This window comes from Panicum virgatum, chromosome 7K (genome assembly GCF_016808335.1).
Source record: "Panicum virgatum strain AP13 chromosome 7K, P.virgatum_v5, whole genome shotgun sequence".
Taxonomy (NCBI): domain Eukaryota; kingdom Viridiplantae; phylum Streptophyta; class Magnoliopsida; order Poales; family Poaceae; genus Panicum; species Panicum virgatum.
In genome coordinates this window covers 18,013,540-18,084,833 of record NC_053142.1, presented here as the reverse complement: position 1 = coordinate 18,084,833, position 71,294 = coordinate 18,013,540, and the positions used below count along the sequence as shown (strand labels likewise).

The 71,294-nt window shown below is 46.0% G+C and overlaps 4 protein-coding genes, 1 long non-coding RNA gene and 2 pseudogenes across 6 annotated transcripts in view; 3 read left to right on the top strand and 4 right to left on the bottom strand.

Annotated features, from left to right (window-relative positions):
* The window catches only part of LOC120640418 (probable cinnamyl alcohol dehydrogenase 6), a 1,951-nt gene extending 1,627 nt beyond the window's left edge, over positions 1-324 (top strand). Inside the window, exon 4 of the mRNA XM_039916240.1 lies at positions 1-324. This exon is cut by the window's left edge and continues 228 nt beyond it. The gene's annotated coding sequence lies outside the window, so the exon portion shown is untranslated.
* A 5,743-nt stretch (positions 325-6,067) lies between these two features.
* Positions 6,068-7,431, top strand: LOC120640419 (expansin-A1). The gene is made up of 3 exons (XM_039916241.1): positions 6,068-6,359; positions 6,439-6,760; positions 6,929-7,431. The coding sequence occupies exons 1-3, from the start codon at positions 6,206-6,208 to the stop codon at positions 7,236-7,238; spliced, it is 786 nt and encodes a 261-aa protein (XP_039772175.1). The 5' UTR covers positions 6,068-6,205; the 3' UTR covers positions 7,239-7,431.
* A 5,647-nt stretch (positions 7,432-13,078) lies between these two features.
* Positions 13,079-22,048, bottom strand: LOC120640417 (annotated as a pseudogene).
* Positions 22,049-41,196: 19,148 nt separating this feature from the next.
* On the bottom strand, positions 41,197-44,618 carry LOC120640415 (G-type lectin S-receptor-like serine/threonine-protein kinase LECRK4). The gene has a single exon (XM_039916239.1). It carries the CDS (start codon positions 43,865-43,867, stop codon positions 41,477-41,479), a length of 2,391 nt encoding a protein of 796 aa, XP_039772173.1. The 5' UTR covers positions 43,868-44,618; the 3' UTR covers positions 41,197-41,476.
* Positions 44,619-45,149: 531 nt separating this feature from the next.
* LOC120640414 lies at positions 45,150-52,421 on the bottom strand (annotated as a pseudogene). Its single transcript, XR_005661769.1, has 2 exons — positions 52,268-52,421; positions 45,150-47,660 (listed from the first exon to the last, which is right to left on the bottom strand). The product of XR_005661769.1 is annotated as a G-type lectin S-receptor-like serine/threonine-protein kinase LECRK4 (transcript).
* Positions 52,422-52,927: 506 nt separating this feature from the next.
* On the bottom strand, positions 52,928-58,173 carry LOC120642927. The gene is made up of 2 exons (XM_039919501.1): positions 57,169-58,173; positions 52,928-53,268 (listed from the first exon to the last, which is right to left on the bottom strand). The coding sequence occupies exons 1-2, from the start codon at positions 57,623-57,625 to the stop codon at positions 53,240-53,242; spliced, it is 486 nt and encodes a 161-aa protein (XP_039775435.1). The 5' UTR covers positions 57,626-58,173; the 3' UTR covers positions 52,928-53,239.
* Positions 58,174-59,792: 1,619 nt separating this feature from the next.
* On the top strand, positions 59,793-61,844 carry LOC120640413. Its single transcript, XR_005661768.1, has 2 exons — positions 59,793-60,109; positions 60,279-61,844. It is a non-coding gene; the product is annotated as an uncharacterized LOC120640413 (long non-coding RNA).
* Positions 61,845-71,294: the final 9,450 nt, after the last annotated feature.

Sequence of the window (71,294 nt, the reverse complement as noted above, 5' to 3'; positions counted from 1 at the left end):
AGCAGCATATAAAAAAGTCAGTTGAGAAGACAAGTGTTTGGTGGAGCTGCGTGATGATGTGCGCGACAGTGGAGGATGGCTTCATTGTTCGCGCGGTGGTCGCCCGGTTTGATATATGTTTACAGCTCTAGCATGCCACGAGGGGGTAAACAATTATATTGTGCCATTGCTGGGTGCAAATCAGTACAAACTTGGTTGTTTTGAACTTATTATTGGAAGGATAATGCGTGAGTTTGTCTCCATATCCAATGTTCATCTAAATGGTCGTTTAGTCCATTTATACATCATTTAAACGCTACATAGTGGTACACCGTTTCGGTTTAATAAGTTGTTTTGACTGTTTAAACGACTATTTTTCTGTTTAAACACTTATTTTGCCCGAATAATAGGCTAAACAACAGAAGAATGACTGTTTACTGTTTAACATATAGAATAACACTGTCCACATCAATTCATATTGAGATATTTTTTAGATATTGTTATCTATCAATCCGCACAAGATATTAGCTTTTGTCGGATGGATGTTATCAGGCCCACGGGCCACAGATGCTGTCGAGATGATTGCCTTTGTTGTGGATCCAGTATGGCTAGTTTGTTATCTTTGGGCCTATTGCTTATTTGTTCTGTTTGGAGAATTTCTTTACAATAATACATTTATCCGTAGACCTACATTTCTTGCAGTCATACTAGTCTTGTTTGTGGCTTTGTTTTTTTTTTTTGCCAGCTAAAGTAAAACCAAAGGCCAAATGATACAATAGTTAGTCGCAAGTTTTTGGCCTAAGGAACAAATAAAAAGTCATATGTAATTTTTTGACAGACAACTATTGGTGTTTTATCGGCCAATCTACCGAGGTGATACCCCAAGATAGTAGATTTATAGGTGGAATGTCGCCGACATTAGGAACACAAAGGTGCACAGAACATACACTATGGGAAATCCCCTAGTTGCCGAGTGGTAGAAGGTTTGCCGAGTGCAATTATTTGGGCACTCGGCAAACAAGAAACACTAGGCAAACTTACTTATTTGTCGAGTGTTTTTTCTGACACTCGGCAAACCAGTTCTTTGCCGGGTGTTTTTTTTCTGACACTCGGCAAAGAAGAAAGTTTGCCTAGTGTTTTTGTTTGGCACTCGGTAAATAAATAATTTTTTTCAGTCCTACCCCTCAAACTTTTTTCTACTCTCCACATACAACATGTGGTACTCCATGTTAATGTTTGGTAATTTTTTATATTTGTTTACTATATTTAATTAATTAATTGCATTTGAAGCAATTTTATGAATCAAGTCAAATTCGAGCCGCTAGTTATTTAAATAATAGAACAAAATGTGTAGAAAAATGAAATTCATGATATTCATCCCAGTTTGAGGCCTTACCTGTGAAATGAAAAGGAATTTCTAACATCTTATTCAGGAAACATGACCACGAACGTGTGGCCGAATAGTTTTAATTTTTTTAAAAAAATACAAACAAAGTCTGAAAATTATGAAATTTGTCATGATGCGATGATATCATACGTGGAGGCTGTGGTAAAAAATTGAGAAGATTTCGAATATTTTTCAGATACGATGTTTACGAATCGAACCATCTCAGAGTAAGAATAGTAGCATTGAGAAAGATTCGATAAGATTTGGACACAAAGTGACGGTCAAATTGTGGTTTGACTACAAAACTTTTTGTGTATGCAATAGAGAGCATAGACTAATTAATGGAAAATTTTAATAATTTTTTGAAATCATTTGATAATTTTAATTCATTAAGTGCTATTATAGAACTTTAATTGATATAAATTAAATTTGAGTTATAACCACATAAAATAAAAGAATTATACGAGCAAAAGTATCAAATATATATTGTTAAGGAAATTTGACAAGATATTGTTGAGGTAAGTGATATGAATTTACAAGAATACATGTGAAAAAAGAAGATAAAAATAAAAAAAATTGTTTAACGAGTGTGTTTTACACAGCACTCGGCAAAGAAAATGTTTGCCGAGTGTTTTTCTGGACACTCGGAAAACCGTGCCATGTCATCGATCCAATGCCATGCCAAAATGCTCTCCTATTGACTCCCCTCCTCCCCCATTGGATAAGACCCTCCCCTCCCTCCCCGCCCCCCTCTCTCCCTCCCTCCCTCCATCCACTTCTCCAGCCACGCTACCAAGGCCCTTCTCCAATCTCCAGCCGCGCCCTCCCCTCCTTCTGCCGCTGCCGGTGCCTGCCCTCCCCTCCTTCTCCATCCGCGCCGCTGATCCCGAGGCCCTCCTCTCCTTCTCCAGCCGCAGCCGCGGCCGCCGTTCCCGGCCCCCTTCCTCTGGTGCGCTCCCGCCGCCGGTGTCCGCCCCAACCCCTCCTCCCGCGCGCGCCCTCCGGTGCTCGAGCTCCTCTCCCTCCCCGCCAGATCGAGCGCCGCCGGATCGAGCTCCTCTCCCTCCCGTCTCTCTTGGCAGCACTCGATCCGAGCGGCCTGGTTGCACGGTGGGCGCGGCCGGCACGACCTGCGTGGGGGCGTGATGAGGCGCGTGGCCGGCCTGCGCAGCGGTCCCAGCGAGGGAGCGCACCAGAGGTGGCGAGGGGGCGCGCGGCCGGCCCGCACAGCAACCCCGGCGAGGGGGATTGCGGCCGGCCTGCGCAGCAGCCGCGGCGACAAGCGGGGCGATGGCGGCATCGTGGTGGTGGTGGTGGCGGCATCAGCAGCAGCGGCGGTGACGTGGGGGTGCCGGCCGAGCGTCGGTGCTTTTTTTTATATATTTTTCGAAAATGTTCGCCGAGTGTCGGATATAGCACTCGGTAAAGCCTTCGCCGAGTGTGCGACAGAAAACACTCGGCAAAGATGTCTTTGCCGAGTCTTTGTTTGCCGAGCGCTCAAAGTGTTCGCCGAGTGTTTTTTGCCCTTTGCCGAGTGTTTCGAGCACTCAGCAAACTGAGGAAATCCGGTAGTGATAAGATTTAGACATGTTTAGGATGTCATATAGCATACCCTACTTCTTGTATAATGGTTTGTATTGTGTGAGATTGAGCTTGATTTGGGGAACATATCTGGTGGAAACCGCAACTTTCGTCTGGCTTGTAGATGATATGATGATACACAACCTTGTAAAATATCTTATCCAAACTCGATTTCGTTTGTGAGATATAAAAATAACATCTAACAAATCATCTGGACAACTTTCTGGCTTGAAAATTGTTATTTTAATATCTCATAAACGAAGTCGAGTTTGGATAAGATATTTTACAATGTTGTGTATCATCATATCATCTACATGTGTGATTTTTTTGGTGAATTTAGATGACTTTTTTGCCATAGTTTGGATGGGTTTTCAAAAAAGTTACGGTTTCACCAGATATGTTCCCCTTGATTTGAGGGGGTACCCTTATGTACTCTAGCTTGGTATGAGCATAAATTTCTTCTTCATTCTATCTTTTTTTTTACCCAACCAGCACAAGATGGTGCCCATTTCATTGATAAAGAAGAAGAAAATACAAGTAGATAGTCACGGAAGACTACATACAGGAAAAACAAAGAACACAGCCAGAAGAAAAGACAACGTGAAGGCGCACGATGTCCACCAACAAACACTCTTAAAAAGTCATTGCCGAACTCCCGCCGTGACCTCGTGTCAATGGAGAACCTAGAGAAGAAGACCGCATCGCACCAAAAGACCACCGCCGTGCGGGACCCATCGCCGAAGTACTGCTGCAGAACCACACTCCACCTGATAGGATGATAACACCAAATCCGGATCTCTCGCAGGCCGCCTCGCAGTCTCGTAAAGGCACAAACGCGCGGGGACCTAGCCACATCCGCCGTTGGACTCCACCTCACTCTCGTCGCCTCGAAGAAACACCGCACGCGGGGGCCTTGCCACGTCCGCCACATCACTCTACGTCACAGATCCGTTTCAGAAGTCGCCATCACAAGAGGCTCCAAAGAACTGTCGTGCCCCAACAGAAGACCGACATCACCTCGTTGCTCCACCCGCGCAAAAGGCTCCCGCCGCCATGCCAGCAAGTCAAGGTAGTCACTTGCGCCGTCTTCCGATGATGTATCACACCGGAGTAGTCCAGTAGAGCTGAGCTACCCGCCCCAATCCGCTGCAAGCCAAGTCGTCGCACGATGTCGATGCCGCAAGCGTGGTCGCCTGACATTGTCCCGCACAGCACTGACAGTTGTCTAGCAACGCCAGCCGCCACGGTCCACTGCCAGCAGTCACACCGACAAAGTGAGAGAACCCCTGACCGCCACCAGAGGAGCGAACGCCACCGCGTGAGCTTTGCAACCCCCATGAAGCTCGCCAACCTGCACAAGACCGCTCGACACCACCACCGAAAGGGGCCATCCAAGAGCCGTCATCACCAGCAATGCCAGAGCAGAGTTGGGTCTCAAGAGACGACGCCTCCACCGAGGGGACGACGCTAGTGACGCCGCCGTCGCTCGTCCAGAGAACTGGACAGGGTTTTCACCCAGAGAACCCGTGTCGCAGGGATGGAGATACAAGATGACGCCCCAACAGGGAAAACGACACCCTAAGGCGCCGCCGTCATCGCTGCCAGCAATACAGGCAAAGGCTTTCGCCCATAGCATCCCATCCGTACGACAACATGTACCCCACCTGACACGCCCAGGATCACGACCGTGGAAGGCTTTCTAGGGGCGGCGCCAATGGTCGTGCCTCCTCGCACCTCGCGCAGACTGTCTTCCTACCGCCGCAGCCGCTCGCGAGTCACTGAGGCCCTCACCGGCCACTGTAGTCTTCACACGCGTCGATGAAGGCGTCCGATGCCAGCCCGCACCGCGAAGTGGCATCGCCCGGCGCCCCGCGAACAACCTGACACCACCGGAGGCGGGCACAAGCCAGGGTACTCCGGCACGATGTCCGTTACCAGCCTGACATATGCCGCTGCAGGTAACCAACACCGTCGAAGCCGCCAACGTCGCCCCAGATCCGACCGCGGAGGGCCCGAATTCGGTCATCTGGCGGCCATCGTCGACGCCGGGCGTCCATGCGGGCCTACAATACGCCGTAGAGCAGCCCCGGCCGTCGCACCCGTCGCCTTTAGCTGCTGCGCTCGTTGCTTGGCCGCCGCGGCCGACCATCGCCGGGGACTGCTGCTGCAGGCCGCTGCCACCGTCGTTGACCCGGCCGTCCCAACACACTGCCTGCGCGCCGCCGCTACCGCAAACGCCGCCTGGTAGCGCCGCTGCAAGCCGCCGCCACCATCGACGCCCTCCACTGCGGGCTGCCGCCACTCCGCAGATCCGGCCGCGGGATGCGCGGATCCGGCCGCCGGAGCTCCAGAAACGCCGGCCGCTGGCCTCGTTGCGCCACGGCATTGCTCGGCCGCCGGCCTCGTTGCGCCACGGCATTGCTCGGCCGCCGTGAACCGCTTCCCGCACGGAGAGGCACGTGCCTGCCAGAGACGAAGGCCTCGCCGCCGCCTTCTTAGGGCGGCGCGGGGCTTCCCGGCGGACCCCTCCGGCGGCGACGAGGAGGATGGGAGCGGAGGAGGCCTACGGCGCCGAAGATTGGGGCGGCCGCCCGGGTCGCCCATGCGGGAGGGCGACGCGGGGGTGGAAGGGGAATAGATTTAAGGCAGACTTGCTGTCAGACTTTTGTTTCTGGCTAGATGCTTTCAGTTAAACATGTTGTAAGTTCTCTCATATATTTTGTAACTATTTAATATAAAAGGTTTTTTGATAATGTGGAGATCTCCCCACAGTTTTTTCTTCAAAAAGCACGTTAAAAACTTAAAAAAGTACTTTTATTGTGAGCACCGACAAAACTAGTACCGAATTCACGATGCGCAAGGAAATGCGCAGGTTCAGATCTACACTGCACATAGCGCCGACAGATGGGTGCTTGAACATCTGGCTTCCGGACCCGACACACGTCAGAGACACCCCAACAGTTTATTGACGAGAACATGGGCTCTCGAGGCTTAGCCCGAATCTCCCACGCGGCCGACGGATCCAGACCAATAATGTAGCGACTGATTGCTAGCTCGTGTCAGTGTCAGCTGCCGGATAGCTTGCAGGCCTGCATGCGCGCCCACATGCACGCACGGCCTCTGCCGGGTGACTGCATTGCCTACGTGCTCTCTGATCCAATCCAGAAACGCCAGCATCCTGATGAACCCATCCCTACTTAAACGACGGTGCCTCCTAGACGTTTGGCCATTAGCTAGCGTTGTTCAGCCCACACTGGCATGGAGGGAACTAGCAGATCATTGCCTTGCATTCTCCTCACGTTGCTCGCGACCACAAGCCTCCTTTGGAAGGAAGCCGCGTGCTTCTCGGCGTCCGGCTTGAACAAGGCGTTCGCCACTTTTTATGGCGGTAGCGACGCTTCAGGAACGATGGGTAAGAGAAGCTTAGCTGCTAACTGCTAAATTTCTTTCAACTTTTGCTTGTAGCACAAATAAGCGAACTGGTGATGCAGGAGGCGCTTGTGGGTACGGCAACCTGTACTCCACGGGCTACGGCACGAACACGGCGGCGCTGAGCACAGCGCTGTTCAACGATGGCGCCTCGTGTGGGCAGTGCTACCGGATCACCTGCGACTACCAGGCGGACCCGCGGTTCTGCATAAGTGGCACATCGGTGACCATCACCGCCACCAACCTGTGCCCTCCCAACTACGCCCTGCCGAATGATAACGGCGGCTGGTGTAACCCGCCCCGCCAGCACTTCGACATGGCCGAACCCGCCTGGCTCAAGATTGGCATCTACCGCGGTGGCATCGTGCCCGTGATCTACCAAAGGTATTTACTAGCAAGCTAAGTGCCGACAAACACCTACCCGATTCCACATCTGAGAAATGCCGAGCGGTTTAATTTCCACCCGAAGTTTTCATGCATATGATTTAAATCTGTGATCGACCGATTGTTAGTGATCTCAGATATATGCTGAGGACCTACGTACGTGTGCAGGGTTCCTTGTGTGAAGCAAGGCGGGGTCAGGTTCACCATCAACGGTCGAGACTACTTCGAGCTGGTGCTGATCTCTAACGTTGGCGGCTGCGGGTCCATCCAGTCGGTGTCGATCAAGGGCTCGCGAACGGGGTGGATAGCCATGTCCAGGAACTGGGGTGTCAACTGGCAGTCCAACGCGTACCTCAACGGGCAGAGCCTGTCGTTCCAGGTCACTAGCAGCGATGGCCAGACCAAGACCTTCCTCAACATCGTCCCGGCCAATTGGGGGTTCGGGCAGACCTTTGCGTCCTCGCAACAGTTCTCTTAAGAGGAGAGCTTTTGTTTTTGTTTTTTTGGTCCTTTGGGTGTCTCCGCCAATACCTTGTAAAGGTTTCCCTCCATATATATGCTGCCTCACTTGTCCATCGAGGGACATCCATATGCTTTGCCCAACGTCACCTTGTACCCTCTGTTTACACATTAAAGGAAAAAATCTATTGTTTTTTTCTAGAAGAAAAAAATCTTGAGTTGCCAATGATATAATGATGCCTTTCCCCTTCCGGGACACCCGTACGTTTTGCCCTTTGCCCTCGGCATAACTGGAACCAGCTAATGTCATTCTAATGAGAAGAAGACTGGACTTGCTTTTGTGTTATTACCGTGCCCTAATTTTGTTTAAACATTTTATTGTTCTTATCCTGCTTTATGGTCATCTAGGTAAGTTCTGCCAGAAGATGGCCTCCTGCATGTTAGGCTTAGGGCAAGTTTATTGTTACACGACAACGGTCTCATATGTTGTCTCATGCAGTTCCATGTAGGATTTTTGATGATGTGGAGGAAAGAGGGGAGGTGACAGAACAAAGCAATTGTTTCGCGAAATAACCGTCTCATAACCTAAAATTAATGACTGTGAGGCTGCTTCCTCACTATTATATGAGTTGTTGTCATGGTACTCATAAAATTTCTTTCTGCATTACATAAAGTAAGAGAGATGGTACTACTATGAGACAACTAAAAAGGTGATCCATTGTAGAGGTTGTTTGTTAAGTCGTCTAAGATGACGTGTCATTGCATGTAGACAACTCCAATGTACTTGCCCTTAGCGCCTTGCGAGCCAAAATCCGAAAAATCTTCTCCAAAGTAACTCTTTGTTGGGATATGCTTATTAAGGGCGATTTTTGTCCGGGAGTGGTCGGAGTGGCACTAGAGGTATTCCTTGAGTTTTAGCCAGCGTTACTATCCCTGGGAAGACTTCTCCGATTTTCTGGATGAGTGGCATCAGCTGTTGTGATCCTCTATTATAGATGAAGCATGGCAGACCACAGTATGGATGATATATAAAACTCTGGAATCTTCTGTCCTAGAGCACAAACAACACTTCAGGCAATATAAACCAGCAAACAGGATGTAGGGTATTACGCAACTCGCCGTCACCTGTCTAGACGTTGTGTTGCTTGCAATTTCAAGTTCGTGATCTCGGCGACACCCCACCTACAAATCTACTACCTCGGGGTATCCCTCGGTAGGTGTTGACGCTCGTTGCGGACCAAGGTATTATGCCTATGCTGATGAACCATGAAACTCTTTTATGTCTAGGAGTATTTGGAAAAAAATTCACCATGAATTTTCTAAGACCTCATTTAAAGATTTCTAGCTGTATAAGATTCATAAATATGACGTATGAAATGTCCAATCCCAAGATTTCTTTTCGAGCTTTGAACATGATTGGTGCGTTGATGCCAAAGCGTTGGTTGAGCACACCAATTGTCGTGAGATTCGCTGTGTACAGAACTGTTCTCGCATTCTGTACAGTCTACCATGGATAGAAAAAGGTATCCATACTAAATTGATGGTTGCAGATGACTCCTAATAGGTAAGGAGGTTAAGATGGAACTATTTAAAGTAGACTTGATAAGCTTTCCATGATGTGCTTGCAAGCCCAAAACGGAGTTCATATGAAGTCGTGGCAGCCATTACAAGTTGTTGCTGTCCTGCAGTCCGAATCCAGCCCACGCGATCCCTTTCCCCTTTTCTCCACTCCATTGTTCCTAAGGAAAGAGTGCACCCATTTATGTATTGTATAAATAAGATAGACAGGAAATAGAGAATGAAATCACCTGATAGTTGAGTTGACGAGCACGGGCAGGAGTAATAGGACTAGAAGTTGGTACTTGTGTAGTTGTGGATGTATCATTTCTATTGATGTCCTCATCATACTAACTGAGACTTCCGACAATTCTTCATCTTGACCTTGCATCTCCTTCGGCTCTAGCACTTGTAACTGAGGACTCTTACCAGCGTCTCACCCAAGACATTATTTCTGATGTTGTAAAAGAGCATGTAGAAGAGGTGGATTGTTTGTGTTTGAAAATTAGTGATTGGTTTGTAATAATGTTGTTCATGTAAACTCTGATTGGAATTGTAATAGTTTGTTGTGCAATTGTGTAAACTTCAACTTGTTTGTAATTTGGAAAATCCTTCAAGCTCGTCGGCGCGTCGAGGTACGGATTAAGCAGCTATAGAAGAAGTGAAGCGCCACTCTACTTTCTTAATCTTGGAGATGGCACATCAAGGCGCCCTCTTAGCACCTTTGTTCGTTCTTGAAAAGTAGCCCCTCGGCTATACCTAGGGCTCGGCCCTGTGGTGACCGTACTTTCCTTCATGCTGTGAATATCCTTTACCCCTTCTATTTTCATTATTTACTAACCCCTTCAGCTTCCCTTGTGAGTGGGCTTCATGTCGCCCTTTGTTACGAATACCTTCGAGCTTCCACTCGAATACATTTCAATTTCCATTACTATGAATACCTTTCGGTCTAGGGAATGTAGCATGCATGTATGAGGAGAAGTCGACACAGTGGATACACTCTCTTTTAATAGATTCTATTTTTGTGGGAACAGCAAACTATGCACCTACCTCCCTCCATAACCTTCTAAAGTATCCTTCCAGTGATGGCTCCAGCTCTGACGCCGCATGTGCTGTAAGTATGTTGACCTTCTGGACATGATCGAGGAGCTTACTTAGGTCCATGGAAAGTCCGTATATCTTCATGGTTATCGACCCATTCTCAAAACACACCTACCTCATGGCACTTGTGCAAAAGACCTTGGTGGCATGTGTATTCTTCGGAGGCATTATCCATTGTTATGTTGCAGCTCCTATTCCACCATTTGAGAATTAGTGTAGATCATTCTTTATGCAAAACATTGCTTATTGGTTTTGGTTGAATAGGGCCTCATTTGCAACATTCTATGCAACACATAAATTCTATGAGGCATATCACGGTTAGTCATCCAATTAGACATAGAATGACTAATATCTACGACTAATATCTGATTCATAATATACTCCTTCAGGTTTCTAATCCATTACAAATCTCTCGTAACTTGTATCTATAGCTTAGTGTTTTACCACTTTCTTAAGGATACTTGTTGAGTGAGATATGTATGTGTTGGACCAACAACCATGGTTGAGTCTTATTCTTTATTGTTTGCCTACTTATTCTCTAGTGTAATTTACAATTGACCATCTGTTGACACTTCTTAACATCGCTATTAGTTTCTGTCTCTGTCAACGGCGCCAGAAATGCTTGTTGGTATTTCTTAACTCGTACAGAGAAGTCCGCAAGTGCACAGAAATACCGTTGTAGCACATCACCTATGAGTATTCAGGGTATCGTATTTCCACGAGGAACGGAGGTGTGACAATCTCTTAGCTAGTTTACCTAGAGAAAGGAGAGAAGAGAGAAGATAGGATGGCCTTTGGGTAGTGTGGTTCTGTCTAAGGGGAAGGATCGAAGAAAGATAAACTCAGGTTTCTCACTCGTTTACTTCGGGCACTAGCGCTCACCTAGTCTACCAAGCGATTCCGGCAATTAGCTCTATTACGAAACCAAACGTAGGGAATGCCCCAACCACGAAGACTGTCTCCGTAGCAGACGGACAGGGCTGTCGCCACTTGCCATCCAGCTATTAACACCGTGGGACTCAAAACAAACAAAGGTAATCTAAGGTCTATACACCATGTCTATGTCGTCAACTACTACTCTAGCAGCAATTAGGGTTAACCCGTCTTTATCAAGGGCTCTCTACTAGAGTATCCGTTGCAAGAACAGACAATGAACCCATATACGAATAATAACAAGAGGATAACTTCACCTAGACCTCACAAATAGATGAACTCAAATACTTACTCCAAGTGAATCGTATCCGTCGAGGTACAAGGCCAAAGAGATGCCGACAAGTGTGGCTCTTCTCCTTACTTCCTCCTCACACACTTCTAAGCTAAAGATACAAGTTTGTGGAGCCCCACTTCTATTCTCCTCAAATGTATTGTGTGTTGTGAGGCATGAGGGAGGTCCCCTTTATAGCTTGAGGAGGTCAGTTCCCACCAAAAATAATAAGGAAACCATATCCCCAGGACTTGAGGTTGAGTAGGTGCTACTCCTCATCGAAATGAATCTGGACGAGAGCCCATCCAGGGTCGGGAGACCTTAGGGGTCAGCCGACCCCCAGGTCACACATCCCCAGCTCTGCCTTCCCTAGCTGGCTGATAGGTGGCTGATAGGTGCTTGTGCCTGGGTGCGTCTGTTTGCTCTGGTTTGTGGATCCTTCTTGTAAGTGAGACGTAGGACAAAATCTTCTGTGCATTTCTTCTACTTTCACTTGTTGTCCTCCATATTTCATCTGCGGGTGCCTGCAGATCACAATCCACCAAAACTTGTGGAATCAATTAGAAATAAGCCCTATAACTAAGTTCGGCGATTGGAATGTTATGAAAAGCTGCAAGTGTTGATGATTGATTTTATGACTTAAGGACCGTCAAAACCATCTTTTTAGTATATATACATTCTAAGTATCAGATGATTTAGACAAGACAACTAGACTACCAACTAGATTAGACTAGCCTCGACTGATCAACATTTCCTCGAATCACATCAGTACACCAAAAGGTACTACGACGCTCATCATCATCTGGAGCTCGAGTTCAATGTGGGATGTTGGGTTTGGCTACATCTCCTCCATCGCCAAGTGCCCTCGGTTGAGCACCCAAGGGGTACTAGGTGGCCAATCGGGTTGCCTTGATGCCGTGGTGACCTACCCGCATCTTCTAGCTGAGGGCGCTCGTGTGCACGACGTCTTTCACGTGGGGCTCCTCAAGCCGTTCCATGGCACGCCTTCAATAGCATCAACGGCCGTGACACCCATGGAGAACCATCGTTTCCTGCCATGTCAAAATGTTGTGTTGCGTGCACGCTTGCGTCGGTGAGTAACACATCTGAGCCGGCACGCATGAATCCAATGCGATAGAGCCTTGAGGACATGCTTCTGGAGGATGGGAGAAATGTTACGATCACCACGGGGCCTACCGGAGGTGCCAGCGTGGGCTAGGCACAGATGGAAGACATAGATATGCCTTTGCAGTTTCATCTCCCATCTCCAAGGCATCGCCGAGCTCACTAGTGCTGGTGTCGCCGTGGCTCAGCCCTCGGGAGATGGACTACTGGCAAGGGCGCTCTTGGTGGGAACGCCACTCAAGGGTCAGGTCCAGCCATCTAGCACAGGCGTGCCTCGATGGGGCTTCGGATAGCATAGGGAGAAATCCCGTACCAAATAGCCAGTAATGGCGATGCTTGTTGCGCCACTTTCTTTGTTGGAGGCTTTGCCAATACGCTACCCTACTGCAGGTCCATCTTAACACCGGATGCTATATGAAGGTGTTTGAGAAAATTCTTGTCTGGCATTACGCTAGTGTCGACATTGATGCCACCTCTTGATGCCACAATCTCCTTGGAGGCGATGTCAATATCTCCTCATATCCATTGCTAGGCGGAGATTTACGTGAAAGATTTAGCAAACAACAGATAATCCGGATATCAAATTTCTAAGCGGATAAGAGATGTGATAGATTGATGTTGCGTGAATACGTTGAAGCGGGACCTAAGAAGAAAATTTAAGTTTAGTCTTTTACCTTTCTTTGTTTTATAACTTTCTTTCTTGTATTTGTGAAATCCCTCATTTGAGCTTTAGAGTCTAAGAATTCGCTGTAACTTTTTTGGCTGTAATGATTAAGTCTAGAACTTTTTCCATAATCTAAAAATCTCCCATCTCCGACATCTGGTTTCATCTCCCCAGACATTGTCATTTAGTACCAAACAGAATCAGCAAATTACATTTGAAGATACTCATCGCTCCGTTGCTAGGAAAGATGATATGAAAACATCGCTCCTGAAAAATATACTCCTCAGGATACTAGCAAAAATGATACAAGAAGGTAGGTACAACCTGCCAGACCCTACCATCAGAACCACCTCAGATAAAACACTCCTTCGGTAGTACAACCTGCCTAACTGTATCCATTTTCTCCAACTTGTTTCATGGGAACAACAATTTTACACCAAGCCCACACAAAAACTAGTACTTAAATACATGGACACCGACACCTGATAATTCTAGTGCGAAATTCAATGGTACTTTTGTATTATCTTAGAAAGAGATGAGTATGTGCCAACACCAGCACAGCAGAGTCCGACAGCAATGATGAACACACACAGTAGTACCTACACATTGATACCGTTCATTATAATCCACATATGCTACTATGTAAGTCTGAGTAATTATTTCTATTTGGGTAGTTGGATCAACAATACATGGAACATGATTCAAAAAACTGCATACAAGTGAAAAGTTCTTACTGCAATGTTTGGAGAGTAAATACAAAAGTGTTCAAACTAGAAAAACCATTTAGAAATTGATAGAAATGAAGTTTAGTGCTCTTGTGATTTGAATTAAATAGATGGTTTAAGCAAAATACATAGTTATTGCAGAAGTAAAAACATCATTTACCTGATACCAGGTCACTTTACTCCTAAGGATAGCCAAAAAGCAGGCACATGGTAGAATATAGGCCTACAACAATTACAAATTAGGAACAATTATATGCAAGCAAAGGCTCCATAAAATTTGAAGGTGAACCTACCACAAACATAGTGGGGAAGGATCCCACCAGGGACATGACAAGTCCTGAAAAGGCTCAACAACCATTAAAGCAGAGAGTCAGAAACAGAATAAAAGAGGAAATAGGTTTGAAGTTAAATAGGCAAATTTTATGCTATACCAACGTCTTACTAGAATGTACTCAGAAAATGAGAAGAAACAGCAATTATGGACAAACAAGCACAAACTTACCAAAAAAAGGAACAGATAGAGCAACAATAAGGGAAGATACCACCAGCGCTGATCTAAGCATTACTATGTTTGGGTATGTCTGCTGATTCGGAGGTAGCAATTCCTCCAAACTCAGAGCCAGAGGAGTCATGGTTAGTGCATATGTGGGTATTAGTTAAGGACAGAGCATCTGATCCATGTTAAAACTATTGAACAAGATAGGGTAAACATTAAGCTAAATTTGTTCATCAAAAGTAGATTGGCAGTTTGAAGCTGATACCGGCATTGCTTGGGTGAAGAGAATTATAGCAAGAATAATTGTTAACTACAGGAAACAATTGTGTATGGACAGCTGAAATAATTGGCAAGGATATTTAGTTATTGGATTTGTAACCTGCATGAAAAACAAAAGGCACATAATGTCAGAAGGATATAATTTGACACATAACAGCTTTTTATTATTTATAATAATGTGACTTGACTTAGCTTGATTATGCTCCATCAAATGCAATAAGTGAACTTATGCTAGAAGCCAAATTTTCCTTTTCTAATCTAGTCTTCAGAAAAGAACAATTACCGTAGTCCAGACAGCAATCTTGGAAGCCACAAGGTTTGGGGGTAAATTCAGAGTGAATTGGGACTCTGTAGATTCACCAAACATAATGTATCCCATGATTGCAGCACCAGCAAACAGAACAGTAGACAGAGCAATGCTGACAATGAACATAAACCAAAGCATTAGATCATGAAAAACTGAGAACAACTTGCAGCTTGTACGTGATTGTTTTTACCAGGTGAAAAGAACAGCAGGGAACTGGTTGCGTTGCTTCAGAGAAGAGTAGATGTTAGGGAACACCCCATGGCCAGAGTAGCAGTACCCATACAACCCAATGGCAATGGGAATTCCAGGAAGGTTCAGTGCTGTCCCTTCACTCTTGACTGTACCAACGTGATCAACAAGTCCAACCCAGAACAGGCAGGAGACAATAACGATAGATGCGATGAATCCACCAGCTAGAAGCACAATTGCAATATGAAATCTCGCGCAAGTTTGACATGGTACAGGAAACTAAGAAAAAGGCAAATGTATTTGGTGAGATAAACAATGGAGGCAACAAGTGAGTTGGTACCTGAAACGAAGCTGAGGCAGCTGAGATCGCGAAGCCAAGTGGTAGGCATAACGATAAGAGCAGTGAGGATGGCAAATAGCACATGCGAATCCAAAGTCAAGCTACCTATGGTCAGGTGCGCGTTGGGGAACAACTTTGACAAGTTGTCGCTCTCTAATATCAAATACTCAATGCAACATGCCTGCAACAAAGTACTAGGACCAATTAGCATATAATTAGATGTTCATATAACGCCAATTTGTTTTAATGGACAGCTGTATTTTAGAGAGTAGGCTAATTGAAAGATCAGGCAGTTTATGCACATGTTGGCCGTATCACCGTCATGATCAGAATATGTATAATTTTTTGCAATGAGAATAGATTTCTTTTATGGCATACACTATCTAGCAGAGAAATCACAAATATATCAGACATGTTTTGTGTTAGGAGTGAACCAAACCAGAAGGTGGACTGAAGTACTTACATATAGTTCCATATACAGGATTATCTGCAGATTGCAAAGGCATAAAAGCAGAATAGTTAGCACAAGACAGCCCTCCATTGGACTATATGGTGTAAATAATACAAAACTGAATAACAGATGGGCATTACTATACCGAGATGATGATACGACCAGCAGTGCCAAAGGCGGCATGTCCGATGTCTGGGTAGGTCTCAAGGCCTTCCTTACTGTCCAGGCAACGCCGCAGAAGTATGCCCGTGTACCATGCTAATGCACCCAGCACCGCTAGTATAACTAGTCCAAGCCAGCCACCTTGCTTGACAGCATAAGGTGTTGACAGGATACCCATACCACATAAGACATTCACTCCTGCATATTCCAAACAAGTAATTGAGCTAAAGCCTTTGTCTTTCATAAATGAAAAATGTTACAGTTAAGATTGATAACTCTATTATGTAGTTTTCTTACTGAGAGGAGAAAATTCGCCATTCTCTACTAGATTAACTGATTTATCTGATACTTGAGATGTAATAGACGAACTGAAGCTGCAGAACTAAATTCTACTGAGTTTTTCCCCCTAAAATGCACAGAAGAAACTAACTGAGGTCAGTTTCAAATATTTCGGAAACAACAACTTCACTTGTAACTGTTAAGGGGAGAGTGGATACTTAAAAAAGTGTGGAGCTTTAATGTGTCAGAATAAGAACTCCCATGATCGAGGAATATATCTCATCCACATGAGTAAACGCGAACATGTTTCTGAGTATAAGCCATATACTGTGATTTGATTAGGACAAGTTTTCTCATTTAACTCGACCAAGTTAGATCTAAATCCATATGCCTGAGTACAATTAGAGCCAGTTGTCCATGACACATGTTCCTGTCACTTGACTGTATTGACGCACCAACCATGTGATTTCTAATTATATATGTTATATATAGACCAAGAAAGAAAAAAATCAAAGGAACTGTTGTTTGGAATGCCATCATAGACCAGATGTACCCAATAAACACAACTGACTACTCTGCTTTGTTAAACCTAGTTAATTGAACAGTCATATTTCCTCAAAAACGTTTGGCTGATGAATTAATTGACAGTGCACCATATTTGTTGTCCTTCTTGAGCAACATTAGTGTACCATATAAGGTGGGCATTACTATACCGAGATGTAAGTTCCTGGAGAATGCACCCAGGTTAATAAAATAACTATGAGATAATATTGTGAATATGTAAAGATGGTGAACTAGATACTAATGATTCAGATCCCATCCTCAGTTGTCTGTTCTCATGGAATAGCAGCACCATGATAGCAACGTTTCCATTTCTGCCATATTTGTGTGGCCATGATACAAACCTTAAGGGATCATCCTAAAATAGTGGTTGAATCCTCTATGATATGAATAATCCCAAACTAACATGACAGCTCAGGGCGCAACTCATAGTAAAATCTAGTGAAGTTTGGATGGCTTTACACAAGATCTTATGATCTTTTTACCATGGACTTTTGCACATCCACAAGGTTAGATAAACTCCATTTGGTAGTTAAAATGGTTAGACAAGTAAAAAGGTCTCCTTGCAAAAGAAAAGGTTGAATTACTTGACTCCATGGTATATATCCCATGCGCAAGATTGCTAGTGGTGAGTAGCATGGTTTTTTTCTTATTGAAAACTGTGACCTGATAAGTTCTCTAATTTCCTTATCGTGTTTCCACTTTTTTCTGATGGTGGCATGACATCATGTTCACATAAATATCATCACAGTAGGTTGCCATATCCTATTATTATCACAAATCCACCCTGCACTTATATACGCATCAAGTAACAAGTGATACAGTTACATATTATTATCACAAATCCACCAATATAGCTTCGGTTTTAATCTTAACAACCATACATAGCTCATAAATCAATATCGAATTCAACAAACTTTGTAAGACTACTTACCATTCATGACCCCTTGAAAATAGGAGCACTGCCGGTAGGGACCCACCTCATGTCCCCCAACCATAGGCCTGTGGTCCTCAGGGATCCTCTCCAGAGATGATGCCTTCCTTGTTGGTGGGCGGTAATGGGAGCTCTTCCGAATGCCCTTGTTGCTGCTGCTGCTGGTCATCGCTGGTAAAAGTGGTGCTCGTTGGCAGGAGAGGCTTGATTAGGCTTGAGATGATCTCTGGTGACTTCCCTCGAAATGAGTTTGTCAGCAAGGAGTTGGACAAACGGCTCAGTGATGGCGTACCCAGGAAGCTCAGGTTGGGCGAGTGCACGCTACTGTACATGTCAATAGACTGCCTGCTCGTACAAGAGGAGAATTTAATCACACTTTTGCAGTTGCACGCATATGAAGAAAAAGATGTGAAGTTAAAAAATTTGTGCAACTGCATCAACTGAGATAAACTTAAGCATGACAAAGCATGAGGAGAAGGAGCAGAACATTTTTAACTTCTATAGCAGCCTGCTGGGGGAATGCCTAGACCGAGAGGCTACTGTTAACCTAGAAGAATTAAATCTACCAAGAATTGATCTTGCTGATTTGGAGGTTCCCTTCACTGATGAGGAAGTGTGGAAAACAATTCAATCTTTGCCTACAGACAAAGCTCCTGGCCCCGATGGATTCACAGGGAAGTTTTACAAGACTTGTTGGCCGATTATTAAACCTGAGATCATGGCGGCAGTATCAGCTGTATGGAGTAGGAAGCTGTGCAATTTCGAGTTGCTTAACTCTGCTTACATTACTCTCCTCCCAAAAAAGGAAGATGCTGCAAGCATCAGAGATTTCAGACCAATCAGTTTGGTCCATTCTTTCGCAAAGCTCATCACAAAACTCCTTGCAAATAGGCTTGCTGGTCGACTGGACCAATTGGTTTCACCAAATCAGAGTGCTTTTATTAAAGGTCAGTTTATTCTTGACAATTTCTTGTTAGTTCCGCATACAACTAAATTTCTGCACCAGCAAAAACAAGCTCGCTTTCTACTAAAGCTCGACATCACCAAGGCTTTTGACACAGTGTCCTGGCCCTTCTTACTGGAAGTACTACAAAATTTGGGTTTCGGTCCTATTTGGCGGGATATTATTAGTAGGCTTTTGGCTACTTCCTCCACACAGGTGCTGCTGAATGGATCCCTAGGGGAAAAGATTGTGCATCGGCGGGGTCTCAGACAAGGTGACCCTTTGTCCCCGATGCTTTTCGTTCTTGTCATGGATGTCCTGTGCTACCTAGGGAAAAAGGCTTCTGAGGAGGGACTCCTAGAACCTTTAGCCAAAAGAAATCTACAAAACCATATCTCCCTATATGCGGATGATGTAGTTATCTTTCTTCAGCCTTTATCTAGTGATATCAGGGCCATTTTGGACATCTTGCAGCTGTTTGGAGAAGCGTCAGGACTGAAAACAAATGTGCAGAAGAGTACTGTTGTACCCATACACTGCTTGGAGGAACACAGAACTTTATTGCAGACTCATCTTCCTTGTCAGATTTCAGAGTTCCCGTGCAAGTATCTTGGAGTACCACTCTCACCACATAAGCTCACCAAGGCCCAGGCTCAGCCCATCATAGAGAAAATTGCAGACAGACTACCTAGTTGGAAGGCCGACCTGCTCACAAAAGCTGGAAGAAGTGTCCTGGTGCAGTATGTGCTCACTTCCATGTTAATTTATCTTGTGTTGGCCCTGGATCTCCCAATTGTGACACTGCAGGCCATCGACAAAATTAGAAGGGGCTTTTTGTGGAAAGGCAGGAAAGATACGAGAGGTGGTCACTGTCTAATTGCTTGGCCCAAAGTTACTCGACCACCTGAACTGGGAGGATTAGGAATCTCGGATCTACAGAGGTTGGGTTGGGCCCTACGACTGAGGTGCTTGTGGCTACAAAAAAACTGAGCCTGAAAAACCATGGGCCTTCTTTCCTATCAATTCTTCGCCACAAGTTAAAGCCTTCTTTGCAGCTGCCATCATTTCAGAAGTGGGCAATGGCAAGAATACTTGCTTTTGGACTGACAGATGGCTTGGGGATCAAAGTTTGCAAAAGTCCTTTCCGAATCTATTTAGAGCAGTGGCTGCTAGAGCAAGGAAAAGAAAGGTGTTTCAAGCTCTCAATAATAGAACATGGGTTTCAGACATAAGAGGTGCACTCACAGTACAGGTCCTAATTGAATACATTAATCTATGGGAGTTGCTTTCAAATGTTGAGTTGCAGCCAGATGTTGAAGATACTCATATTTGGACATTCTCCACTACTGGACAGTACACCACAAAATCTGCATATGAAGCTCTTTTCATTGGAGCTATTCAGTTTGGTCCTTGGGAGAGAATATGGCGAAGTTGGGCCCCTAGCAAGTGCAAGTTCTTCTTGTGGACAGCTGCACACAAAAGATGCTGGACAGCACACCGTTTGGCAAGAAAAGGGGTACAACATCCTGCTGCCTGCCCACTTTGTGACCAAGCTCAGGAAACAATTGACCATCTTTTAGTCTCTTGTGTATTTGCTCGCCAGCTGTGGTTCTCCATTCTGCTGAAATTTGGCCTACAAGTGCTGGCTCCAAACCTTGAGGATGAAAACTCTGAGGAATGGTGGGCGAATGCAAGTGGCAGGGTGTCTGGTCACTGGTCAGGTCCTTAATGGATTAAACTCCATCATAATTCTGGGAGCCTGGAACTTATGGAATCATTGCAATCGATGCGTGTTTGATGGTGCTTCTCCTAGTATATCTAATATCATCTCGACCACCCTTGAAGATCTACAGCAGTGGTCCTTGGCTGGGGCTAGAGGAATATCCTTTCTCCTCGCCTTGGTGCCTAGAGACAGTTAGATAGTTTTGTTTTGGTCCAGTCCCGGTCTAGTTTGTTTTTATTAAGACAAATCAGTATACTTGTTATAATTAGGGGAGTTACAGCCCCTTTTCTGCTGTAACTTTTTTGGGGGGATACCCCCTCCCTTTTCTTCTTAATATAATGATGCGCAGCTCTCTTGCGCGTTCGAGAAAAAAAACTTGTCAACAAATGAAATCTACACGGTGGTAATCACACTTTTGCAAATCCCCCCTCCCGCTCCCTCTGCCCCCCCCCCCCCCTCCTGAATGTTGATCTAGTGGTCCAGATTGGAGTTTGCACGAAAGGGTTGGTTTGCACCTGATATGTTCCTTTTATTCATACTAATTTTGGATCTGAAACCCTTTAGAGACATTGCTGCTAAAAATTACTAAAATAGTTTGAATGCATTGTTTCCCGCATGTCAATAACTAAAAAATCATATCGATTGATAATATGAGACTGATATACTAGATATATTACAATATGTACTTTCATAATGTGTAACTCTTTCTTTAAATTGATTCATCCTGTTACATATATATTATTATTGATCAGAGTACAATATTGGAGATCATCCTGATTTTGTAAGGCTTATATTTAGCAGTAATTTCTCATCAGCTACATTCTATGAGCATTGTACTTGAAAGGGTACCAACAGAAACATATTTAGTACGATGCAGTGCGCCACGCGGCGCCCTTCCAGAAACATTGAAAAGCCAAAGGTAATAATTCTAAAAAGTACAAAAGAGAGAGGGGGGGGGGGGGGTCGTTTGGCCGACGAGCCAGCTGCATCCTGCAGCCAGGGGGAGCGTGTCCACACGCCACCGAGGCGAAGAGACTACGGTAGGACTTAGGAGGAGCAGTTACCTGTAGCTCTGCGGCCATTGCTGGGTATAGGAACTCGGCTGGCTGCACCGCGCCGCGACCACCCGTGGGCTGTCGCACGGCGACGAAGAGTCCGACCCGGAGCCGCCGTCATCTCCCGACTCCTCGCCGCCATGGACACCGCGCTTCCCGTCCTCAACGGCGGCTGCGTCCTCTTCGTCGCTCTCGATGAGGAAGCTCCGCTCCGACACCGAGTTCTTCATCTCTCCGCCCAAGCTTAATGTAATGAGCGAGGAGGACGAGGGAGGGAAGGAGCAGAGAGCGCGGATTGTGAGGAGGCGGAGGGAGAGGGACGGGATTATATAATGGCGACGTGGTTTGGGGGCATTCGATTCCCATCGCCGGTGGTTTGGGGGTATTTTTGTCTCGCCTTGGATTGTGCAGGATGCCAAAGGAAACAAAAAGTAATGGTTTGGCCGTTTGGCGTCATACTATTTCCCATCTATTTTACTCAATCCCTTTAAACTCTGGTGACTTTTTATTCTAATTGATTTTAGATGTTTGAAGATGAAATAAGAAAATTTTTACAAACAGTTTTGAAAATATATTTGACTAAAATAGTTAAGATTATGTTTTGAAGACCGTATCGATGGCAACAACATTAGTGGAAGAAGAAAAATTTAAATGCTTTGCTACGACTTTTGTAGCTGACATTAGATTCTCGTCTACATGGAGGTAAGAAGGAAAAAAATGAGAGGAGAGGTAGTTAGAGCCCCTTTGACATGGTTTCACCGGAAATACTTTCAACTCTGCGCTGCAGTAAATGGTACTAATACTATACGACTAAAGCGATACTGTTATGCACTATTCTGCACTGTAGCGAGGAACCGGAATGCAAATCCTGGTCACCCTGTACATGGTCCAGTTCCAACCTATGGAACCAACCCGTATCAAACCTGTTCTGCATGCCCACTACGGATTAGGTTTAGTCCGGGTTCTACCGCTTAACCCGGTGACAGATAATGTTGTCTTCAACCTCTGTCTCTCTATTCTCAGTCACCCTGCACCCCCACACACCTCTCGTGTTCGTGCGCCATGTCTTGCGGGTTGTCGCTACCTCTCACTAGCTCACTCGCGGCGATCTCCCCATAGCGGAGGCCGCGCAGTCCTGCCTTGCCTCGCTGGCAGCGTCCACCTTCTCGGCACTCCATGGCGCCCTCCGCTCACTAGGCGAGGTGGCGACCATGGTGGGTAAGCAATTGCCCGGGGCACGTCCACCTTCCCGGCACTCCATGGTGCCCTCCACTCGCCAGGAGAGGCAGCGGCCATGGTGGGTAAGCAATAGCCGCGGGGCGAGGCGGCAGTGAGGTACCCGATGGTGGATGTCGCTGAGGCCGTCGCCCTCATCGAGGAGACAAGGCGAGACTTGTGGAGGCTCCGCGTGTCCGGGACGAGCTGCTCGACCTCCTCATTGGATTCGGAGAGGACCGCGGTGACGCGCGCGCTGTCAAGTCCGACGCGGTGGGGCTCCTCTGGGAACACCCTGCTCACCGCCTTCCTCAGCAGGGCCAAGCCCCACGTCCCCATCGCCGTGGAAGGCCTTGCCGCGATGAGGCCGCAGCGCAGCAGCACACGCCAGAGACACAGGGGCATCCCGTGCCGGTAGAGCAGGAAGCATATGTGGTGGCCGGCAGCCAGGCGCAAGGCCACAAGCTGCCCCTCAGGAGCGAAGCAGCCGGCGCCGGCGGCTGCAGCGCCAGCACGAGCGATGGCCCCTTGGCTCTAAGAGCGACAAGCCGACAACCTGAATCCGTCAAAACCCGTCTAAATTGTGGGTTTCAAACCACTCGACTTCGTTGCGGGCTGGACGGGTTGGTTTAAAAAAATCTGCTAAACCCGGACCATGAACAGGCCGAAATCTAGGTCTAGAATGAACAAGAAAAGAGGTGCAACCAGTGGAGCTACAAATTGTGGCTCCTCATGCTCCTGGCTCATGCGCGCTACGATATCGCTACAGTGTAGAAGTCGCGGCCATAGCTGCACCAAACGTATTAGTACATGGTTAGTGTAGGGCCTAATTTGTTCTTTCTCCTCTTATGCACCACATGGAGGCACTACGGAAGTCTGACGAGTAGGGGTGGGCATCGATTGGACTGAACCGGTCGGTACGGTTCCTTAGATTTTAAAAAAAAAATCAGTTGAAAAACGGCGGATCCTATGAAACCTAAAGATCGAAAAATTTTAGTTTGATTTGACCATGACCGCACCAGTGGAGCATTTCATGAAACAAGAGTAAATTCAATAGATTGATTTTCCCATACACAAAATTGAAACACATGCGCCAAAAATTATGCTTGAAATCTAAAGAAGAGTCGTAGCCATCCAGTCATGAAGAACCCCGCTATTGTGCCGTTGCCAAAGGAGTCGTCATCAGGAGCAAGAGGTTGCACGAGCCACGAGATGAACAACTGTTGACTCATGCCCTCAGGAGGAGGTGCCACCAGTGCGGCTATCTCGAGCCTTCGGGAGGAGTCGCAATTACACTCGCCCATGTTAAGAGCCGCCTTCATAGTGAGGCAGGAAGAGCGGAGGGCTATCTCTCACCTCTCCACCTCCAGCTCTGCCCTAGTCGTGTGGCTCACCGCTAATGGAGCTGCATACTGGTGTTGCCTTTGTTTGGGGGTGGGGGGTGTTGGCTGGTCGGTGAGCGGCCGGGGATCGTGGGGGTGTGTAGGGTGGGTGGGGGAAGCTCAGGCTGGGTCTTGGGCCATTTTTTTTATAGGTACACAAAGAATCTGTAGGTCTTTTGATAAAGTTTGGTTCTTTGGGTTAATTCAATTACTCGAGATTAATAATTGAAATAAATGTGATAAATTTTGTTACTTGAAATTTAAGATCAAATTTATGACCCAATTTTCCAATTTTAGTTACTTCGGTTTTGATCTAAGGTACTTCGATTCGATCTTTGATTTTCTGTTAATTATGGCCACCCTTGCCAGCGAGGGGTGGGAGGTGGGGGTAGCGGTCGGCGGCGGCTGGGGTGGTGGTCGATGCGGTGGAGCCTGAGGTTTCAGGTTGCCGGGGCTCCAATGGCCACCGGGCCCTAGAGGAGGAGACCGGCGGTGACGGTGCCGGGCGGTGGTGGCGGTTCGCCCACCGGTGGTGCTCACCTCTGCGATTGGACAGATTCCAATCACAGAGAACGATGAATAGATGTCCCAGGCTGCACTGACCCTTATGTTGTGAGTGTGTGTAGGATCTAGGATACCGGCTAGAGGGCGGTGAATAGGTGGTTTAAACTAAAAACACAAGAACTTGAAAAATTAATTCATAACACAAGAGAGCACCTATATCTAGCTAAGCCTATCACTAGTAGGGGTTTGCGACCTAGGGTGACAAGAATCAATTTGATTTCTAGGAATATAAAGCTCAAAGTAAATTGCAAGAAATAAATTGAGCAAAGTAGTAACCGGGCATGAGATAAGAATTTGTCATGTGATCTCGATGACTTGCCGGTCACCCCTAATCCACGTTGAGGTGGATTCAAAGAATCAACCACTCCTCTATTAAGACTCCACTTAATCTTGACCAGGCTTGAATCAATGAACCTCTCCAAACCTCGATTCCACTAGAGTTGCTCTTCACTACTCCGGCAAGGTGAGGACAAGGACCTCTCACAACCAAATTGGGACACCTCCACAATCTTCTAGAAGGGCTCCACAAAATCACCTTCTTCAAGCTGTCTAGGGAGCGGCAACTCCCAAGAATAACAAGTCGATGATGCTTGCTTGAAGAATCCCTAGTGCTACAAATCTCAAACTCTTGATGCAATGCACTATGATGCTCTCACACTCACAAGAATGTAATCTCTAAGCAAAGAGTGTGTGAGAGAGAGAGAGGTGGAGGAGGAGGAGGAGGAGGAGGCTTGCTCAGATATGTCAAGGAAGCTTTCGAATGGGCTAATAGAACCTACCCACAGCCGGGCATGAGGTATATATGGCCTCACTCTCGAATTCCAACCATTACACTCAAATCCTGTAAAAACAAAGATTTTGCGGATTGTCCACCTCATAGAAATTGGATTGTCTCCCATTAAAAAACAACAACCATGAGTGCAATCAATGCATGTTGGAGTCGACCGTTAGAGCCCAGGTGAACTTTCTGCACCCCAGGGGCAGACCGTCCGCAATTCAAAACTCCGAGCACACCGAGTTATAAACGTCTTGGACTAAAACTGTAAGTGGCCTGCGGACCGTCCACGCCCTAGGGGCAGACCATCTGCAGTACAACTTTTGATTCCCACCAGAAACAAACTAGTTCTGTCCAGGACTTTGAATTAGCCGGCGGACCGTCCGCTGTTATGACATTCATGCATCCAGAAAAACACAAGTTTCTGTCCCACATTTTTCAAGGAGTGGCGGACCATCCGCCCACTAGGGCCGAACTATCCGCCTCTAGCAGTCAGCTCACATTTTGAAACATAAGATTACCATTTTCAAATGAAGATAACCCTCATGCATGCAATGTAATTGTTTGAGCAAAATGACACTATAGAAACATTCATGCAAAGGCACAAGGATCCCTCTTGATAGTAACTATTTATCCTATTAATCCGGTCATTTTTCATTCCCTAATCACCTTATGAACGGCAAACAAGAAAAAGCCCTATCATTATATCTTTGCCTTGAGCATTTCCATTCATATCACCTCCAAGTCTTTTCATGACATCAACATATGTTCATTTTCCTATGGACCAATCTATACACATTTCTTCTCAAGAAATTGTTAGTCCATAAATATTAGCATTAATTACCAAAACTCAAATTAGGGGCCTAAATGTTTTTAGTGTGCGACCGGAACTAGAGTTGAATCGAGCGGATGGGAGTGGAGAGGATAATAGGAGAGGTGGTCTTGCTAGGGAAGGAGATATGGTAAATGCTAGAATGCGCGGATCGCAACAATCAATCACCAGCAGGCTCAGACGGCGACCGGTCAAACCAGTTGGATGCAGAAAACCTGCGAAGACCTAGAACCTCAAGCTCGGGAGGGACACCGTCGGAGCTCGAAGAATTAGGGTTGTCTTGAGGTCGGCAGTCCACTCAAGACGCTCCGTAGAGACGCAAGAAGAACAGAGTTAAGGTTGGAAAAGCTAGGGTCTGGAAAAAATGATAAAGAGATTGTATTGATTCGATTGTGGTAAAAAAAACCCTCAATCGGCCATAGCATTTATATTTATAGGCCGGAGAGGACGTATCCCTTCCAAATCGAGTTGCAAAAGGACTCTAAATTACAAAGTGTCGATGTTCTGAATCACCGGCTAGTAAATTTATATGCGCGTCACAGGAACGGATGGTAATGCAAGGATAAGACGCAAGATTTTATACTGGTTCGGGCAGAATGTCCCTATGTCCAGTTTGCCACATCCTCCACTGTAGGGTATGGCGTCCCATCCCATCATGACGCGGCACCTGTCCTCCCGTCCACTGTTGGTGGCGTCAGCCAGAGAGGGCAGGCCACGTCTCCGTCCGGATGACGTGGGCTGACCCGTCGCCCACTCCGCCCCGTACAAGAGCGTGGGGTGGTCACGTCCCTGACTTCCCGGGGCCATGTCCGGCGGCCATCTTTTGACCAAAGACGCTCCCGGTTTCCTGGAGAGCCGCGGCCGTGGACCGAGTGAGCCCTTTCGGGAGGGTCGGGCGAGACGGAACTCCTTCGCGGAGGTCGGGCGCGACGGGTCTCCCTCCTTCGAGAGTCGGAGGTCGGGCGAGGCGGTACCCTCACGGAGGTACTGGGCTGTTTTCCCCATGCTGGGCCGCCTGGCTGTTGGGCATTTGTTCCGGCCTGATTGTTTCGTACCACCTTGTATTACTACTCGGTTTAATTACTCTGGTGAGCTATGTTAGGGGTACCCATTATGCTTATCCCCAGCACAAAGCTTAACTGATACGGACTAAACAGGCCCTAGGTCTGATCGGTGCCGATTGGCCACGACATTTGCCATTTTTGGATGTCAACACCCACCATTGTCTACTACTTATTTCTATTTTTAAATGCAGGTCGATTTAGTTTTATCATAAGTTGTCCTTATCTAACTTTGACCAAGGTATAGAATATATATATAGCAAAGAAATGTTTGCTAACATGGTATATTTAAGTGAAACAAAACTAACTTGATGTTGTAGGGTGTATTTTTACAAACTTGATTAAAATTAAGTAAGTTTGAATTAAGACAAACTAAATTGACATATAATGTTTGCTATGTGCCTATGTATGGTACATCCTAATATGTAGCATAATAAAATCTAATAATACCCTTTAAAATCAAAGCAATCTATTATCATTTTGAGCTCCAAAAAGTCACTCACATAAATGAAGAACTAGAATATGCTCAGTATGTCACCGGCTGGAAAGTCCTATATATATTGTTGAGCAGCGTGAAAGTGCCCTATAAGGCTATAAGCGGATAAGCACCAGGTTTTGCCACAAGAAAATAATTATTCCGATATCTTTTGTCAAAAGCAAAACATAACTCTACCTTCGTAATTTCATATACAGTTGAAGAAGTGTCCTATGCCCTTGCCCTGTCCCTGTGCACGTACTAGTGACCCGAAATTCTTCTGTACAGCATAGGTTATCCTGAACTCGTGGCCTGCTAGCCTGTGTGGCTATGCTGCTGCCTTCTAGGCTTCATGTTCCCAAGGCAGTGACAGTGACTGATGGATCACGCCTGACTTTTGCCATGATAGGACTGGACCTCCTCGCTGACGCCGCGCTCATATCCTGCTGAAACCTGAAGGTGGGTCGACAACTAGCGATGCTTGGAGACTTCCAGTCGCTATGGCTAATCACTGATGCACCTACTACAAAGTTGAACGGCCTTTCAGTTTGAAATTTTCCCTATCATGTGGCTGTTCTTTTTTCCTCATCCACACATTGTCTTCAAAGCTATATCTAGCCTGTTTTTTTTCTTTTTTTTTGCAGAAAGCGGTGTTTATTTTTTTTAACTTGAAAGCTGTGTTTCATTGATATGGAGGAATTGTGCTTCTTACGAAATACATACGTTTTAAAAAAATACATACGTTTTAAACAGGCAACATCTCAAAAACTGGACTCGTACCCATTGTTACATATACATTTTGGTTTATTGTTGGGTCCTTAATTATTAAGAGCATGTTCTGAACAACCACGTACTACTAGTGACCTCCTGATGATGATCTAGAATTCTCTTGGTAAAGGGTCCAGAGTTTTTCACACAAAAATGCATGAGGCTCGGACCATCGGAGTGAGGTTGCAGAGAATGCAAGCAGCATGTAACTTGGAGCAACTAAAGTTAGTTGTATGAATGCAGATGAACGGCCTAGCTGTTTCTAGAATCTAGAAAGTGGTCACTACGGCTTCTTTTTTTGGAATGGACAGTGGTCACTACGACTTCTCTTTTTTTTTTTGAAAGAACAGTGGTCACTCCTTCAAGGATAATTTATTATCAATTTTCGTGGACCAGGTGTTGTTTATTCAGGTTTAGGAATCTACCTCTGTCGGTGCACGTAATTGCATTGGTACATTCATTCGAGTAGCCGCGGAGTGTGATGACTCAAGAATCTTCGTCTCTGTTATATTTCACGTGTTGCTGATCTGATCGAGTATTTGGATAATACAATGATTGTAAGGATCATATGGCCGCACATGACAAAATGGTATTTTAGACACTCAGGGTCTAAGGGACCTAGTGTGCCCATAACAATAATAAATACGAACAAATTGACTGATGACTGTTGAGATCCCACTAAATAAAATGGAAAATCTAAAAAAATTGTATTATTGAGCATGTATAGATTGAATAATCTGGCAAGTAATTTAATCGAGTTCAAATCTGGAAAAGTTGAACGCAGAATTCCTATTAATTTATTAGTGAAGTGAGTTACATGGTGAAAAATGCCTACACGGATTTAAGTTCAACTCAGCACAAGAGGTCATATTTTTGACATGAAAATTACGGTCAGCGATACGACCTAATACCCACATGGAATACTGTTGAGTGAAAAGTGAATCTCTATTGTATTGATGAACAAGAATTTGATATATATACAAAAGACAACGGCAGTTGCCTGTCCGCGAAAGGGCCAAAGGCCAAAGGGTGTCCGTTGACACCAAAAGGTGTCTATTTCCTATGCCTACGTACAGATGTCATTAGTAACTGCTAATGATGTAATTAACTCTAATTGATCACTATTAATTAATCCTAATTAATCCTAACACTCCCCCTTGATCAATTAATCTTGTGTAGGCACCGTTGCTTGTTTATCATTCGTAGTCTTGAAGCTTTGGAAAAACACTGTGGGAAAAAACCAAAGTGTTTCGATATACCAGGTAAAACTCCTTAAAACCCAGTGGGAAAAATAAGAAGAAACGCCATGATATATATATCTCCCAATGTTTATAGACCCTTTAGGTAATTCTAAAGTCATAGTCTAAAACAATTTGATCTGAGATCGATATGTCATATATTATCCTTGAAAAACCTCTGTAAGGAAAAATAGATAATATGACAATTACCACGTGTTAACATTACCTCATTAAAAACTTTATGTGAGAAAACTCTTTTAGAAGTAAAACTCATATAAAGAAAAGAGTGTAATGTGATGATTATTCAAGTTATATTTTATTTGATTCTCTCCCTGATCCTTGCAAGTCTCTAAGTCTTTTCATACCAATACCTTCAACGCATTTACGAAATGAAGAGTATGGTAGAGATTTTGTGAATAAATCTGCTAAATTATCACATGACTTAGTCTGCAAGACATCAATTTCTCCATTCTTTTGGAGTTCATGGGGATAGAATAATTTGGGAATAATATGTTTAGTCATATTACTCTTAATATAACCTGATTCCATCTGAGTAACACATGCTGAATTATCTTCAAAGATAATTTATTGGTGTCTCAATCACACCTATACCACATAATTGTATTATGTGGTTTATCATTCTGCGAAGCCATACGCATTCACATGAAGCTTCATATAAAGCTATTATTTCAGAATGATTAGTGGAAGTAGACACTAGTGTCTGCTTTGTAGATTTCCAAGAGATTGTCGTTCCTCCTTGTAAAAATACAAAGCCTGTTTGAGATCTGCCATTATGGGGATCTGATAAATAACCAGCATATGTATATCCTAACAAACTTGGATCTTAATTTTTGTTATAAAATAATCCAAGATCTCTAGTGCCATTGAGATATCTCAATACTGTTTTTGACTCCTACCCAATGACGTTTGGTAGGTGCAGCACTATGTCTTGCTAGCAAATTTACTGCAAATGCAATATCAGGTCTGGTGCTGTTAGCAAGATACATTAGTGCTCCAATGGCACTTAGATATGGGACATGTGGTCCAAATATCTCTTCTTCTTCTTCCCGTGGTCTAAAAGGATCCTTCTCAATATCTAAAGATCTTACTACCATGGGAGTTTTTGTTGGATATGATTTGTCCATATTGAATTTTTCCAATATTTTCTGGACATAGGCAGCTTGGTATTTAAATATACCAGAATGAAAGTGCTCAAGTTGTAAACCCAAGCAAAATTTAGTTTGACCCAAATCTTTCATTTCGAACTCCGTCTTTAAATGATGACGTGCTTCATTAATATCGGGTCCGTTGCCATTGATATTAAGATCATCAACGTATACCGATATAATACAAAATCATGTTGAAGATTTCTTAATGAAGACACATGGACAGTCATCATTATTTGTGTATCCTTTCAATTTAAGGAATTCACTTAACCGATTGTACCACATTCGCCCTGACTGTTTTAAGCCATATAATGACTTCTGCAACTTGACGCAATACATGTTGCGGTTTGCCTTATTATCTGGTAAACTAATTCCTTCGAGAACTTTCATGTATATTTCAGAATCCAATGACCCATATAAATATGCGGTCACTATGTCCATTAACTGCATAGATAGACGATTTTGTACTGCCATCGATATTAAATATCGGAAGGTTATCCCACTCATTACTGGAGAATAGGTTTCGTTGAAATCAACGCCGGGTCTTTGCGTAAAACCTTGTGCCACTAGCCTTGCTTTATATCTCACCACTTCGTTGTTTTCATTTCTTTTACGAATGAAAACCCATTTGTATCCCACAGGAAGGATACCAGGAGGTGTTGGCATTACAACCGAAAACACTTTCCTTTTATAAAGCGAGGCAATCTCTGTTTCTATTGCTATCTTCCACTTATCCCAGTCAGAGCGCTTCTTGCACTCTGTCATAGACTTGGGATCTGAATCTGTTTGAATAATATTTGCAATTTGCTCAGAGAGGTAACAGTCGACTATTGTGGACTTACGATCATAAGACTCTCCAGTCTCTACGAAATTTATAGCAATTTCGTCTACCCTTAAAGATTCATCATGATTTCCCAAAACGATGGATCTAGGGTCTTCCGATGTTCCAGCCTCAGTGTTTATGCGCATAATTGGGCTAGATTGTGGATCACATATATCCACAGGACATTGTTTGTCCTCTAAGTGTCTATCAATGGAAATTTTAGATGTATTTCTAGTCTTTTCTTGCTTTTTGGAAGTGCTTCTCCCCCTCTTGTTTCCAGTTTGGGGTTGAGTGGTTTTATTAGGTACCTCCACTCTCTCAGGCACGTTCCTTGCAGGATATATTGATTTTGTGACACCTTTATAATCAGCAAAAGCGTCTGGCAGATTGTTTGCAATATTTTGCAAATAAATAATTCTTTGAACTTGTAGTTCAGTTTCTGTAGTACGTGGATCAGAGAATGAAATGCCTTCAGCATTCCAATTAATTTCCTGGCATTTTTTTGGTACAATTCTCCCCCTAATGACGGGAAATGATCCTCATTAAAATACAGTCAGCGAAGCGGGCAGGAAATAGATCCCCAGTCAAAGGTTCTAAATACTTAATGATGGACGGAGATGAATATCCAACATAGATCCCCAGTTTTCTGTGAGGGCCCATCGATGTTCGCTGAGGTGATGAGATGGGTACGTATACAGTGCACCCAAACTTACGCAAATGGGAAATACTCGGAGGATTTCCACGTACTAACTGCAATGGGGAGGTTTCGTGATATGCAGTTGGTCGTAGTTGGATCAAATCGGCAGCGTGCAGAACTGCATGACCCCAACATGACGTAGGCAATTTGCAATTCATTAGTAATGGTCTTGCAATGAGCTTGATTCGTTTAAGCAATGATTCAGCCAAACCATTTTGAGTATGGACATATGGAACCGAGTGCTGGACGTGAATTCCCAATGCCATGCAATAATCATTAAATACACGGGATGAGAATTCAGCAGCATTGTCCATTCGGATAGATTGAATCCGATGTTCAGGATAATTAGCCTTCAACTTAATAAGTTGAGCCATTATCTTAGCGAAAGCATGGTTGTGTGTCGATAAAAGAGACACATGAGACCATCTAGTAGATACGTCTATCAATACCATGAAGTATCTGAACGTTCCTGATAATGGTTGAATCGGACCACAAATATCTCCTTGAATCCTTTCAAGGAATTTTAGTGGTTCAGCTCTAATTTTAAGATATTATGGTCTTAAAATTAATTTTCCAGTTGCACAAGCAGTGCAACAAAAATCTTTATTCTGGGGAAACTTTGCATTTTCCATATCACGACCAATTGAATTGCTAATAATTTTCCTCATCATCCCTAGTCCTGGATGCCCTAGTCGATCATGCCAATTCTGGAATGTATCGACATTTTGGAAAATTATCTTATAAGCAACATGTTCTATAGGCTTTATGTATGTAAAGTACAATCCAGTTGGGAGTGAAGAAATCTTTTCGCAGATTTGTTTGCCAAAACTCGTAAGTTTAGTAAAGAGAAGGAATTCCTCTTTATTTTCTTCATGTGTTTCTACATGAAAACCATTCTTACGGATATCTCTATAACTTAAAAGGGTACGAGTCGAATCAGGATACAACAAGGCATCCTCTATCGTAATCTGTGTACCCATAGGGAGAGTAATAGTGGCTTGTCCAGAGCCAACTATTAATGCATCACGACCAGCAATAGTCATAATATTTCCATCTTTTTTTGTAAGAGTTTGGAAATATTTTATCTCTCTAAGTATAGAGTTTGTGGTACATGAGTCCACAAGGCATAACTCTTCCTCTTTTGGATTGCAGTCAATAGACATCTATATGTAAAATAGTAATATAATATAATTTAATATTATAACATATAGACGTATACATACAATATTGAATAAAATAAGAGTATGATATCACAATATGTATGGGTATGTACAAACGAATAACTTAGGTAAGCAATCATTAAGTATAACAAATAATACAATCGAAAGTAACTATTGACAACTCAAATATATTACAACATATGTGCAATGTGATATCAAGTGATGAACTAAAAATTAGTCCATATCTCCAAACATGTCTCCAGAACCGAAGTCTATGAGCATGCTGTCTGTCGATGAAATTTTCTCTTCAATGTGAAGAGTGTTGTTGTTCTCTTGTTCTTTTGGTTCCTTGTGTGAACAACCCTTATCATTGACAATCTCGGATGCAAGATTGAAGTGTGTCTCATATCTTGTTCCTCCTGGGTGCTTGTTCTCTTTCAATGACTTTTGGTACAAAGAAACCAAATGCTTTGGAGCACTACAATTCTTAGCAAAATGCGAGAAGTCACCACATCTATGACACTTGTTGTCATTTTTTGACCTCACATTGTCTTTGTTCCTCTTGTATGAATTTGGTCTCTGCCCCTTATTATGTTTGCGTTTACCAAATCTATTCTTTGGAGTAGTTCCATTGAACTTTTTATTCTTAGCATTTTTCTGTACATTGTGAACCTCAGGTAAAGGTGCCGAACCAACCGGGTGCTTATGATGATTCTTCATAAGAAGTTCGGCATGTTTTTCGGCCTGAGTCAATGTATGAATAAGCTGAGAATAAACTTGGTAATTCTTGGCCCGGTATTGCTGTTGCAATACACGATCAGACGAAAGCATAGTAGAGAGTGTTTTCTCTATCTTATCTGCATCCGTTGGCTCTTTCTCGCAAAACTTCAATTTAGAGCAAATTTTATGAACATCATGATTATAGTCCGCCACAGATTTAAAATCTTGGAGACGTAAGTGATTCCATTCATGATTGGCCTCAGGCCAAATGAGTTCCTTTTGCTGCTCATAGCGCTCTTTTAGAGAGTCCCATAATTCACGAGGATTCTTAGTCATAAGGTATTCAGCCTTGAGATCCTTATGAATATAAAATCGTTGTAAAGCCAAAGCAGTATAGACTTGTTTGTCTTGGAGGACAACTCCAGCTTGGGCAGGCTCTATTGTAGCCAAAAGTCCACAAGATGCAAGTGCTATCTCGATATCAGAAGCCCATGTAGGGTAATTACTGCCATCTAATGCGAGTTCCTCGAACTCCTTAGTGGCCATGGTCCTACGTGGACAATTATGGACTAGTGAATTTACCGTAAGGTAAATTAAATCAAAACATGAGAATGTTGTAATATTTAAGACAATAGTATATGTACAATTTAATGAACAAACATTGGAATTGCTCTAGTTAACTTGTATGTAGTGCTAAAAGTTTTGGGGCACAAACATACATGATTCTATGATGTAGAAATAATATAAATAAGTACTAGGTGCGAAAAACAGTGGGGATTATTTGCACCAATATATTTACCAGAAAAGAACACAAAATAATATGTGTATAGTGCAAAAAAAAATATGATCGCACAAAATAATACTCTCATAGAATATTTAATTGCAATGTATATATATAATCAATCCACAAATATATACAAATACAAGTACAACAGTACAGAGCAAAAGCATACAATACAATTTAAGTAGATAAGTCTCACAAGACAACAAATTAGCTAAATCAGATGCTAATTAGACTAATAATGCTGTTAAAACTAAAAAAATAAAAGAAAAAGGCAGTCAGAGGCGGCGGCCAGGCGTTTGACCGGCCCACCCGGCCACCAGGCACGGCCCGGCCCGCCTATTGGCCGGGCGCGCAGCCCAGCAGGCCAAGCGGCCCAAGCGCGCTCGGCCGGCCCAGCCCGGTGTCGCTGGCGGCCTATAAAAGGGCGGCGGTTAGGGTTTGGGGACCCTAACCGTGTGACACCCCGGCCCAGGGCTTAATAGGATTAATAGGATACTCATACCAACAAGTTGCAACTTTTTTTCCGGAAGCCGTTCTCCAAAGAACTCCGAGGTTAAGCGTGCTTGGCCCGGAGAAATTTGGGGATGGGTGATCGACCGGAAAGTTCTTCCCGGGTGCGCACGAGCGAGGACAAAGTGTGCAGAAAAGACTAGTGTTGGTCTGTGAGGACAGTCTATGTCCTAGAAAGCAGCCAGATGTAAGCGGGCCCGGCCTCGGGGAGGCGGGATGTTACAGAATGGTATCAGAGCCGACTCTCGCGGTTTCACAGGCACGTACGGGCGTAAGTGCGGAGGCATGAGCACGGGCGCGTGGGGCGCAGATGCCACCGGCATGTACACGGGCGCGTGGCGGGTCAGTGCGCGGGCATCTGGGATGCGCCGTTGGCACTGGACGCACGGACGTGGCACAGAGACCGTTGGCACTGGACGCACGGACGTGGCACATGGGCTGCTAGCACTGGACGTACGGGACGTGGCCAAGAGAGGACGTTCCTGGCTTGGGATTGACCGACGAGGAAGACGGTCTCTTAAGGGGGTGAGCATGTGACACCCCGGCCTAGGGCTTAATAAGATTAATAGGATACTCATACCAATAAGTTGCAACTTCTTTTCCGGAAGCCGGTCTCCAAAGATCTCCGAGGTTAAGCGTGCTTGGCCCGGAGAAATTTGGGGATGGGTGACCGACCGGGAAGTTCTTCCCGGGTGCGCACGAGTGAGCACAAAGTGTGCAGAAAAGACTAGTGTTGGTCTGTGAGAACAGTCTATGTCCTAGAAAGCAGCCAGATGTAAGCGGGCCCGGCCTCGGGGAGGCGGGACGTTACAAACCGCCCCCTGTGTCAAGCCGCCGCCGCCGTGAGGTACTTCGGCCGCCGCCGTCACCACCCGCCGTCGTCGCCGAGCCACCGCCGTTGCCAAGCCACCGCTGCCGCCCCCTCTTGCCTCTATGCCGCTAGCCCCACCATCCCCCTCCTTTCCCTGGTCCTCTATGGCGAGCTCAAGGCCCAGCCATGGAGGCCGGCCGGTGGAGCGAAACCGCCCGTCCCCGGCGAGCTTCGGTCCAGAGGACCGTCGCTGCGAGCTGGGGCATGGCAGATCCGCCCCTGCTGGCCATCCCGACGGCGCTTCAAGGGCGAGGAGCTGCCTCCCCCGGGGTCGAGGGAGAGGCGAATCCGGTGCCTAGTGCCGGCCCCGGCGGGAGGGTGCCCCTGCGTGGCCGATTGGCCGCCGCATCGGCGTAGGAAGGGCGTCCCGGCGGTTGGGGAGGAAGAGGGAGAACGACGTCAAAGTCGTAGGCGAAGCCAGGCGGCCACGACGTTGGGGATGGAGGGGGCGCCATGGCGTGTAGCCAGAGGGCCGCCACCTCCGTTCCGAGGGCGTGTAAGCATGGAGGACGGCAATGGCGCAGGAGGCGGTAGCGGAAGCAGTGCCGGCGCCATGGGCGGCGGTAGTGTGAACGGGGTGCGCGGCGTCCGGCGTGGTGGCAGTGGCAGCGTTGATGGCCGCCGACCGCCACTCCCCTCAGTTCGGATGCTGTTGAAACGGCGAGGAGGGATGCGCTGAGCGTGGATGTCCCGAAGAACGTGACGAATCGCGCTCTGCAGCATGTGGCGGCGGAGACCTCCGGCGGTTTGGCCACGGTGGAGTGCAGACTCGACGGCGTCGGTGATGGAATCCACCATGGCGTTCATCGAAGGTACGGGGTTAGCCATATTCTTTTACCTTGCAGTTCTTCGACGAGATTACCGGCAAGCGTCCCTGCAGAAGCCGGCGAGACCAGTCCACGGCGTTCTTGCTTTTTCCAGTCGGCGTCAGTGGAGAGCGCGTGCGTGATAACGTGTTGAGTGAAAAAAGTGAATCTCTATTGTATTGATGAACAAGAATTTGATATATATACAAAAGACAACGGAAGTTGCCTGTCCGCGAAAGGGCCAAAGGCCAAAGGGTGTCCGTTGACACCAAAAGGTGTCTATTTCCTATGCCTACGTACAGATGTCATTAGTAACTGCTAATGACGTAATTAACTCTAATTGATCACTATTAATTAATCCTAACAAATACTAGTACACTTCCTTTTCAATCTCTTTTCTCTTTTTCTATTCTAGTTTTTCCGTTCCATCACTTTTTTTTGCCATAACACTTGTTTTCATCGTGCTGCTTACTAAACATGGATCAATTCATGTGGATCTCTATCAACCTTTTTTTCTTTCTATTTTCAAAACAAAGTTTTTTTTTCAATATAACTTGTATGAATATGTTTTTTTACAATGTGTTAAAGTTACTTGAACAACCGTTTTTTTAAAGATTGTTGATTGTGTTGTTCTATTGAAGTTAGTTCAACGAGTTTTCCTAAAATCTATTTTTGAATATTTTTATTGTACAAGTTGGACAACAAAAAAATACTTATGTGTATAGGTTTAGAAAAATTATATATAAAAATAGAAAGTTGTCACTATAAGTTATCCTAATAATGTCGTGAAATTTATGCTGAAAAGATATTATTCGGAATTTGTACTGAGAAATTGATTGGAAAATTATGCATAATGTGTGAAAAGGCTCTCCTAACAACATTATTATCGTGGAAGTTGTGCAAGAAACATTTCTGATAACATTCTCATGAAACTTTGTGCTGAAAAAATAAATATATCGAGTTGCGTTGCATACATGTATGTGAGTGTTGCATCTATATTTTGTTCTGAAACAAAACTAAAAAACTTATAAATAAATTAATGATATACCGTGGAATGCCTTACACTCCTCTTATGCTGTCATTAGTTCGCAAACAGAACGCTCTCAATGCTATCAATTTGGACACAAAAATGACTAGTTTGCCACATGCTCTCCCTTTTGGAAATGGGAAATAAAAAAAACGGAGATCTTCTTTTGGTGGTTGCTACGCTGGAAGCAATTAGCAGCTAGGGTCTGTTTATTTGAGCTGTAGATAATGAAAACAGCATATAGATAACAGATCTGTTGACTGCCAGATTTTACAATGCGAGGGCTGGGCCGCCGTCGTGTCTTGAGATCTAGATCGTGCGCCAATCACAAATCTAGCAACTGCAAAGCCAAAACCTCTGCAACGTTGGCATACAGAGGAGGTGATTGATTTTAATTACAGCGCAATATATAATACTACGCAGAGATGCGACGACGACCTGGCAGATCATGAACCTGAGGTGGTAACATATGCGAAACAATTCCTCAGACAGATAGACCGTGCACCGGTGCACGAGAGCTTCAATTTATATTCCACCGGCTGGCACAACCAGCTATGCGAGCATTTTGTGCAGTGGTTTCAGATCTGCCGAGGTGACCAGGATGAACAATCCATGTGCTGTCCACGTGATCTTCGTCCCGAGATACATGCCATGCCGACTCTAGGATCATTAGATCATTAGGCTGGAATCACATCATATGCCCCGTACCCGTAGGTTAATAATTCTTCCTGGCAGAGTATATACATCTCAGGGCACTGACACCCCTATATATACTAGCATGTATAGTAAATATGCTCCTACTCCGGTGCAGGTTGCTAACGCGAAACCACATGCGACTGCGAGGACCACTGTGTTTGATTCCTGGTGAAGACATCGGGTGCTCCTATATATCTTATGAAAGATGATTAACTAATTTATCTGTAAAGCTCGTTAAAACTCAATTGATATCCATTCAACATTTTGCTGGGAAAAAATATTGAACCAATACTTTGAAAATGTTGAATCAATTATTTTAGAAATATTGAACCATATCTAGAATTTACATATCTAAAGATTAGTTTGTGGATCCAAACGAGATTTTACATGCAAGCCCACATGTCTACCGCAATCTACAAGTAAACTTAATTTTATAGAATTTTATCATTACTTTTGAACAAAGGAAATTTTCTTTTAAAAAATTCCATGGGCCGAAAGCTTCGTCACGACTTCACACTAGTTGGGTCTCCAACTCCCAAAACCACACGGCCTGTATAAGTGTTGGCGAAACGGATGGCAGTCTGGCTGGCCCATCATCCATCAGCTTCAAAGGCCTGCGTCACCCCCATCCTCCGGCCCGTCATCGCCGTTCCCCCATGGCCACCGTACGTCCTCTCCCAACTCTATCTACGTCTCCACCAGACACCAGTCCAACCCCGCCGCTCGCCGCGGCCCGGACTGTGCCCAGATGAGCAACCTCCGCTCCGACAGCCGCATAGGGATGAGCCGCAACCAGCGCCGTGCAGGTATGTGTCGTCGCCGTTCCCTGCATTGGTACGCTTCAGTCAACTTTCTCCGCCGCCCTCTGTGGCGCTAGGGTTATCCGTGCCTGCTTAAACTCTCGATTTTATTTTTTTTATTGCCCCTTTGCTTCGTTGAGCAGTGAAACGCAGCAATTGTTTGGATCAATCGAGTCGTGGAACAGGAACACAATCTGACTAGACGCCAGACATTGGCCACTGGACTGAACATGCTGAAACTGAATGCCGCTGGTGGAATTTTTTTATTGCTCGCTGTAAGTCGTGTATTAGAGTGGTACTGGCATTTTGGATTGTGTCTTTTTTTCTTGTTCCCATGAAATGAAACATTATGGGGTACTATATATACAAAAAAATTTGAAGGAACCATTATTTTTCTTGACATTAACATTTTGGTTGAATGATTTTCTTGGGAGGTAACAAACAAATCATGTAGTAACTCTGAAACCTCGCTACATTTCGTTTGAATAATAATTTTCTTGGCAGTAACAAACAAATTATGTAATCACTCTGAGACCCCGCTGCAAGCATAATTCTAGTATGCAGTTGTATTTAATGTTTATGGGTGTGTCTGGGTGCCTTCTTGCAACTGCTATTAAGAGTGTTCTTTCTTTTTCCTTTGCGGAACTGTTATTAAGACTGTTTGTTATAGTGAAAAAGAGTACATTGCGCGGGGAGGAAATTCATTATTATCGCGGCTTGAAAAGAGATGTGGTTGAATGGAGCTGCTTCACAACCTTGTATTTATTTCTTCAATGTCAAACTAGTATGGTCTCAATATGAATCTCTGGAAGAAGCAATGGGGGGAATATGCGCTATAGTGCTAGGATCATCATTTGAACTAAGCCATGAGATTGTCCTAGTGACTAGCATCCCTATACTATGATTGGCACTTGCTCAACCATGTATTGCTGGTACTGAAAATGTTTGGTCATGTTGTAAGATCAATTATTCTCCATTGAATCTTCAGGTATGAAACTGCCAAGTTGACTTCTTATAGACTGAATTTGTCAAAAAAGAAAACTTCTTAGGATACTAGTGTTCAAACTTCTCAAAGAATGTGTCTTGTTTTTACTGTCATTCTGGAAAGTTGAAAGTATATTTCTGGTTCCTAAGATTTTCTCTCTTTACTGGGTGAAATATTTAACTGTATCACATTTATTTCTCTAAGTAAACACATCATGCTGCAATCCCACTTCATGAAAACAAGTCAAACTTCTAAACTTAAGCTGTTGGTGTTTTGTTGCCCATGTCAAATTTCTACAATTAAGCTCAAAATTTCATTGTACTTCAGTGTCATGTGCATGGCTGGTTCGGATCTGATGATTAAGGGTAAGACCCTTACCCTCATCTTATTATTGTTTCTGCTTCTGCAGCCATGTTAAAGTTTCGAGGCCAGTTGATGAACTGTTGCAGTAGGCTTCACTGCCTCAAGTGGAGTCTTCTTACACTTATGGACAGAATCATATAATAATAACCCAACTAAGTAATAGATGAGATACCCCACACAACTATTTTCTATTCAAGCAAAATAATTTATGTCAGGAAACTGATATTCTTGTTGGAATGGTGATGCCTTCCTAACAGCTACTCCAGCCCATTACTACAGATAATACAGAGTGCTCTTTACAGTACATGTGAACATCATTGCAGCAATATTTGCGGCAATAACTTTCAGTATGTATCTTTTTCTTCAGTAGGTAACTATATCTAATTTCTGACACCATTATGTTGGTTGACACATATAATAATGTTAAAATATGCAGGAACCATACTATGGAAGTGAACTGATAAAGGAAGAAGGATGAGGAGGAGTGGGGACTGCAGCTGCTTCATCAAGCATTTGTGTCACTTTGAGCATTGTAGGTCTAATAGTTGGGTCCTCCTGAAGGCACCACAATGCCACTGCCACAAACCTTTCCACCTTCGTCAAATTGAGAAGTGCTTCATCATCACCCTCCACTAGAAAATCAACCCTGCCACAACTATAACAGTCATTTGCCCAGTCAGTCAGTATTTTTTTATCTTCCGCAGCCTCCAACTCAACATTCCGCCGACAACAGATGAGCTCCAACAGGATGACCCCAAAGCTGTACACATCCACCTTGGCCGTGATACCGATGTTTTTGAACCACTCAGGGGCTACATATCCTCGGGTACCCCGGATACCTGTATTTGTTTGTGTCTGGTTTGTTCGGAGAAGTTTAGCTAAGCCGAAGTCTGAGATCTTTGCTGTGAAGTTGCTATCGAGAAGGATGTTCTGGGGCTTTATGTCACAATGGATAATCTGTGTGCTGCATTCCTCATGTAAGTATAGCAGCCCCTTTGCCACTCCAAGAGCAAGCTGAGCTCGAAGGTTCCACTCAAGCCTGGCATCACCAAATAGAAATTGATTGAGTGATCCATTGTTCATGAATTCATACACCAATAGCCTTTCTTTTCCTTCATTGCAGAAACCTAGCAACCTAACCAAGTTCTTATGGTGGGTCTGTCCAATAGTTTGGACTTCAACACTGAACTCCTTCTCTGTTTCATGCTCAAGCTTGTCAATTTTCTTAACAGCAATCTCAGTACCGAGATCATCTTGTAGCTGGCCCTTGTACACAATCCCGGAGGCACCAGTGCCAAGCACTTCCCGGAATCCACTGGTTGCCTTCTCAAGCTCAATATAAGTGAAGGCTTTCAAGGGCAATCCTATTTTGTTTGATGACTGCAGGGATGGGGCTTCCTTTATGGTGATAGTACAGTAAGTACCAAAAAATATAACAGATAGGAGCAGAACGTTAATCAGTACAGAGCTTCCCAGAAATAGTGAACTTCCAATGATCCAGTACTTCTTGTCTTTCTTCCATTTGTTTGAACCAACAAGCTCAGACTGTGTACTGTTCTTTCGTACCTTGACGAAAAGTGTCCTCTCCACATCATCCCCCATTTTGCCATTTGACAAAGGCATCTTCTTCTTCCAACATGTATTATCTTGATCATGGAAGACGGCAACAGCACAGAAACAATCTGTTAGACAGAGTTGCTGGCACTGATCCTTAGTTATGGGGGCATACTGCTCATAGTCAGCTAGAGGCCAATCCACACGGCTCATCACTACCAACTTAAACTGCATCTTGGCAGCTGCTTCATCCAAATCACAACTTTGTGGTTCAAAATCAGGTTTGCAGCCTTTATACTGCCTCTCCTCATCAATAAATGAGTACTGCTCTGGACATATGCAAATACTCTGGTTGTTTGTGCCATTGAACATGCAGTAACTATTAAACCCGCAAATACCGCTTCCATCATTTGTCAGTCGTGCTTCACAGATATTTGGGGGCTTGAAGTCCACTACTGCCCATGCCTGACTACTCAGGTTGCTGACCTTCTTTGGGTACCGATATTGCCTGAACACACCATCTGGGTCAAGTGTAGCACGGTGGTAGTAGTCTGCCATGGAGCCGGTGACCCCAGATGTCATACTAATTTGTGTCCTGTTATCCAAGGTGATGTATACCACGCCAGTCGCATTGAACACCACATTTGTAATGTTCACAGGCATTGACCAATAGGGATCATATTGTTTACCGGAGGGAACAGCAACAGTATAAAGAAAAACACCGATACTTTGCAGGTCAAGGAGGAACCGGCCATTGGAGTAGTCTGTGGGGATGATACGGCTGCGGAGATTCATTCCTGGGGTGAGCACCTGAGAAAGCAGGATGGTATCTGCAGGGTGTTTGAAGCTCTCCCATTTGGTAGATTCATCTGCAGCAACAAGTACAAAATTTCCAGCATCGAGCATGGCAGCATAGGCTGCACCCACAACTTGAGGATTCCATACCTCTGTGCCCGTGGGATCCTGGAGTGAGAGCGCCCCATAGGAGTTGAGCTGCAGGCGTGAACCGGATGAAACTTGTAGCAGCGCTGGATCTGCACCAGTACTCTTGGCATACCAAGCCACTGTCTTATCACTGGTCTTGTCGAACCAGATAGCGAGCAGATAGGTGGAGGCGTTACCCTCAATTGCCCGGAAGCCGAACGCGAAGTCGCCGGACGGTGAGAGCCAAAATCTGTTGGGCCCTTCGGGTACCAAGAAGGAGCCTAAGGTTATGTTCTGTTGAGCTTGAAGAGAAGTAGAGGACAGCAGCAGGAGCAAGGACAAGAGGAGAGGTGCCATGGTTCATTTGATTTGTGGCTCGGTTCTTACATATGATGGCAAACTTATCGCCTCCTGATTTTTAGAGTCTTCGTTGACTTGACTTGACACTCCATTGGTCATCATGACCATCATGTGGTGTAACAGTAGGCAGCTTTGAACTGGTCAATCATGGCAGTTGGCTGCTCCACGAGCATTGGTCCTTGTCTGTGCGCTTGTCTTACTCCTTGCTGGACGCATAGTGATTTGTGGATGTTTGAAAGTATGCCCTTGTCTTACTCTTCTTGTCAGGCCGAACTTTCCACATGCTTACAAGTTCTACAGTGGAAAAGACAGATATTTTCTAGTAGGTTGCATTGACGGTTGCGTGAAGGCAGGTGCACAATTACTATTTCTGGTCTCAAATTATTCAGTCTACCCGAGATGCTTCCAGTTATTCTTCAGTTCTTCAGAACAGTCATAATTTCTTCAGAACAGTACTTACTACCAGTACCATTCATGCCAGCTGATTAGTTTGAGATTATATACACGTGAGGAACACGCTAAGTGCCTTATTTTAATTATACTAGCGATCAGATTGCAACAAGGAGGTTGAAATTATATGAGATTTATACTGGCGATCAGATTGGAAGGAGGTTGAAATTCCCTAGATGTTTTTATTACGTTTTTCTTTCAGGCCAAGAATAGTTTACCGTATGCTTTTGTTAATGCATTGTTTCCTGATATTTTCTGTAGAACTAGAACATATAATCTAATAACAGGACATACGTGTTTGATAATTTTCCATTGTTTATGAGCAGGAACAAATGGAGTCCATAATTACTTGTCAACATTGACTGAGACATTCAATTTTCGTGGTTCCTTGTGATCCAAACCCCACGTTGAATAGTCACACGTTGCGCCATCATGAGACGAGTGGTGATTACCGACGGTTCTAGTATTGCATATTCCGTGGTTCTGCTTTTGCCACCGGAGGCCGAATCAAGCCACAAATTTGGATTTTTGCTATGGCCTTCGTAAAATTGTCACTATAAATATGAGCTTAAGGTACAATTTCTGTTAGAATTAAATTTCCATTGAGTGTTTCACGGCTAACTAACTATGCACTTGAGCTGAAATATTCTTGGTTTGGTACGGGTCTGAGGACCAAAAGTTAAGGCGCGCGTCATGGCTATCCTCATCGTAGACAAAATGAGAAGGCTTGAGGGTATCAAATAAGAAATAATGAATCCTTTTCCTGCAAAACTAATCTTATGTGGCAATGCCAAAACCTTCCTAACATTGGCTGTAAACCATTGTTGCAGAATGAAGATACCATTGATACAATTGTAAGCAGCTTAAACAATACTGCTATATCAGTAGCCACATAGCGTACCAGCAACAGAAACATTCAGTATATATTCCCCTAACAAGAACAACATTCAGTATATATAGCTATATCAAGTTTCTTACAGCTCTATGTTGGTTCATACATATTACATATATTAATGTTACAATGTGTATGAGCTACCCTATGGAAGCGATTGGACAAACGAAGAATAATCAGGAGGAGAGGGGATAGAAACTGCTCCATCAAGCATTTGTGTCACCTTCAGCATTGTTGGTCTCGTAGTTGGGTCCTCCTGGAGACACCACAATGCTACAACCACATACCTTTCTACCTTCTTCAAATCAAAAATTGCTTCGTCATCACCCTCCACCAGAATATCAACTCTGTCGCATCTGTAGCAGTCATTTGCCCAGTAAGTCAGGATTTTTTGATCCTCTTCTGCCACCATGGACTCAACATTTCGCCGGCAACAGATGAGCTCCAACAGAATGACCCCATAGCTGTAAACATCAACCTTGGCAGTGATACCAATGCTCTTGAACCACTCAGGGGCAACATATCCTCGGGTACCACGGATCCCTGTATTTGTTTGTGTTTGATTAGTACGGAGCAGTTTGGCTAAGCCAAAGTCTGAGATCTTTGCTGTGAAATTGCCATCGAGAAGGATGTTCTGGGGTTTTATATCACAATGGATAATCTGTGAGCTGCATTCCTCATGTAAGTACAGCAGCCCTCTTGCCACCTCGAGAGCAAGCTGAGCTCGAAGGTTCCATTGAAGCCTGAGATCACCAAATAGGAATCTGTCGAGTGAGCCGTTGACCATGAATTCGTATACCAATAGTTTTTCTTTTCCTTCATTACAGAAGCCAAGCAACCTGACCAAGTTCCTGTGGTGCGTCTGACCAATAGTTTGGACTTCAACGGTGAACTCCTTCTCTGTTTCGTGCTCAAACCTGTCAATTTTCTTGACAGCTATGTAGGTACCTAGATCATCTTGTAGCTGGCCCTTGTACACAATACCAGAGGCACCAGTGCCAAGTATCTCCTGGAAACCGTTGGTTGCTGTCTCCAGCTCAACATAAGTGAAGGCTTTCAGGGGCAATCCTATGTTGTTTGGTGACTGCAGAGATAGGACTTCATTTTTGGTGATGGTACAGTAAGTACCAAAAAGTATAATAGAGATCAGGAGAATGTTCACCAAAACAGAGCTTCCTAGCAACAACAAACTTCCAAGGATCCAGTAGTTCTTGTCTTTCTTCCATCTGTTGGAATCAAGAAGTTCAGATTGTGGACTATTGTTCGTTGGTACCTTGATGAAAACTGTCCTCTGCACACTATCCCCTACAACACCATTTGTCAAAGGCATCTTCTTCGTCCAACATGTATTGTCACTATCACGAAATACAGCAACATAACAGAAACAATCTGTCAGGCAGAGCTGCTGGCACAGGCTATTAGATATGTTGGGGAGTTGCTTGTAGTCACCTCCAGGCCAATCCACATGGCTCATCATTTTGAAGGTATACAGCTTTCTGGCACCTGCTTCATCCAAGTCACAACTTGGTGGCTGGAAGTCTGGTTTGCAGCCTTTATCTTTACTCTGCTCATCAATAAAAGAGTAATGTGGTAGGCAGACGCAGGTGGTTTGGTTATTTGAAACAGCCAAATTGTTATAACTGTTGAAGCCGCATGCTACGCTGCCATCATTTGTCTCTGCTGCTCACCTTCTTGGGATATAGATATTTGGGGCTTTGAAGTCAAGTACTGACCATGCCTGATTGTACAGGTTGCTGAACTTCTTGGGATACAGATATTGCCGGAAAACCCCATCCGAGTCAAGTGTGGCACGATGGTAGTAGTCCTCCATGGAGCTCATTGCCCCTGATGTGATTTTTGTTTGTCTTCCATCATCCCAGGTGATATATAGCACTCCAGTCTCACTGAACACCAAATTTGTGGTGTTCCCAGGCATGGACCAATTAAGTTCATGTTGATGACCGGATGGCATAGAAACAGTATAAAAGAAAACACCATTATTTTGCAGGTTAAGGATGAACCGGCCATTGGAGTAATTTGTGGCGATGATCCGGCTGTGGAGCTTCGTTCCCGGAGTGAGAACCTGACTGGGAAGGATGGTATCTGCTGGGTTATCGAAGGTCCCCCACTTGGTAGAGCCATCTGCAGCAGCCAGTACGAAGTTTCCTGTATCAAGAACAGCAGCGTAGGCTGCACCTAGAAGTTCTGGACTCCATACCTCTGTGCCAATCGGGTCCTGGAGCGAGGGTGCTCCATTGGACGTTAGCTGGAGGCATGAACCGGATGAAACTTGTACCAACGCTGTATCTGGATGAGTAGTCTTGGCATGCCAAGCCACGGTCTTGTCGCTGATCTTGTTGAACCAGACGGCAAGCAAGTAGGAGGAGGTGTTGCCCTCGATGGGCCAGAAGCCAAACGCGAAGTGTCCAGACGGGGAGAGCCAAAAGCGGTTTTTTCTTTTTTATATTTAAAAAAATTAAAATTTCAAAAATATATGTCCGTTTTGGAAAATTTCAAAAATATACCCCGGTCGTCCTATGGGGGGCGACAGGGCTCAAATGTAATTTTTTTCTTCTTCAAATTTACAACAAAGTCCCTGGAGAAAAAAAAGAGGGGGCCTGTCGCCCCCCCCAACGGGCGACAGGCCCCTGTCGCTCACCCCAGGGGCGACAGGGGCCTGTCGCCCCATGGTGGGGCGACAGGGGCATTCCCTTCTATTTAAACCCTGGCCGCCATTCGCCGCCATTCCCTTTGTCATTTGAGCCTAAAAATTCAGAAAAAAAGAGAGGGGTGAGGAGAAGAAAAACGGCGAAGCTCTGCCGAATTGCGTACTCCTGATCTACAGGTAACTTCCGTATGAGTCTATTGATATTGTATAACAATTTAATTTAATTAGTGGATTAGCTGAATTAGATTTGGTGCTTTAGAACACTGGTTTAGTATTACAATTTGAGTACTATTATAGACTTTTTCAAATAAAATAATTATACATTAGAATAGAATTATGACAGTGCCTTATTGATATTGCAGCATAAGGCAATGGCTGCCTCAAATTGTGGAGGATTTTCATGGACCGAAGAAAAATCTAGTATAATACTTGATATCATGACCCATCTTGTTATCAGTAAGAAGTTGGATCCGTTAGCGGATGGTACGATAGAGATGGTGTTGTCCAAAGTAGTAGAGTTTAAAGATTTCACATTATTTCGAGGTATTACGACGCAAGATGTAAAGGGACACCTGCTAGAACGTCGGAAGATATACATGAGAGTATGTGAACTAGCAAATCATCCTAATATCATTGGATTCTTACAAAGTTTTTGTAAGATAAGGATGCGGCCAGAGGTGTATGAGATGCACATTAAGGTAACTCTCATTCAGTTCTAATCCCGTCCGTCATTTCGAATCCATATTTATGAAACAGTAACATTGTTTTTTAATTATATGCTAGGATTACCCCGAGGACACGGAGTTGATTAACAAAACAATACCAAATTTCCGTAAATTGGTATGTATCTTCGGTGGACTTATGCCGCAAACTAGACGGAGGAGGATAAGATCTTCGGGTGATAGTACTTGGCCTGCGCAAGAACAGATGCCCGGAGGTTCGTCGAGTCATGCTTCAGCACCTCAACCACCAACTTGTGTTAACTGGGATGACGACATGGATGACTTCATGCCCCCCAAACCATGGCCTCCAACACATGATGTTCCTCCCCCTATACATGAACCTAGAATCAGAAAGAAGACAAAGGGAAAGGCAAGAGGTTCGTCAAGTCATGTTGCACCACCTGCAGCACAAACTTGTGTTAACTGGGATGATGACATGGATGACTTCATGCCCCCCAAACCATGGCCTCCAACACATGATGTTCCTCCCCCTGTACATGAACGTAGATCCAGAAAAGAGAGAAAGGGAAAGCCAAGAGGTTCGTCGAGCCGTACTACACCACCTGCAGCACCACCATCTGTCAACTGGGATGACGACATAGATGATTTCATGCCATGATCTATAACATATGATATTCATCGGTTTAAGATGTATTCGCATTTAATATTGTTAATGTTGTATTATGCTTGTATGTATGTCTCGTACCTAACTTGCATTCACTGGACATGTACATAATGTCGAGTTTGAATCGTATTTAGTCGTAATGGAGCATCGAAGTATAAACATACCATCTATTGTATGTAATGGAAAATACGAGAGTGATCAGTGACGAACGTTGAAGTGTATAAATAAGCGGTCCACAGCTATCTCATTACAAATAAACATCACACAAATAAGAAATAAGAACTAAGAAATGCATTACGTAATGTGAACCACCAAATTTTACATCATAATACAACGATAATGAAAAACACATCACACATGCAGTGGCATGTCAGAACCAGTTACAAACTACGGTAAACAGATTCCAGACTAACCTAACATGCCTTAGGTAATTTAAAAAAAAACAAAACAAACACAACGATGCAGCATGTCACTAGCACTAGGGTAGTCCTAGTAGCCATACCCCCACGTAGCAAACTGCGTTGAGCCTTCTCCGCAGTATCCACCCATTGCAGGTGGTGCAAGTGGTGCTGCCGGAGGCGCAGGGCCCTTCTTCTTGTGACAAGGGCAGTTGCAGTAAGGAATAGTGCATGGTTCATCCTGTGAATCGGCTGCATTGCTGGTATCATCAACTTCGTCGTCTTTGTTACCCTCGCCCACTTCCTCATAATGGTTTACCTTGCATTCCAGATCAAAGATCTTTATCTGGAGGTACTCGATGAACTCCTGAACAGAATCAATTGGTGCAGGATCTACCCACCTAGTAAACCCACAGTTTTCTGGAGCATCGGAAGACTGTAAAACAAATTTCATGTAAGGTGTCTCATTGAAGATAAAGAAATGAAATAACCGAGTATTACCCATGCGTGTGGTCATTTAAAGAAACGCCGACCGCCATCCATCCCGTCAGTGCACATCTGCACTAAGCAGTCCGCACCATGTCTGCATTTTGGCCACGGTTCTCTATGGTTATCGTATTGTCGAAGAGGAGTTTCATTGGTAAATTCACTCTTGTGCTGTGGCAGAAACTCAAACACTGGTTCCGGAAAGGAATCAGGTCCAAGAGGCCCCTCCCATATTATGGGGTCTCCCTTTCTTCCCCCTTTTCCTTTCCCAAAACCATAGTAATTCTTCCCGCTAGACCCACCTCCAGACATTGGGTATACAATGAGGTTTGGTGTTTGAGTTGTGTTGGGAGTTCACAAACTTGGGAGTATTTATAGGCGCACAAAGGTCTGATACCCGGAGTGTGGAGTGTAAATGCACCTAAAAAACCTACATGACAACACAGTGAAGAGGCTAGCTGACCTAACACTGAAAAGACTAGATTCGATGCTCGAAATGACTACTCGATGCATCTCTGTGCATGCAGACTCACAGCACTGCATTGCTGCCGCTTGGTCGATCGCGCCTAGATGCCGCCTTCCCCACTACACGCTACAGACCTTCGCTGTAGAATGACAGGTCCGCCGTCCTCGCCAGAGAGACTGCTTTGAAGGTGAGCTGGTGTGGTTGCCGTCTTGTCACATCTATTTGAAATGGTGGAAGGGCACTGCTATTGGGTCACGTATGTCTGGGCAAAGAATGCGACATTTGGGAAACCCGTGATCGCCGTGCTGAGCAGTGGCAACCTGTGATCTCGTACTCGCAGCTAGATACACTATGGTTCCTATTTTGAGCTATTCGAGCGTGTAGTCGTCATCATCGTCGGCGGGTGAGGTCTCCGGATGCTTTTTAGTATTCTAGTGACATGAAAATGTGTGCTTTTTAGCAGCAGACCCCGATGTATTTCTTAGTTCTTAATTCTTATCGTTATATTAATAAAATGTGTGTTTTTTATTATTCTAGTGACATGAAAAGCTCTGAAAATATTAAGGACAAGTTCAAAGATTTCATAGACTCCCGGCTACAACTGCAAATTAATGGTAAAGGCTACAACACACAGAGTTAAGCTCTCAACTTAAAACATAAACAACTAATTGCAGTGGCATGTGCACGCGACAAGATAATTTCTTGTTGCATCTAAACCTACCATGCCTTATGAAATGTAAAATGCCGGGATTACATGGTACTACTCTATTGAGTGCACCTAGGATATTTGCCCTTCCTAATTGCTTCGGCCCCGGCTTCCTTCGCACGGCGTGCCCTCTCTCGCTTTCTCTCCCTGTCAGCTTCACGTTCGGCCGCCGCCTTACGATCCACCTCCTCCATCCTCTTGCGGATCTCTTCTTGCTCTTTCTTGCGCTTCTCCTCTTGCCGTTCCTCGTGCTTCATTCGGTGCCAACGTTCTGCAGCCCAACTTGCTTTTTGTTCCACAATGTCCTTTGCCTGCTGCGACTGCACGGTGTCGAACCACTGCATAAAATCACCAAGAGGCGGAGGAGACTTTGTCCAACACAAGTTAGAATCATAACTCAATGTTAGGTCACAGAGAAAAATAGCGTATGTTCTCCTGCTACCTTGGCCCGGTCTTTGCTGTACGCTTAGGTGGATCATATTCGTAGTTCTCACACATAAAGAACCTCATGCCGTAGTCATCTCCTAAAACCTCAGATTGCGTGAACTTGCATAACGAACCGCAGAAGCACATTGGCACATCAATTCCTTCGGGTACGGTGGCTTTACACTTGCTCCACGGAATGTAGGTTGATCCTGATGAAGACATTGGCACTATAGTGTGGTGCGCCAAATAACAAACAATGATTTAAGCAAGTTGGGGGGGGGCGACCGGCCCCCCTAGCGCCTGTAGGCTGGGCCCACTGGTCGGTCGCCCCTGGGGTGGGCGACAGGGGCCTGTCGCCCGTTGGGGGGGCGACAGGCCCCCTCTTTTTTTTCTCCAGGGACTTTGTTCCAAATTTGAAGAAAAAAAAATTACATTTGAGCCCTGTCGCCCCCCCATAGGGCGACTGGGGTATATTTTTGAAATTTTCCAAAACAGACATATATTTTTGAAATTTTAATTTTTTTAAATATAAAAAAGAAAAAACACCGAGCCAAAAGCTGTTTGGCCCTTGGGGCGTTAAGGAGGAGCCCAGGGTGATGTTCTGTTGAGCTTGCACATATGGTGAGGACAGTAGCAGGATGGTTGGCAAGAGGAGGAGAGGTGCCATTGCTTATTATTTTGGTTTGGCTTCCGTTTCTTGCTTCAGATGGCAAACTTATATATATCTCATGGCATCTATGAGTCTTCATTGACTTGACCTGACAGTTAATATGGGCCATTAGAACCTTCAAGAGGGGTAACAGTTAGCATCTTTGAACCGGTCAATCATGACAGTTAGCTGGTCTCCACACGCATGGGATTTGGGTTTGGAAGTTTGCAAGCGTTCTGCGTGCGGTGCTCCCCTTCCGGTCAGGCAGGATTTTTCGCATGCTTGTTTTTTTTTTGAGAGGGGTAACCTGAGGGCGCGTTTAGTTCCCAAAAATTTTCACCCAAAAATTTTCACCTTCCTTTTAAACACATATATGAAGTACTAAATGTAATTAAATAACAAAACTAATTACACAGTTTGGATGTACATGACGAGACGAATCTTTTAAACCTAATTAATTAGTGCATGATTAGCCATAAGTACTACAGTAACCCATATGTGCTAATGACGCGGTCAAAGGCCTCAAAAGATTCGTCTCGTGGTTTCCAAGTGAGTTCTGAAATTAGTTTTTTAATTAGTGTCCGAAAAGTCTTCCCGACATCCGGTCAAAGTGCTGATTTGACATCCAAAAATTTTTGGATGGGGATCTAAACGCGCCCTGAATAAAGATCCGAGTACAACGAGTGTTGGGGTTACCAACTAGCGTTAGAGTAACAAGACAAAAGGAAAGCCTTCCAGGAGGCAAAGAAAACGCCAGGACGCAGCCTGGAACAGACAGCCGCTACAACTGCCAAGGTTCTTCTGTGAACGGAACTCGGCCTTCCTCTAGCTTCTTCATCCAGGACTTCATGTTCATTCGTAGAGATCGCAGCTTCCCCTGTTCAGTTTCTTGGAGCAGTGCCGACCATCTCTGCACAAAGGAATTTATTTTGTACAAGATTACAATCGGAGAATGGGGGAACCACCGTTGCATTCTGATTTTATTACGAGTCACCCAAATGGCCCACGTTACTACAACAAAGATGAAAAACTTCAAGTCATAGTCAGCACACCCCATTGGAATCCAGTATTCCAAGAGATCCATCATTCCATCTGGAACCCTTTCCCACCCCAGCGCTTCTTTGAAGCTCATCCATACGAATCTGGCCATCACACATCGAAATAGGACATGGTCCACAGTCTCAGGAAGATTACAAATGGTACAGTTAGCATCCCCTTTCCATTTTTTCCTTTTTAGGGCTACCCCCGTTTGAATCCTCCCCTGAAGCGCTAACCACATGAAGATTTTGAGTTTCAAAGGCAGCTTAGATTTCCACAACTTGGACATGCGCTTATCGAGCTCACCTCTAAAGGTGAAGAATCTATACATTGATTTTGTTGTGTACTTTCCAGATTTTTCTAGTGCCCAAATAGGTTTATCCTTCCCAGGTTGGAGAACCACACTACTCAACTTATCCATCAGGCAGTTCCATTCAGCCACATCCTGGACCCCTAAAGCCCGTCGCAAGGGGATGTGCCAATCCCCATCCGCCCAGCACGCACTCACTCACAGAGCAGTTTTTTTTGGAGCAGAAGTTGAAGAGAGTAGGGAACTCAAGTCTCAAGGGTATTGCACTCAGCCACGAATCCTCCCAGAATAGGGTGTCCTCCCCATTACAAACCTGTTTATGTAAGCCATAGTTAATGTTGTGTCTAATTTTTTGTATCCCCTTCCAGAACTGGGAGCCAGCCCCCCCCCCCCCCCCCCCCCCTATAATGAACAAAGGACTTTTTCCGAAAGTATTTGGCTTTGAGGAGTTGACATCAATTATCTCCCCCTTTGTCCTCCAATATCCTCCACACCCACTTAAGAAGAAGCGAGTCATTGAAGGTTCTAGTATTAATAATTCATAATCCCCCAAAATCTTTAGGGACACAAAGATGCTGCCATTTTACCATGTGATATTTAAATTTATCACTCGCCCCCCTCCAAAAGAACTGAGATCTGATTGTGTCCATTTTTTGGTGAACCCCTTCCCCCAGCCTGTACATTCCCATAGTGTATGTGGGAATGCTGCTCAACGAGGAATTGGTAAGGACTAGCCTGCCCCCCGGGGATAGTAACTTCCCTTTCCAAGGGGAAAGTTTCTTCCTCATTTTATCAGTAATCCCAGTAAAGGAATGAGCTCCTAAGTGTCTGTCGCTAATCGGCAGACCCAAGTAATACATGGGGAGCGTTCCTACCTTACAGTTAAGAATGTTAGACACCCTCTGTTGTTCCTCAGAATCTGCCCCAAATACGAGCACCTCACTTTTGTGGTAGTTGATTTTGAGTCCCGTTAGCCATTCAAAGCAGTATAGGAGAAACTTCATATTCGAGAGAGTTTGATCATCCAAATTCATGAGGATCACTGTGTCATCTGCATACTGTAGGTGAGTGAGACCCCCCGGGATCAACTCCGGAACCACCCCCTTTATGTGGCCCTTACGTTTTGCTTTCCTTAGAATAAGATCTAAAGCATCGGCTGCTAAATTGAATAGCAATGGAGATAATGGGTCACCCTGCCTCAATCCCCGATGTGTCCTGAAGTAACTTCCATTCTCCCCATTGACATTAACACAGACCTTGCCTCCTCTCACCATGCTCATAATCCAATGTTTGAATTTTGGGTTAAAGCCTTTCCTGGTTAACACTTCTTCCACAAAGCCCCAATTTATGCTGAAGATTACTCCCTGCTTTTTCTTCACTCTTAGTTCATGCATCACTTCGTGCAGCATGACAGCTCCATCGAGTATGTATCTCCCTCTAACAAATGCAGTTTGAGCTTTACTAATTAATTTGTCAGCCACGTCAGTGAGTCGAGTCATGAGAAGTTTGGTGAAAACCTTGAAGCTTATATTTAGTAGACAGATTGGTCTAAATTGTTTAACATTATTAGCATCTTGCACCTTAGGAACTAGAGTGATCACCCCATAATTCAATCTCGAGATATCCAGCGCCCCTAAATAGAAGTCGTTGACCATCCTCATGAATTCCCCTTTAATTATTTACCAGCAATGCTTATAAAATGTGACACTAAAGCCATCAAGACCAGGCGCAGAGTTTTCCTTCATGTCAAAAGTTGCCTTTTTGACCTCTTCCTTAGTGAAGGGTTTGGTGAGTAAATCATTATCTGCAGCTTCTAGCTTCCCCCCAGATGACCAAGCCCCTTCAGCTAGTGTGACTGTACTCCTTGGTTGTTGCCCGAACATTTTTTTGTAGAAGCCGTCAATAACCCCTCTGATCTATTTCTGATCAGTTATGTTCACCCCATTATGTTCAAGTGAGAGGATTGACTTCTTCCTCCTCCTACCATTAGCTGACATATGAAAGAAAGCTGTGTTAGCGTCCCCCTCCAGAACCTGTTTCTCACTCCCCCTTTGCTGCCAGTATGTCTCTTCTTCCTCCAAAATATTTTCCAGCTCAGTTTCTAATCCAACTCGTTCCTGTTCATCCAAGCCAGAACCCCCATTCTTCTTGTCTAGAGCATCTATAGCTTTGATTCCAGAGAGAACCTCTTATTTTTTCTTTCTAAAGTCACCTCTTAGATTACCCCCCAACCTTTCAAGAACTGTCTTAAGCCAGCAGTCAGGCCATGCCAAACATCTAAGGAGTAGGCTTGTTCTGGGCATTTGTCCCTCCCAATCTGCCATTTAGTATAGATCAATTCCAGAAAATTTTCTTGCCTGATCCATTGCTTTTCAAAGAAGAATTGCTTACAACTCCTACTTTTGATCTCCCCAGTGTCCAAAAGAAGAGGGCAGTGGTCAGAACCCAACCTAGTAAGACTAGATAGCACTAACAAAGGGAATTTACTCTCCCATTCCGTTGTCATGAGAACCCTGTCAATGTTACTTTTAATAGGGTGTTGTTGCTTATTGGTCCATGTGTATTTCCCCCATACTCTGTGTATCTCCCTAAGGTAATGTGAATCTATGAAAGAATTGAAGGTATCCATCAAAATCCTATCCCCTCTCCTATTGCTTTTGTCTTCTAGTGTCCGAATTAGATTGAAACCCCCCCCCAATGAGACCAGGGAAAGGAGAGTTTTGTAACACCTCACTCAGTTCTAATAAAAAGGCTGTAGAGAGATCATGTTGGGCAGGTCCATAGACCACCACCAGACTCCACCTAAAATTGTCAAGCCTATTCCTGAGAACTGCCCTAACAAAAAACTCCCCCAAAGTCCATTCTTCAACTTCAAAGATATCATTTTTAACCCCCACCAGAATGCCCCCTGAATGCCCCTTAGCTGGGAGCCATTTCCATTGGAAAGAACTTCCCGGGGTTAAAGCTAGCAGCTCCCAATCAGCAAAATCTCTTCTAATGGTTTCCTGAATCCCAACAATGTCAACTATCTCTTTATATATGATATCTTTGAGGAGACCCATCCTAGACTTTTTCCCCATCCCCCTAATATTCCAGAAGAGGACTTTCATTGGATACTAATGCGTTTCAGCTCTCTACTCAATCTGCTTCCCTTCCCCTTTTGGATTGCAACCCCCTTTTTTCATACTGAAACCCCTCTGAGAATTTGAAATACACCCCAAATCCAGATTTCCCCTTCTAGAGAATGTAAGCACTTTAGTTTTTCTCCCTGATGAACCCTTTAATTAGCTTCAGCTAAAGCGGCTCGAGCTTGTTCCTCAAGTCTCGTACCATTTAAAGTAGAAGAAATTCCAGAATCCCCCCTCTCCAGAATCACATCGCAGTCCAAAGCAATAGCATCTAGATCATCATCACTTCTACTGTCTAGGACTTGGAAAGTATTGAGGGAAGCAAGGTTGTTACCTGTAGCAAGGCCCCCTAATGCAGAAAAGGCTCCTCCCGCAGTTGAAAGTGCACCCACCCTTGAACTCTTCCTCATCGCCACAACTAGACCTCTTGCTTTCTTCTTCCTATTCTTCTTATCATGATGGCACACAGACCAGTTTCCTTCCCCAGTTTCATCCTCGCAATCCTCCATCTCATCCCCTCTGCCAATTTCCTGAGAAGGTACAAACTCCTCTTGGAGGACCTCCTGGTTGGTACTTGCTTTTGGCGTAGCCATCTTTGGCCAAAGATCTTCCTGCATCAGGATCACACCATCCTTTGTGTGAACCAGCACTTTGGGAATTTGGTGTTGTGTTATCTCGGTGCCCATCCCCTCCTGGAACTCACTTTGTGCCCCCATCACCCCTTCTTTCTCACCATGTTGCTGGAACGCCCGTCTCTCCAGGCTAATCTCGCCTGAACCTGCAACTAGCATTCTTGTAACAGACTATTGTGGAGGACCAACCTTTTCTTCACCTTCCAGTTCAGAATCCTGTGAATGGAGCACCCCTCCAGCCCTTGACTTACCTGAATCAATTCCTCAACATGTTCTGGAATATGGACTGGGACTATATCCAACACCTCCCTTTTTGACTGCTTGTTATCTGGTAGAGCTTCAGCAGGGGCAGAAGACTGGCTCTTCCCATCAGCCCTTCCCTTTGAGGATTGGTTCTTGGAGTTTTTGTTTTTCTCATTCTCTTCAAATAGGCGCTTCATTCTCTGCCATTCAAGTTCTGTATCGCGGGGGTGCTCTTCCTCATCCTCATCAGACTCATCATCTGGTTTTTTGGGGGGGTTGTTTTTTGGCTGTTGGGTACTCCCACCCTATTCCTCTAGGACAAACCTGATTTCATACCCCACTTTGTTGATAAATATCTCCACAAAGCCTCTCAGTTTAGAGATGTCTCTTCCATTGAGTTTGACTCTGACCGGCCCCTCTCTGATCAGGGTCAGTTCATCCACCACAACTACTTCTCCGGCAAGCTAAGCAATTGCTTTCACAGCATCAGTGTTTTTCGCATGCTTGTCAGCAGTGAAGACTGATTTTTCCTTTGGATGTGTGAAGGCAGGTGCACAATGACCATTTGTTCATAAGGTCCCAAATTCTTACCTATTTCCTGGATGCTTCCATTAGTTATTCACCAGCTTTCCAAAAAAATAGTCATAGTAAGTGCTTACTACCAGATTAATAGTCAAGTAGCCTGCTGAAACTATATTGTACTGGGGTCATGAATAATCATAAAAAATTTGCAAAAGTGGGGTCTATATATTGGAGCAAGTAGGTTGAAATTCTACTAGAGAAACAATTAGTTACTGTAGGCAAATTTCTTAGATATTTTTACAATGTTTATGAGGTACCATATGTAAGCGATCACTATGTGAGAACCACAGATTTGTAACGGGCGCGGATGGCCTTTTGGTAACGGGCATAGCACCCGTTATCGTTATCAGGTTACTAATGACCCATCATCGGTAACGGGTATTTGCCCGTTACCAATAACAGTCATTGGTAACGAGCATTAAGTCAATGTCCGTTACCTATAATAGAATATCGGTAACAGACATCAATTACGCCCGTTACCGATAACAGAATATTGGTAACGGGCATCAATACACCCGTTACCGATAACAGTTATAGGTAACGGGCATTATGGTAATGCCCGTTACCTATGTGGAATAATTAAAAAAAATCAATATTTCTTATATTCCTTTATTACATCCATTCACAGTTACATCCAATTACATCCATACACACTATTAGAGTCCTACAGAAAACAGAAAATAGAAAACATGAATTATATCCAACAAAACAAGTAGATGAGCAATGCCATCCCCATGCTCTCTAGCTCTGTACCAGAAACTGATCTGCTCACACATATAGAGGCCTAAATCATATCAAAATTGAAATCATTAAACACAAATGATGAAACAATGCATCACATCACATACAAGTTAGTTTAAAATCTAAGTTGCTTCAACAGCAAGCTCAACTTCTAGAAAATCAGCTCTGGAGCATTCTCAAAATAGTCCAATACACATTGTATGATGTAAAGTGCAAAATAGTAAACATACACTTGCTTGCGTCTCTGGAGGGCAGATATTGACAGCCACTTGCCTGTATAGGGAAAATCAGCTCAGCAAAGTAATTCTAAGCAAAAGTCAAGAACCACCTATGCGAAGACTTACTGGCATATCTCACATTTGTTTGATCCTCTAGTATGAAACCAAACATCAATGCATGTGCGATGTGCTTGAGGTAATCAATTTAAATAGTGAGTTGTGGGATATTCACATAAGAGAAGTTGAGAGGAAGACATGGGAATCCACACGTGCACGCCGCCGCCGAGCCGAGCCGCGCCACCCGCCCGCCCGCGCGCGCGACACGCCGGGCTGGGCCAGGCCTTGGCCTTGGCCTGCCTGGATGGACCAAAGTTTTTGCAATCGGCCTAACAGCCAAACCCTAACCGCCAGTAGCCAAGGCAAAACCCTAGCCGCCACCCCAACTCCCAACCACCCCTGTCCAGGTTCATCCCTCCGATATGAGGTAATGGGAAGGACAGGGACTCGGGCTAAATAGGCTGGGCGTCTGTCTGGTGGCTAAGTCCACTCTCTCCTTCTTCCTCCTCCAGTTTCTACATCTCCGGCCAGAGCCCTTTGCGCGCACAGAGGACTATGGCGAGCAGGCCTCCGGAACTCCGTCTGTCAGCATACCTGCACGGGTAGGCGGGCGATCAAGTTTTTGGGGAGCGCCTCTTCAGGCGCGACTGCTCCTGCAGCTCTTCTCCAACAAACGCTACTTCTCCACCGTCGCTGCCATGGCGCAGACAAGACGTGGTGCTGCTGCTGGTGGCGGCAATGACACTGAAAGTGGTTCTGGTGGATCTCATACTGCAGGCACCGATACTGGTTCCACCCAAGGGTATAAACCAAAACCTCTCCTGCTCAATCATAATGTCATTGCCATGGTATGTATTACTTGGTTCAGTATAGCACTTTTGAGAATGGTTATGTTAAGATGTTTATGTTAGCATCTGTCATATCGATTTTATGGATTAAAGCATGTTGTAAAATGGCTCAATATTCAACAGTGAGGACAGTAGCACAAGGAAGGGAAAGAGAAGAAATGCCATTGGCTCTTTTGGTTTGGCTCAGTTCCTACATCTGATGGCACACTTATGCATCTCTTGGTTTTAAGATTCTTCATTATTGACTTGACCTAAGAGTCGTTGAGTCATCGGAACCTTGATGTGGTGTAATAGTAAGCAGCTTTGAACTGGTCAATCATGACAGCTTGCTGGAGGACGAGCATGGCTGCATGGGTCCTTGTCTGTGTGACTTCTAGCTAGCTCCTTGCTGGACGTAGATAATTGGTTGGTGTGGTTTGGTTATGGAAGTTTGCAAGTTTTCCAAGGGGCTCCTCTTCTGGTCATCAGGCGAACTTTTCGCATGCTTCTAAGTTCTACCAGAGTGAAGGAGTTTTTTTTCTCCTGTAGTTGCATTGACATCAGTTGCCGTGAAGCAAGGGGCACTGGACGTCTGGACGGATGCATATACGGTTCCCAAATTCTTTACTCTCCACTGGAACTTGTGCTTCAGTCTTTCCAGAAGAATGGAAGCCAAGGCAGCTGAAATAATTGGTTTGAGCGTGAGGGTCATATGCATAGTGCCTGATTTATTTACTCACCAATCGGATGAAGGAGGTTGAAATTATACAAGAAAAAGTTTGTTCACTTTTGGCCAATTCCCCGGATATTTTAAAATGTTCTTCTATATTCCAAGTAATTTAGTTGGTTGTAGTTCCTCTTCTTCTTACATTTATTTCTTATTTCCTTTTTTTTACCAAGCCTTTCGTTGATCCTAGTTCCTCTTATATGCGCTTCATATTTTTTTCCTATCCATGTCGTGATGGTGTTGTGGATCGTACTAAGTGTTTCATGGTCATCCTTATTTAAACTTTATATATGGTGAACTGGCCGGTGAGGGTTTATCGGTGGAGCCATCTGCAGCAGGTAGCAGCCAGCACGAAGTTTCCCGTATCAAGCATGGCAACATATATAGGCTGCACCCACAACGTGGGGATTCCACATCTCCGCGCCAGTAGGGTCCTGGAGCGAGAGCTGTAGGCATAACTGGCCAGAAACTTGTACTGTACCAGTGGTGATCTTAATTGCTGATTAGTGTTCTTGGCATACCAAGACACTGTATTGTCTCTGATCTTGCTGAAACTTGAGTAGATGGCCCTCATAGTGTTGAGGAGCCCAAAGGGATGTTTTGTTGAGCATGAATAAATGCTGAGGACAGCAGCAGGAAAAAAGGGAAAGATGCGAGGTGATAAGATATAAGCTCTTCGCGAGTTCATGGTCGAAACATTCATGGTGGTGTAGCAGTAGACTGCAACGAACTGGTCATCATGACAACTGGCTTGTCTCTGTACGAGCATGGGTTGTGGTTGCTGGGTCCTTTTCCTGTGTGACTATTGGGAGGTTCGCCGTAGAGACTGGATTTATTGTGATTGGGTTCTGAAAGTATGCAATTCTTCCAATGTGGTCCCTTTCTGTTCTGGTCAAGCCTAATTTTTGGCATGTCCGGCAAAGGTCCCCTTCACTGAGAGATACAAGCAAAATAGCTATATTTTTTTCTCAGTTTCTTCAATACATATCTTTCTCATACCAAATATGGGCAAGGACTATCTGGGAGCTTTTATGCCCTGTTGGATCCTAGGGATATTTTTTATCCCACCCCTCAAATAGCCCAAATAGCCTAGAGAAGCCAAACAGATGTGATATTGTTGAAACTCAAAATTAGCACAATTAAGGTTTGCTGGACAATTTGGGTGGACCGGTTAGACCTGTCATCTAAACCTGTCAGATTGGTCAAGATAATTTTGTCAAATTGTCTATTGGACTTCACCATTGCGTAGATCTCGTCGAGACGATCGAAATTCATATATAGAACATTCAATATAGACTCCGGATGAGGAAGTTATGCATTCCGGAAGACGTACACTCGGTCTGACTGGTCAGACCGGTCAAGGGGCGGTCAGATCAGTTCGTAGACCGGTCCGAAATGCCCAATCCGAGTTAGGAGTTGTATTTTGACATGGGGATTTATAAGGGTTTCGACTCCTAATGAGTATAGACCACCCCACCCTATAAATATAAATGGTTACGGCCGATTGAGACACACCCAATCGAATCTATCAACTTTGCATCTACTTTTAACCTCTCCAAACTCTAATTCTCTTCTAACCTCAACATGTTGTTTGTCCACTAATCTCCACAACCAGAGATGGCGTCCTAAGGCTTGCTGGTCAACCTAGGGCACGTCCGGCGACGTTCACGCCCTGACGGGGTCCCTCCCGGGCGAGAACTTTGACGGCCTTTGCTAGTTTGCTCGTAAACTAGTCGTTCTTCGTCACGTAAGTGCGTTGGTTATCCTTTGCTGGTTTGCTTGTAAACCTCGCCGTCATTCACCACGTAAGTGTGATAGTTATCCATCTCGAAAGACTGATTTAGGCCAAACCCTAAGAATCTGGTATGACTGGGTTGCTAAGCCGATCTGGCCGGTCTGCGCAGTCTCACGGCGATTCGGTCAATTTGTGACCCGTGCATTTTAGCACTTTCGTGTGTTGGCCGAAATCTGCGTCAACAGATATTTTAGGGCTATTTGGAAATAGCCCACTCCAAAAAAGTATCCCCCAAGGGGTGATATTTGGGCTATTTTATGTGGGGCCCACTAAAAAAGTAAACTCTCTCTCTCCTTTGTGAGGCTGCCGCCCGCACCAGATCCCCCACCCCCACCCTACCCCACTCGAGTCGCCTCCCAACCAGCCCACTAGCACCGCCGCTCCCACCCACCCACCCGCGCCACCGCCCCCACCCGCGCCGCGGCTGTCCCCCGTAGGCCCCCACCCGCGCCGCTTTCTTCCAAGCAACGGCGCCGGCCCGGTCCGCTGCCTCCTGCCATCCAAGCAGCGCCCCCACCGGATCCGACCCGCGCTGCTTCCTTCTTGCCACAGCGCCGGCCCGACCCGCCAGCTCCCATCAGCTGCGGCGCCGTCCCCATCTTGCGCCCCCTGCTCTCCCACCGAATCAAATGAAGATGTGGGATGGCGGCTTCAATTTCTTATCCCAGGAGCCTATGTCGTCCACCGGCGTGGAGCCGTTCAACCACAACTCGTAGGCGTCACCGGCCGAGAAGTTCCCCCATCTGCAAGACTAAGGCGCCTACCTCCAAGGTGACAGCGAGGAAGGCGTTGGCCGCGACCGGGGCTCCCGTCTCCATCTCCCTCGCGCACAGCGCTCTCTGGGAGTGCCGAACCACACCAAGGGCAACGGCGTAGAAGATCATCCGAGATCCTAGCTTGTTTGTGTTCCAATGATTGCAAAAGTGCATTAAATGCAAAATAGCCGAGGGATCCAAACAGCTCAAAGGATATTTTCTTGGAGGGCAATTTCCTTGGGCTATTCTTTAGCCCTCAAAATATTCCTGGGATAGTTCTCCAAACAGGGTCTATGATAAAAGAGAACACTGTCCAGAATTATTTGTTTCTTACGTCACTAGCTTTCACTTTGATGTCTCCATATGTCCGTACCACGTGTGGCAGAACCACCCGAATTAATCTGGCTCAAGTGCGTTAACCATCACCATAAAGGTCTGTAAAGTCCCGATGAAACCACCTGAGCTGCAATCGAAACCCAAAGCTTAAATACAACTCACATGAAAGTGAGTCCAGAGAGTACAATATTTCACAATTTTATATCACAGAGTTCATAACTGAATTATTACAAATCAAGTTCGAAATTTAGAAAGGTACTTGAAATTCAAAATAAGTAGTTCATCAGAGTTTAACTGCAGCGGAATAATAAACGATAGTCTAGCGACGATGCAAGACGTCATGATGAAGCCCGTACATGACATCAACCATATCCTCCAAGGTATTACCTGAAAACAAAACCACAAGCAAGGCTGAGTATACTAATACTCAGCAAGGCTGACCCGACTATGGGTATACATAGCCCACTATCTAGACATGCAAGGCTTTTGGCTTCAGGGGTTTGTTTTGCTGAAAAGCATCTAAGAGTAGGTCCTTAATTTTAGATTTTAGCCTCAAGATCCAAGTTCAATTAACCATTCTAAGTGAGTAACTATCCAATAGCAGACATGGTGGACAATAATTATCTTTCATTATCCAACAATATTGATCATCATCATGTTCCACTTCTTACTCTATGTGGTCAAAGGGTCAAGCAGTCTCATTGGCCGTGAGAAGCGGACGATTCGAATCTGGTTCCTTAACCTTGCAAGGCAAACCTAAACAGACGCATGGGAACCGAGTCACCCACACGACTTTTCCCTTCAATTCCCGCTTCACAGAACAGGCCCACCGCCCTCGGCTATAAGAGCCTCACGCCATGGTACGGCGCCGGGTCGTGACCACTCTTGCACCCGCATGTGGCCGCATGTGAACAAAGTTTAAAGATGGTGGGGTGTCAGATTGCTTATCCGGCAAGTCCACCAGGGGTATGCCCGGCGGTAGATTTGTAGGTGAAGGGGGATTCCGGAGCCAAGAACTAGATGGTTGCGAGATGACGCTAGGGTTTAGATAGGTTCGGGCCGCTCGGGAGCATAATACCCTACGTCCTGTGTTGTGTGTATTGTATAAACTTGACGATGATGGATAATGTAGATGCATTCTATGGGTCCCCCTATGATGCCTTTATAGGCCAGGTACCGTGGTTTACAAGTAAGGGAAGATATCTACTCGGGTTGTTACATGGAATCAAGTCGGTTGAGATCCATAGATATCCGGAATTCATATCCGCGCCTTGATCCTGATCCTCGGAGGAACCTTCCGACGTCCAGCCGAGTGCCTGTCCGCTAGGTAGTCGTGTAGAGTGGTCCTAGCCAAGTAGGTCCCCAGTCGGGAGATAACCACTCGGCTGAGAGGTACCCGGATGTACCTCCATCAAGCCCCCGAGTGCTTAAGAGCTTGAGCCGAATCTTGATGGTTGACTTGTGCGAAGTTCTTCGGGACTCATGATGATGTCTGACTCCCTTCAGTCTTCGACGGGACGCGCCCCTGGGTGCACCCGTTGGGTGCAGCCCCCAAGCAGGGTCGCTGGCAGAGTCACGGAGACGCGCCGAGTGGTAGCGGCACCCAGACCCTGAGCAGGGTCCCTGGCGGAGTTGCGGAGACCCGCCGAGTGGTAGCGGCGCCCAGCCCCTGAGCAGGGTCGCTGGCGGAGTCGCGGAGACACGCCGAGTGGTAGCGGCGCCCAGCGCCCGAGCAGGGTGGTTTGTATTTTTTACCGTTGGTCTTTACTACAACTGGCAGAAAGTTACCATTGGGGGCCCGTTCCTTGCCGAATACGACTCGGGCAATTTCTGGAAAGTCGATTCGTATTCCGCACAATCTTCAAGGTTGCCGTTGCACGCGCATCCGATCGTCTTTAAAAGGGGAAGGGACCGGCCCATAGAGGGTTACCCGTTCCCTTGCCTTCTTGCCTCCCGCCGCCAGTCGCCCTCTTCGCATTCCTGCAAATCCGATCCGCTCGCCGCCGCCCAGATTGACCAGCGAATCGCCGAAATCTTCCTCCTCCGCATCGGAGGTGTGGGCGCCGAGCACCCTCCGAGAGGAGGATATCCAGGACTTGGTGGAGCGCAGGCTCCTCTCCGAGAAGGCGATCTCGGGGTGGAAGTGCTGCTTCGGGGATGACTTCCCGACGGAGGACCGAACGGAGACGGTGGTCTTCCGGTCCTTCTACGAGAAGGGCTTCGCCTTGCCCGTGGCGGCCATCTTCTGCGGGCTCCTTTTCTTCTATGGGCTTGAGGTAACCCATCTCAAGTCGAACTCAATCATGCAGATCGCGATCTTTATCCACCTGTGTGAGGCGTTCCTGGGAATCACCCCGCACTTCAACCTGTGGCGGGTGTTGTACCACCTGAAGGGGTACCCGTCCGCCGCCCGCTGCAACATGGTGGGCGGTGCTGCCTTTTCTCTATGCCAGGCCGGATCGTATCCGGCCCTGGAGCTCCGCGACAGCAACAAGGGGTGGCACAAGGAGTGGTTCGTGGTGTCGAACCCGGCTCCTTGTCTGCCTGCCCGCACCGGCCGCGCACCGGAGTCTCGTGCGTGCTGGGAGGAACTGCTGACCGAGGAGGAGATGATCCAGGTGAAACTCCTCCTCAACGAGATCGCCAGCCTGTCAGCCCAGGGGCTAACGGGCGCCGTGGTGGTCCTGTCCTTCAGCAAGCGGCTGGTACAGCCGATTCAGGACAGGGTGCACCCCGGTTTTGAGTACTGGGGTTGCCAGGACCCGATCCGGGGGCAGAACCGGAAGGTCCCCCGGGAGGAAGCTTCGAACCGGGTCACCCGCATGATGCAGGGGCGATCCATGACAAAGGGTGCCCGTAGGCATATTGCCTGAAATGGCCGACCAGACTCATTCTGCTTTTTGTTCCGAGTTGTTCTGTTTTTGCCTTGGAGTTGTTGTTCACCCTTCTTTCCATATGCAGCGCACCCATTGGGTTGTAACCAACTCGGAATGTCTTCCTGTTTGTAGGCCAAAGTTCAGGAGTTCTGGTTTCCCGCTCACCTGCCAGAGGGGGATGCAGGGAAGGACGCCGCCGCCCCGGCCAAATTGAAGGAGCTGGAGGCAGCAAATCTGGAAGTGTCGTCTGACTTGTCCATTGCGAGCAACTTGTACGTTGAAGTCGTAGGGGGCACCGCCCCTCCGTCCGCGCCGAAGTGGCGGAGGTGTGCCATTCGAAAGATCTCAGCCTCCAAGGCCGGCATGAGGGGTACCTAGCCAAAGGGAGGCCCCGCCACCGCCTCGATGTTGGGTAGCGAAGAGCCGGGGGCGGAGGACATCCCCCGAAATGTCTGGAGAAGGCACCGGTGCCGGCGCCGGCCGCGCGGAAGGGGAGGCGGCGCTGGGGCTGACCCACATGGGAGGCATCGTGTCTCCTCTGCTCGCGCCCTGGTCACAGCCGCCCGCCGCGCCGTCGAGGATGTACTTCGTCACGCGCCACAGTGGAGGGTGAGTGAAGTTGCAGTTGTGATCTCTTTTTGTTTTGTTTTGGGTCTTGATTCATATCTTGATGCTACAGAGTTCTTGACTTCGCAGGAAGAGGAAGGCGCTAGGTGAGAAAGAGGAGGCGGAGGACGCGGGGTAGTCTGCGACCGAGAAGGCCGTGGAGGTGGTGCGGACGCCGCCCGCGTTGCCGCCGAGTCCACAGCAGGAGAGCCCGGGTCGGGAGTTGTTTCCCGCTCGCCAGGACCCCGTCTTGCCCGAGGCCATCCGCGTGGAGCAGGAGGAGGCCGAGGGGGAGGAGTCGGCCAGGCTGGCGGAGGAGCTCCGGGCCGTTGCGCGCTACGCAGCGGAGTCGGCCGAGGTGAGATAGCGCCCCTTGGCCGTGTAGTTGTTCTAGTTGTCCTAGCTTTGTTGCTGACTTCCTTGTTCTTGTTAGGTGCTGGCCGGCCTGAGCCAGTGTGCCACAGAGTGGATACGAGTGGTGCCGACCGCAGACGGCCGGCTCGAACAGCTCGAGTCCCGGGTGGCCGAGCTGGAGGCGCAGAACTGCCTGCTGGAGAAGTGGCGGGCGGAAACAGAGAAGGCCCTCGCGACGAGAAGCGGGTTAAGGGACGTGCCGCACTTTATGCCGACTTGTTTGTATTCAGGCTAATCAGTACCCTCTCAGGTCTAGAGAAGGAGGTCTGCACCCTGAAGCGCGACCTAGCGGCCTGCGAGAAGGCCAATACCGAGCTGCAGAAGGCTCGGGAGGACGCGGAGGCCAGGGAGGACGCCACGGAGGGCAAACTCCGCCTGGAGCACGAAGCACGCGAAGTTATGGTTTGGAAACCACCCTGTTTTCCGTTCTGGTGAGCTCACGTGAAGTTGAACTGAGACCTTGCTGGCAGGTGCGGAGACTCAGCTAGCTGAGGCACTTGCGGCCCTAGGGCGACTCACCGGCAAGGTGGGCACTGTCCTCTCCACCTTTGAGCCAGAAGGCACGGCCACGGCAGAGAAGCTGGAGGCGCGGCTGGAGGCGGCGCGCGGGCGGCTCGAGGTCTTCTCCAGGGGGGTCGCCGAGGATGCATCGCAGTACACCTTGGGACTTGTGAAGTCCCACTACCTGGAGGCCGACTTGGAGCAGGTGGGTGACGGGATGGCGTCGGATACCTCGGACCTTGCTTGGTCTGACTACCTGGCCGATGCCCGGCCTATCGCGGATTGCGTGGCGGCCGACTTCCACTTGTAACTGTAGAAGCTAGGGAAATGGCCAGCGGATGGCCAAAAACAATATTTATTTTGTATGTAAATAAATTTGCATGTGCTTGTGTTAAATTCCATAGTCCAAGTTGCTGCTGAGTTGGCCGGGTAGTTAGGAAGAGACGACCCTGCGATGTGCCTTTACTTGCTGGGTTGGGAGCTGGTCATCAAGCGTGCGGGTGGTAGAAGGTGACGCAGGGTGGTTCCAGGACTAGCAGGGTTGTGCTCGCAGCAACTGGTACGTTGGGGGTGTCTGCACTGGACAGACTTGGGCGAGTCGGGCTGGCCGAGCCTAGCCCCCGAGTGTAGAAGACGGGTCGGGCTGACCGACGCATAGCCCCGAGTGTACTAAATAAGTCGGGAAAAAGAGAAGGAAAGACAAGTGCAAATAACTGGTAACTTTGAACTTTATTAATAACTGGTGAGTTGAGTACTTAGCATTATTCGGTATTCTTCTACGGATAGAAGCGACGAAGGTGCTCGATATTCCATGGGTTGCCCACATCCGTTCCATCTTCACACTGCAGCCTGTAGGTTCCTGGGACGACTACACTGCTCACGATGAAGGGGCCTTCCCATGGGGAAGTTAGCTTTCCTCTGGGGGACTGGACCTGCCGAAGTACCATGTCGCCGACATTGAAGTCGCGCTGCTGGACGCTTTTGTCATGATAACGATGTAGCTGCTACTCGTACCGGGCGTGCTGGAGGGCTGCCATTAGACGGTGCTCCTCGGCTGAGTCGAGATCTGTTCGCCGAGTTGTTTCGGCCTCGCCTTCTTTGTAGTTCTGGGAGTGCGGAGCACCAAAGGCGATATCCGTCGGGAGGATAGCCTCAGAACCATAGACCATGAAGAAGGGGGAGTAGCCGGTGGCCCGACTTCTCTGCATGCATAGCTCCCATACTACTCTGGGTAGTTCTTGGATCCACTTGGAGCCGTATTTTTCAATCGGGTCAAAAATCCTGGCTTTGAGCCCCTGAAGGATCAAGCCATTGGCGCGCTCCACCTGGCGTTGCACCTAGGGTGAGCCACGGAGGCGTAGTATACGTCGATGCAGCTTTCCTGACAGATGTCCCAGAATTCTGATCCGGTGAAGGAGGAGCCCAAGTCTGTGATGATCCGATTGGGCACTCCGAACCTGTGTGTTATTTCTTCAATGAACTCGGCTGCCTTGGCTGCTGACGTTGATGAGACCGGCTTCACTTCAATCCACTTGGTGAATTTGTCGATGGCGATGAATATATGAGTGTAGCCGCCTTGTGCCGCCTTGTGTTGTTGCTTTGAAAAGAACTGGCATCCTAGGCATTGTCTGACGATGACCTGGGCATCGGCCAGGGCCGTCGGCCAGTAGAAGCCTGATTTGAAGGCCTTGCCAACCAGGGTTGACGCTCCTGCGTGATTTCCGCAGATTCCCGAGTGGATCTCCCCGAGGAGTCGGACTCCGTTTGGCTGGGAGATGCACTTGGAAAGGGTTCCTGAGGAGGCCGAGTGCCTGAACAACTCAGTTCCGATGACAACATAGTTTACGGCTCGGCGGGCGAGTCGCTCGTGCTCCTTATCCTTCGGATAGGACATGTTGTTGATGATGAAGTCAAGTATCGGGGCTCGCCAATCTGGATCGGCGACCAGGACTTCCTGACCTAGGGCTGGCACTAGGTCAGCCTTGGTGGGAGGTTCTTCTTCGATCTTGACAGTGGGGGAGTTGAGAGCCTGCACGAAGACTCCGACTGGGACGAGTGCCTACTTGGAGCCCAGCTTGGAGAGTACGTCGGCTGCCACATTGTAGTCTCGGAGGACGTGATGGAATTCCAGGCCGTAGAAGTGGGCCATGTGACGTGGGCGACGATCGCGGTTGTTGCGGTTGGCGCCAGGTGCACCATGCTCCTCGTCATAGCGGCGACGTCGTTCCCGCTCGGCATCGTCCTGCTCGCGATGATGGTTGTCGATGCGGGGTCGAAGATCACGGCAGCCGAGGCGATAACGGAGATCCAGCTGGTCAACCTCCTCGTCGCGGCGATGGGGGCATACCGAGCGGTTGGAGCTCCATTGCGTCCGGTAGTTGGAGTACTCCCTCCTCAGGCCCTGAGCCTAGGTTGATGCAACATGGAGACGAGCACGAACTTTTTCGATCTCAGGGGTTTGAGGGAGACTTTCGAATACCTGAAGAATAGTGGCCATGTTGGCAGATGGCATGGCGAAGACTTGGTGGCCGTCGTAGTCCAGGACGAACTCGTTTTTGAGGTTCCTAGGCCTCGGTGGAGATGGACGCCTTCGTCCAACCCGGGGGTTGCAGCGCTCGGCGTTTTCGAGATCTTCTTCAGCTTGCAGGATGACATCCTCGTTGGCCCGACGATCAGTGCGAAGGGCGTTGCGGTGAAGACGCTGCGCCCCCTGTTGGTCGTTCTCGCCGGTGATGGATTCATAGTCCAGCGAGACGACCGAAATCTGTCGCCGGCCGTCGGGGTTGCTGCAGTTGGGCGGGAGGGTGAAGACAGCGACCTGATATCCAGCCTCAGGAGATGAGGGCGGATCAGATTGGATCTGCTCCGAGTTGGACTGATCCAGCTCGGTGATGTGCAGGTTGCCCATGCGTACTCAGACTTGGTTCGAGTAGACCGTAGAGTTGTTGCGGAGCCCATGTGGCGCGACAACCGAGTTGCCTGGATGACCCAGCACACTCTCGCCTAGTTGACTGCACTCGGCAAGGGATTTGGTAACGCGATCTATTCCAGAGATTAGATCGGTATTGGAGATAACAGGGCGACGCGTTGCCCTGGGCAAACGATCGGAGGATCGTTGATGTTGAGTTTGGAAACCCGACGAATGATGGA

Coding starts and splice junctions, on each gene's coding strand:
- LOC120640419 (XM_039916241.1), top strand. CDS start 6,206: ATGGAGGGAACTAGCAGATCATTGCCTTGCATTCTCCTCACGTTGCTC. Junction 6,360..6,438: donor CGACGCTTCAGGAACGATGG/GTAAGAGAAGCT, acceptor CTGGTGATGCAG/GAGGCGCTTGTGGGTACGGC. Junction 6,761..6,928: donor GTGCCCGTGATCTACCAAAG/GTATTTACTAGC, acceptor GTACGTGTGCAG/GGTTCCTTGTGTGAAGCAAG.
- LOC120640415 (XM_039916239.1), bottom strand. CDS start 43,867: ATGGCACCTCTCCTCTTGTCCTTGCTCCTGCTGCTGTCCTCTACTTCT.
- LOC120642927 (XM_039919501.1), bottom strand. CDS start 57,625: ATGCTAGTTGCAGGTTCAGGCGAGATTAGCCTGGAGAGACGGGCGTTC. Junction 53,269..57,168: donor ATTAGGGGGCCTTGCTACAG/GTAACAACCTTG, acceptor TCCTTTGTGCAG/AGATGGTCGGCACTGCTCCA.